The sequence below is a fragment of the Rhinolophus ferrumequinum genome, chromosome 22 (assembly GCF_004115265.2).
Source record: "Rhinolophus ferrumequinum isolate MPI-CBG mRhiFer1 chromosome 22, mRhiFer1_v1.p, whole genome shotgun sequence".
Classification (NCBI taxonomy): domain Eukaryota; kingdom Metazoa; phylum Chordata; class Mammalia; order Chiroptera; family Rhinolophidae; genus Rhinolophus; species Rhinolophus ferrumequinum.
Window position 1 is genome coordinate 30984128 of NC_046305.1, and position 72089 is coordinate 31056216.

At 39.3% G+C, this 72089-nt stretch overlaps 3 protein-coding genes across 5 annotated transcripts; 2 read left to right on the plus strand and 1 right to left on the minus strand.

Annotated features, from left to right (window-relative positions):
- The first annotated feature begins 6876 nt into the window (after positions 1 to 6876).
- On the plus strand, positions 6877 to 16088 carry C22H6orf62 (chromosome 22 C6orf62 homolog). Its single transcript, XM_033092708.1, is given in 6 exon segments — positions 6877 to 8148; positions 9846 to 10022; positions 10894 to 10953; positions 10955 to 11017; positions 11634 to 11768; positions 14724 to 16088. Coding segments are annotated over 6 exon segments (690 nt in total). The 5' UTR covers positions 6877 to 8019; the 3' UTR covers positions 14850 to 16088.
- On the minus strand, positions 10035 to 32717 carry ACOT13 (acyl-CoA thioesterase 13). Of its 2 annotated transcripts, none has more exons than XM_033092709.1 (3): positions 32424 to 32694; positions 20783 to 20967; positions 10035 to 10716 (listed from the first exon to the last, which is right to left on the minus strand). In XM_033092709.1, exons 1-3 carry the CDS (start codon positions 32499 to 32501, stop codon positions 10641 to 10643), a joined length of 339 nt encoding a protein of 112 aa, XP_032948600.1. In that variant the 5' UTR covers positions 32502 to 32694; the 3' UTR covers positions 10035 to 10640. The 2 variants fall into 2 exon arrangements, with proteins under 2 accessions (XP_032948600.1, XP_032948601.1); XM_033092710.1 differs by lacking the exon at positions 10035 to 10716 and adding an exon at positions 18320 to 18571 and having other exon boundaries at positions 32424 to 32717.
- A 369-nt stretch (positions 32718 to 33086) lies between these two features.
- Positions 33087 to 47007, plus strand: TDP2 (tyrosyl-DNA phosphodiesterase 2). Of its 2 annotated transcripts, XM_033092712.1 has the most exons (8): positions 33305 to 33359; positions 33436 to 33515; positions 33932 to 34019; positions 37536 to 37709; positions 38416 to 38507; positions 40287 to 40405; positions 42026 to 42196; positions 44938 to 47007. In XM_033092712.1, the coding sequence occupies exons 3-8, from the start codon at positions 33973 to 33975 to the stop codon at positions 45217 to 45219; spliced, it is 885 nt and encodes a 294-aa protein (XP_032948603.1). In that variant the 5' UTR covers positions 33305 to 33359; positions 33436 to 33515; positions 33932 to 33972; the 3' UTR covers positions 45220 to 47007. The 2 variants fall into 2 exon arrangements, with proteins under 2 accessions (XP_032948602.1, XP_032948603.1); XM_033092711.1 differs by lacking the exon at positions 33932 to 34019 and having other exon boundaries at positions 33087 to 33359; positions 44938 to 47001.
- The last annotated feature ends 25082 nt before the right edge of the window (positions 47008 to 72089 follow it).

Sequence of the window (72089 nt, forward strand, 5' to 3'; positions counted from 1 at the left end):
TTGAGCTCTGCTCTTTAAGCCAGCACTTTAAATTCATTGATTAAAATCGATTTTTACTCATTCAGGGGCCTTAGGGATACAGATGATACCCCAGCAAGATTGCCAGTCCCAACCAAAGAAGCCAGCATGGTCTTCCAGGCGGATCTCAAGAGGCTTTCCTTTCATCTAAGATAAGATAGGGTGAGAGTTTCGTGAATCCCCCAATAGATAGGGACAGCTCTATGTCCCTGCCCAGCACGAAGCAGATACAGAAGAAAAGACCTCCTATCCCTCAACTTCCCACAGAGATTTTATGGGGATCACATCTCTCAAGGGGAATACAAGGCAGGCAGTTAGAGACAGGCATTGGGTGTCTGCATTCCTGCATGTCCAACACAACCCACACAATGTGATAGCCCAAAAGACCTCCCCTCTCCACCCAAAACTTCCCCTTTTCATTGTAATTGTCCACCTCTATGAGGAAACAAATGGATACAAAATCCCCAACTAGATTAAACCAGTCAATTGCACCTGCACAGTAAAGGCCACAATGACCTTCATTTCACCTGGGCCTTATTATACCATCATTATAATATCATACATATGCCCGGAAATTCATTAATATCATAACGGACTGAATTCTGGAAGGGAACATGTGCAGTCTAAAGAGATGAGGTAATAGCCTGTTGTCAATCACAGGTGTCAATCAAGTGGTCCCATGCCCAGAGAGGAATAGCCCATTCTAGAGAAAAAAGGGATAAAAACTCTAAGTCCTTGCCCGTCAGGGCCCTGTCCCCTTGGCCTTTGGGCCCTTATCCCTTGGCCTTTGTCTCTTTGGGTCCTTGTCCCTTGGCTTTTAGCCCTTTGGGCCTTTAAGTCTTTCAGCCATGGTCTGGGGACAGAGCCCCAGAGAGCAGTTTCCAGGCTCTCGGCCTCACGTGGAAAGGTGCTGGCTTGGGTAGTAGATGGCCGTCGGCTGTGACTAGTTGGCCGTCAGCTGTAGCCGGTTAGACAATTAGCCCCTGATATAACTGCTGTGGCTGCGCTGGTTGGAGAGTCGAGTAGAGTTGGTCGGTTGGTTTGCAGAAAAGCGGACAGCCGGTTGCACATCTTGTGAAGCCAGCCTCCAGTGAGACTATAGTGGTATGACTCCCCTACCTATGGTTCCGTGCGTTTTCCTTTTTGGCCTAGCCACATCCTGCGTTCTTATGTGGGGAGTGGGAGCTGAGACCCCCGCATGACACATGGCCTGCTCCAAACCCTTTAGAGTGTACTTTCTCTTCTAATAATGGCCCTTTAGCCACTGCCTTCTGTTTGGGCCCACTTCTATCTCTTTGAAGTGTACTTTTTCTTCTAATAAATTGCTTTTTCACCACTTTAACTCTGTGTCTTGTTCAATTCTTTGCTCGAGATGCTAAGGACCTGGACACTGTGCCAAGGTGGGGCCCATTCTCCGGCAACCGAGTGGCTAGCATTCCCAGTTTTGCTTGAGGTGCAGATTTGACCCCCAGTCTAGAAATCTAGCCTGGACACCACTGGGTTCGACCCCAATGTGAAAACCAAGCCCAGACATCGTGCAGAGAAGGGCCCATCCTCTGCTAACATTGCTATTAGCTTGGTGTTTGTTTTTCCACTTCCCCTTCCCCTCTTTCGCTGATTTCTTATTGACTTCTATTAAATTCATAATCTCTCTAATATACTTTCTTCCTTTCCCCAAGTTCCCTCTTAATTTCCTTATTCTCACGTTCACTGACTTCCTAATAAGTGTCAAGCTCCTACAGTTATTCTAAGTCTGCTTCCGTGTATCTTCACAGCAATCTTCCATTCTAGCTCCTGCAAGTCTTATCCTCCCTCCTTTCTAAACTAAATCCATTCATAGAGTTCCCCGCCGCCACCATCTGATGTATCCCTGGAGGAATTCACTTCTGCATAGAACTTTTTCCCACTTCCTTGGTTCCTTCCCCATTTAGAGGCAACAGGTCTCTGAGGGTAGCCACTCCCCTCTCTACCAGCTGTTTCTCTCTGTGGCTGCCTGACCTCTTGAATGTGAGAAATATGCCACGGGGTTCCATTCTCTCTCTGACCATACTCTTGTCCACTGCATACCTAGAAATCTGGTTTCCTTCCGCACAGTTACACTTAAACTGTTCTCTTAAGATCAACAATGACCTCTTTTTAGCTAAATCCATTCTTTTTGGGTTTCTCATTCTTTTTTTTTTTTTGTTTAATTGGGGAATACTGGGGAACAGTGTATTTCTCCAGGCCCATCAGCTCCAAATCATTGTCCTTCAATCTACCTTGTTTCCCCAAAAATAAGACCTAGCCGGACCATCAGCTCTAATGCATCTTTTGGAGCAAAACTTAAAATATAAGACCCGGTCTTATATTAATATAATGTAAGAGCCGGTCTTATAGTATGTTATATAAGACCGGCTCTTACATTAATTTTTGCTCCAAAAGACGCATTAGAGCTGAATGTCTGGCTAGGTCTTATTTTCGGGGAAACAGTAGTTATGGAGGGCGCAGCTCAGCTCCAAGTCCAGTTGCTATTTTCAATCTTTAGTTGCAGGGGCGCAGTCCACCATCCCATGCCGGAATTGAACCAGCAACCTTGTTGAGAGCTCGCGCTCTAACCAACTGAGCCATCCGGCAGCCCCTTGAGTTTCTCATTCTTGAGTAATCATTTCTTAACTTGGAATGAATGTAGAAGAATTGGTTTGCCTAGAGGTCGGGAGCCCTCTGGATTCTATTTTTTCTGATAAGGAGTTTGGCACAGAATCTTCATATTATTTTATTAAAAATGTAAGTTTCTGTGATATCTTCATTTCAACCAAGAAAATGTCATACAGTGTATCTAATGGTGCAATTTAAATCCCCAAAGGGGAAATTAATTGGGTATTCATAGTCAAGGTGTCACCATCATCACTCCCCAAATCCCAATGTTTGAAGTAGCCTTACTCCAAAGAAGCCATTTCTAACATAATTAAGTGGACTTTCCCCATAATTTACAAAGCTAAATTTTAAGTGAGTTCTATCTGCCTTTATCTGAATTTTATTGAGGAACATTATGGTCAGGGCTTTACGAAAATTTATTTCCTTTGATTATCCTTCCCATTTTACAGCCCTCCCAAGTTACGGAGAAAATTGTGCTGGAAGTGGTTTGTTTGTAACTCCAGGGCACATTGCTCCTGTCTCTTGGCTCATTTCACCAAGATCAGTCAGAGACCCACAGCACACAGTACCATAGGATTTGTTCAGATTGTGAACCAGGTATCTCCAATCTGCTTCAGATAAGCTGAGACTGAACTGAAAACTTCATGTTTTACCTCAACATCTGCTCCATTCTGTTTTTTTCATGATTATTATAGTGGGGTAGATTTTTTTCAGTGGTTTCTTAGCTAAGACACTAAAAGTAAAAACAACAAAAGAAAAAATAAATAAATTGGACTTTATCAAAATTAAAAACTTGTCCTGCAAAGAGCACCACCAAGAAACTGAAAAGACAACTCACAGAATCAGAGAAAAATACTTACAAATCATATACCTGACTTGTATCTAGAATAAAGAACTCCTACACCTCAATAAAAATACAAATAACTAAAATATGGGCAAAAGCTCTGAGTTGACATTTCTCCAAAGCAGATAGAAGAGTGGCCCACAAAAAGCACATAAAAAGATGCTCAACACCATTAATCATCAGGGAAAGGCAAATCAAAACCACCATGAGATACTACTTCACACCCACTAGAATGGCTACACTGTAATCAGAGACATAAAAAACTAGGATGTGGAGAAATTGGAGGCCTCATACACTGCTGGTGGGAATGTAAAATGGTGCCACTACTTCGGAACAGGGTTTGGCAGTAATTCCAATGCTTACAGAGTCAACATTTGTTCCAGTAACCCTACTGCTGGGTTCAATTCAATTCTCACACGAGAATTGAAAACACACTCGTATGTCTACAGAAAAACTTTTATACAAGTATTCATAGCAGCATTATTCATAATAGCCAAAAGCAGAAATAACCTAAATGTCCATAAACTGATGAATGGATAAACAAAATATGGAATATCCATACAATGGGATATTATTCAGCAATAAAAGTAATGAAGTACTTACTGACACTTGCTACAACATGAAGTTGAAAACATTATGCTAAGTAAAAAAGCCAGACACAAAAGAGCACATATTGTATGATTCCATTTATGTGAAATGTCTAGTAAAGGCAAATCTATAGAGACAGAACATAGATTAGTTCTAAGGCTGGGGAAGAGTGAGAAGGGGAGTGACTGCTAAAGGGTACAGGGTTTCTTGTTTGGGTAATGAAAATGTTATATAATTGTGGTGATGGTTAAACAACTCTGAATATACTAAAAACCATTGAATTGCACACTTTAAATAGGAATATTTTATAGTAAATATATTTCTAAAAAAGGTGTTACTAAAAAAATAATAAAACAACTGTTCCATGATGTTGATCATGGATCAAACTCAGGGCTAGATCAAGAAGACATGACCCATGGCTAATTCTTTTTTTTAATCTGTTTTAAACCAATGTCAAACTACTTGAAATCCTCAATTTTACCCTTGTGAGTTTTCTACACAATCACTATAAGATTGTAAAAAATCAGAGAATCACTAGCAAAATGCTAGCTTTGAAGGTTATCAATAATTTGGAAACCTCAAGAATTTCATTTTTTAGTTCCAGACAATTTATATTGAAGAGTGGGTCCCAACCCAATTATTCTTTTGGCTCAAGGGTGAAAAAAAAAGGTATTACAGGTAATCTATTCCGATTTTACCAAGTGAAGAGCAGTAATTTGGGGACCCAATTGACTTCTAAAATTTCATCAGAGAGTGGTTCATAAGGAGGAAATAGGCTTTGCTTTTTGTCCAGTGCTGACTTTTGCCGATTATCTACCTATGTATCCGCGTTCTCTTCAGCACATTATAGCTCTGAAAAAAGGGACTGAACACTCTTTGGTGCCAAACACACGTGATTCAGTGGTAAAGTCCCAGAATCCCCTCTTGACATTTTGAAGTCTGAGGAGATCCTAACAGAAATCGTGTTCTGACAGTAGGGGTGAAATCCACGGGGCAGATTGGGCTGTTTTTCTGCTGAATCGCAGTAGCAACGCTCCAGCGGCGTCTTTGACCTCGTTCAGAACTTTAGAACTTCACTGCCTGCCTGCGCGCGTGGCGAGGCGGGGATAGAGCCACGTGGGATCAGCGGGAGACACTTCCTGCTGCGAGCTCTTTAAATTCTAGGTACTGGAAGTGAATTCTCAGCCTGTCGCGGTAGGACACCGTAGGAAAGACACCCCTTTCCCCCCCTCCCCGAGAAGGTCTATCCATCAGTGGGTTAGGAATAAAACCGTAAGGAAGTGAAGTGACAATCTTCCCTCAATATCCCGACACTTCCCTTTCCTTCTTCACCCCGTACCATCTTTCCTACGCTCCGCCCCCTCTCCTGTGGGCTCAGCTCCTCCGGGTGCCTAGACCGCTTAGCGGATCAGACAAGACCCCGGAAGTGTAGTTCTATCCGGGTTATTTGCCGGGGAGGGCATAGGGCGTGGCTTTATGACGACCCGGGGGAGGGGCCAACTCCGGAGCCCGGGTCTTCCTGACGGAGGAGGCGGAGGGAGTGTGGGCTGCCCCTGTGCACACCCCATACTGGACGAGATGGGGGGGGTCTCTAGTCTCAAACTTCCCTTTGAGGTGGAATATCAGCTAATAGTGTAACTTCAAAGATTCCACTTTTGAAATGCTGTTCGTAACCTCTCCTGCTCTTCTCTTTCCTGTTGGGTAACCATTGACGATGTTGCCCGCGCCCTGTCTCTTCTCCCCCTCCGTTTCTGCGCAGATGGTGAGGTCCAAGGGCGCGCAGGCGCAGAGAGCTCGGGGCGGTGCCGCTGAGGGGCGGGTGACGCAGTGGCGTCGCTGCCATTTTAAGTTGTTTGTTCTGGCTTTTCGTCTCAATCGCGATTCTGCCGGGACCTAGGAGGCTCCGAGGCCTTCGCCGCTTCTGCAGCCACCGGTGGCGGGGAACGAGGCTGTGCCGCCGCGGACGCTCGCCATCCGCTTGGCTTTCCGCGTCCGTGTCTCTGAGACCCATTTTCCTGAGAGCCGGAGCCGACGTGGGGAAGGGAGGACTCAAGAGCAGATGCTTGAACTGAAATAACTTTATTTCAGGGTTGACTTGGCTGACAGACTCTCTTAGTGCAGGGCTCCCCTCTTCCCCGCTGCCGGGACCACCATCCCCCTTCTCGTTTTCCTCCTTTCTCTTTCTCGCCGCTGCCCCCGTCCTCCCTCCGCCCCGGGGCGCCGAGCCAGACTATGGGTCCCAGGCGGGGGCTGCGTGGCGGAAGCAGCGCGGGCGGCCGGGTCCCAGTGCGCACCGCAGCGGGGATGGGGGGGCTCAGTTGGCTGGTGGTGTTCTCTTGACATGGCTCTTGCCCAAGCCGCGAGCAGCGCCCCCACCCGCCGCCGCCGGCCTCTTCCGCCGCCGCCACCGCTCCGCCAGCGGGCTGCGGCTAGAGGGCCCGCCCCGCCCGAGTCGGTCCGCGATCCCGGCCTCCGGGGACAGGAGGGGGACTCCCCCCCCACCCACCCCGCCCCTCGGGAAGCCCACTAACGACCTCAACCTAAACCATCCAAACTCGGGAAACATGGTCTGTTCAACGTGAGAGAGCTAATCCGGGAACTTAATTTCTTTTGTGGGGGGGGAGGGGGTGGGCATACTTTAAAAAGTGATATTAACACAACTGTTTTTTTTTTTTCCCCACTGATCGTTCTTATTTATCCTATCCCGCCTACTCTACCCGGGCGGGAATTGTTTCCACGATGAAATGAGTGAAAACCTGAAGTGATCCGTGTCTCCCGTGGTGCGAGTGAGTCGCTGCCGCTGAAGGCAAAGGGTGGGGGTGGGATCTGGTGGGTCGAAGGCAGGTGGTCCCCGGGCACTGCCTGGATTTGGGAGAAAGAACCTGCCACCTTTGCCTCAGCAATGCCCACGAAAAGATAAGTCTTACTCCCCACGGCCTTGAACGGGGCAAATTAATAGGGAAGGCTCCCTGGGGAATGTAGGACTCCTTGCAGAGCTAGTGGGATTGGGATCACGGGCATTAATCAGGTCTGACCACAGAGCTGGAATAATTACATCGTATTATATACTCCCCTTTCCCTCGGCCATCATGATTCTCTTTGGCAGCATTAGCAGCCACCTGAGGGTCAAAATGTGGGTGATGGGGAAGTTGGTAATGACTCCGCTGTTTTTTCTCCTGGCTCCTTTGGGCAACAGGTGCCCGCCTCCAGTATACACTGTAGTTGATTGCAGGGAAACCCTGAACCTTTTCCCCTTCCTTCTCTACCGATTTTGCACTTTTCTCTTTGCTCACCACAAGTGTAATCAATAACAAACACTGACGATACATAGCAATAGTGAAACGCGAAATAAGAATTAATTAGGTACTACAGCCATGGATCTGGCTGGGTAAAATCCAATTGGATATTTCAGTTCCTGTTTTGGTGGGGTTTTTTTTGGTGTTTTGTTTTTTGTTTTTTTTTATTTGGATCACTCACCTCCCTCCCTGTTCCTTTTCATAATCCCTTTTCTAAAACGGGGAAAAATCCGGATGGGTTTAAGGATTGGACTGATGTCAGCTGTGTTTTATTGCACACCTAAATCCTGATAATAGGCTTTTCATTCCCCCCAAAGTCTTTTTTGGCAGTTAAGCCAAATGTGTTTTCCTGACAGTTAGTTCAAGTATTTTCTCCTCCTCTTTTCCTTCTTTTTTCCCCACCCCACCCCAAACATTATTGTCCAAACATGACAGTGGCTTTGTTTCTTGACCCCTGTTATATGACAGTCTGCTAATATTGCCAGAAGGTGCAGTTTTTGGGTTACAGTCGTGATTTTAGCTATTCAATCATATTAGCAGGAAAAAAATGACTTGTTTCTGTTGTACTTGAGTCTTAAGAAAAAGTACCCATAGTTTAGTGACACTTTCCAAAGGCTTTAGTACCACCTGTATTTCAAAATGGGGGACCCAAACTCCCGGAAGAAACAAGCTCTGAACAGACTACGTGCTCAGCTTAGAAAGAAAAAAGAATCTCTAGCTGATCAGTTTGACTTCAAGATGTATATTGCCTTTGTATTCAAGGAGAAGGTAATTTAAAGTTCTTAATGTGAATTAGCACAAGTGGTTTTTGTAAGTTGTGAAAATAACTGAATACTAGGTTAAAGAGTAATTGGCAGAAGTCTACAGTGTATACTTTGTCTTTCTTCACCCTTACAGGGAATTCTCTGAATCCAGTCAGTAGTTGCAGTATAACTGAATGGAAGGGTTGCATATTCACTGGTTGGGAAGTATTTAATTCTAAAACTTACTAGGGTCCACTTTTCCTTAATGTGATGTGGGCAACATTGTAAAACTTTCCCTTGTGTTTTACAGTAAATTTCATTTATGTGGTTACAGAGACCTTTATGACTGAGTTTAAAGATTGTCTAATATAACATAAATAGGATGACCGAAAGTGGTAAATTGGAATCAAAATGTTTGTTAAAAGCAGTCTATTTTTCAAGTCCAGGATGCAGGTACCTTTTCTAAGGGTACATTTAATAGAAGACACTAATTTTTAGGAGCAGTTTAAACACTCAAATGGTTAATTTGTGTTTAGAAGTGCAGTTTATTAAATTCAAAGTGAAATAAAGAGGAAGTTAATTATTTTTTGTCTTAAAAGCAAATGAGTTGTGAGTTGTCAAGGAAATCATGATAAAGCAGTATTTTTTTGCAGTTTAAAATAATGGGCAGTTTCTTAATCCATTTGACATGAGATTAGGTTATGAGTATAAAGAAATTCAGATCAGAAATATAATCTTAGTGTGGTATCTTAATATTTGGATGTTTCCTAGGTTTTTATCCCACTCTTAACTCTTAAAGGTCATTAGTATAGAAGAATGCACTTAGCTGCTAGAATAGAGCAGTGTAAATAAGGTGGTTGCAAAAGTGGTTTGTTTTGAAGTGATTGTCCCAAGATTGGGGTAGTTCCAAGGACTGACCTTCTCCATTTCTCTCCTTTTTTTTTAATAATTTGACTGCAGGAATTTCAGAAGATCAGAAATTAGTTGAAGATACTATATATAATGCACGCCCATTAGAAATAAATCTAAGATATAAGGGGTGAGACTAGATCTTTGTCTTTAATCTAGAAGGTTCTGTACCATCTAGTTCTTTAACACTTGTGAGAAACATGCTTTTATTCTGTGAATGAAGAGTACTTTAGTAGTTCATGAGTTTTATATTTGAAATTGATGGTGAGCACTTGGTCTGACTAAATTTGAAACTCAATTTGGTAGACATTTTTTTTCTCCTTGCAAACATTGACACTTGGAGTTACATAATATCCAGAATACTGGAAATAGACTTTTAAGGAGTGAAAGAGTTAATTGGTCTGAGTAGCTTTGCTTTTAGACTGCTGAGGTTTTAATTTAGCTGTGTATAGAGCCAGTTAAATGAAGTTACATCAAGAGTAAATCACTGTTTTTTTTTTTTTTTTAGCCTTAGGGGTGGTGTTTGTTTCTACAGCGTTTAAGAAATACTGTCTAAAATAAGTACTTGGTATGGATACCATAATGCTATAAAACCATTGCAGTAAAACATTCTGATATAGCCTGTTTTATGTAGTTGGGGTCGGGGGTCTTGGAGAGGACAGAAAAGTTGCCTATTTGAAAACCTGTTTTCAGTACAAAAATGACTTCAGTTAAGAATTTTGCTGAGTTATAATAAAGGTACATGCATTGTAATATGAATTGGGTGTTAAAAGACTGTACTACCAGTGGATTAATACACTTTTTTTCTTTTAGAAGAAAAAATCAGCACTTTTTGAAGTGTCTGAGGTTATACCAGTCATGACAAATAATTACGAAGAAAATATCCTGAAAGGTGTGCGCGATTCGAGCTATTCCTTGGAAAGTTCCATAGAGCTTTTGCAGAAGGATGTGGTACAGCTCCATGCTCCTCGGTACCAGTCTATGAGAAGGGTAAGTTCTGTTTTAAGTCTTGATTTGGTAAGTTTGGCAAGTTTAAGCTTGCATAGCCCCCACCCCCACCCCCAAGAATTAGTAGTTACAGTGGTCATAAATTTCTTTAAAAGTTGGCTTTAAATAAAGCATTGATAACTTATGTGGTATTAGGCTGATAATGGTGTACATTATTGCTGTGAATAATGTTTTATATTACTGTTTGTTGGGTTTTTCTTTATGGGAGGAGAACTAACATCATACCCCCTAATAAATAAGAAACAAAGTAGAAGAGACTATTTTTGCCAACCTTCTAAATTTCTGCAACTCATAGGAAGTTTAATCTGGCTTACTCGAACAAGAGATCACCACAGTTAGTGGTTGGGGGTGGGAGGAAGACTGGAAATACCATGTACTGGTCTGGCAGAGGTTTTTTGGACTTTGGAAATTAATATGCTGGACCACGATAATAGGAGGAAATCAGCATATAACAAAAATAGCATTTCAATTGTAATAAGATAGTGATTCATAGATTAGAAGTTCCAAGACGTCTTAAATTTGCTTTAAATACTTCTGATTTTGAAGAGTGGAAATAAAGGTGCAGAGGTTTTTTAAAAATGACCCAAAAAAATCAGAACTTTAGTTGGCGTTTTCACCATGCGCTCTTGAATTTAGATCTTGATGTGAGGAACATTGTTGAGTGACTACGTGGACTCTACAAGATAAAAATTAGAATGAATTAGGTGATGAGCTATTCAGGTTATATACAGTTCTATTACTATTACTCATATAAAATGATATATAGTGGACCTTTTGTACTTGTCTAGTCATTCCTTATTACAGCTTTCTTGGAAAATAATTTTCTCCTTTTCTAATGTGTGTCATTTTATAGGATGTAATTGGCTGTACTCAGGAGATGGATTTCATTCTTTGGCCTCGGAATGATATTGAAAAAAATTGTCTGTCTCCTGTTTTCTAGGTGGAAGGAATCTGATGAGCCATTTAGGCCTGTTCAGGTATTTTATTCTAAAATAAGTGTGGTCAGCATTTAAATAAGTGAAAACTCCTGGAAGAAGGTCAAACTTAAGAAATTCTTGGGAGTATGCTTTTTCTATTTTTAGGGGGGGAGAGTATGCTTTCTGATAAAGTTTATGAGTCCCATCCTTTTGTGATTGTAATGCAAGATAAAAAACCATTTGGATTATTGAATCTCTTGAGAATAAGGTGGGTCTCAGCTGTCCACTGTATCTTTGAAATTATAACCAAATGAAATCTGTTAAGGTCAGCATTGATTTATGGGGGAGGTGGGCACATGGACGAATTCAGAAGATCTATTCCCCTGCACTCTACACACTCCTTAACTATCTGGGTGATAGAATTAAATGTGATGAAGGAAATGTTTTATATCTCAAGAGTGATCAAAATGGTGGTAATTAGCTACATCTGATTATCGAGCATTTGAAATGTGGCTAGTGTTGCTGGAGAACTGAATTTTAAATTCTTTAAATTTTTAAGTAGACACTATCAGCTACCATATGGGACAGCACAACTACATGCATGTGTGTGCAGTAGATATTTCACATTGTGTAACATGTTCGTAGTTGCATATAAATGTTTGTATTTTTTAATTAGGCTAAATTTGAGTTTCACCACGGTGACTATGAAAAACAGTTTCTGCATGTACTGAGCCGCAAGGACAAGACTGGAATTGTTGTCAACAATCCTAACCAGTCAGTGTTTCTCTTCATTGACAGACAGCACTTGCAGGTAAGCATTTTTATTTGTGGGGGGGGGTCAGGGGGGACTACTTAAGGGCTCATTTTAAAAGCTTATTGGTTAGCAAACTGTTTTCTATGCAAGTTACTTGATTCTCTTTTGCTCATTCAACACTATTATTTTTGAATTATTTAAAAAACAAGAAATATATCTTGGGCCTCATCTTAGAACAGTGGTTCCCAACTTTGCTGCATATTAGAATTGCCTGGGGAGCTTTGAAAAGTCATGAATCCAGTGTACAGTAGAGTTTGAGAGAAATGCTGCCATTTTCTACCTAAACTACAGTCACCACATCAACATCACCTGAGAACTTATATATGTAGAATGTCAGGCCCTGCTTAATCAGAATCTACATTTTGAATCAAATCATTGAGCAACTCGTAGGTAACACATTATATTTTGAGAAGCACTGGCCTGTTTCAAAGTAAATAAAAATTTGAAGGGATGAAATGCATGTGTATTTAAAAGATCCATGTGTTTTAAATAAGTACTTCCAATTTATGCAGCAATCCAGGTATTCTAAATGAATTTTTATTCTATAAAACATTGTTTATGCTTATCAACCTTGACCTAAATATCTTATTCTTAGAATTTTTGATACTTTGTTACTAACCTTTAAAATACAGCATCATTTCAATGTACTATTCAGGCACTATAAAGCAACGAATAAGACAGACAAAAATTCCTGCCCTCATGGAGTCATATCCATTGTGGGACACCCAGCAGTAAATAAATAAAATATATAGTGAGATAGTGATAAGTGCTAAGAAAAAAAGAGGGGTGACATACGGTGTTTCCCCAAAATAAGACCTCGCCAGACCCTCAGCTCTAATGCATCTTTTGGAGCAAAAGTTAATATAAGACCTGATCTTATTTTACTATAAGACCGGGTATAATATAATGTAATAATCTAATACTGGGTCTTGTATTAATTTTTGCTCCAAAAGACGCATTAGAGCTGATGGTCCGGCTAGGTCTTATTTTCGGGGAAACATGGTAAAAAGAATTCACGGGGTGAATTCTTAGGTGGGATAGGCAGAGAAGACCTCACTGAGAAGATGACTTAAAGATATTTTTTAAAAAGTATGATATAATCGCATTATAGAACATACTTATTTATTTTTATTTAGGGAGTATGCAAGGTACTAAAAATACAAAAGCACTCATACTGCTCTCTTCAAGAGGCTGATAGATTTTCTATTTTGTAAAGTAATTATGGTATAGGTACAAATAAAAGAACTGTAGTGATTCCAGAAGAAAGTAATTTCACTGGAGGCATTTATAAAACTAATAGAAAAGCCATGTAATAGGTGGGTTTTTAGGCTTTTTTGAATCTGGGGTCTTTAGCTCGGGAGATTTTTAAGTTGACTTATTATTTTTTTTTTAATTGCTGTGTAGTATGGAATCCACAACAAGATTTTTAGTCATAGAAGATTTCATAATAGTGACTTGAAAGAGTCACTTTGTTAATAATAAGTAGAAATTCATCTGTTACAGATCAAGTCAGATGTTTTCTATGCTTTAGGAATCAAACAACTGGAATCCTTTGAATGCAAAGAAAATTTAAGATCATAAGCTAAATTTGGGTTGTAGGGTAGGGTGACGAACAGTGTCAGTTTGTCTGTAATGTCCTGATTTTAGCACTGAAATTCAGGCCCAAGTCCTAGAAACCTGTTAGTCCTGGGCAAATGGGGGTGGTTATTACCCTATTGGTAGATGAATTTGGTCCTCAGTGCTCTTAGGTCTCCTTCCACTCAGGTTCTGTTGTTGATCTTCATAAACTGGAGATGTGTTGCATATTTGCATTATATAGAAGTACCAACTTGTTCACAAGGGGATTGATATGGCAGTGGCCAACACATGAAGTAGATCAAGTCCCCGACTCTCTACTAACAGCTTTACGTGTATAAACTCATTTAATCCTCACAACAATCCCGAGGTGTAGACCTTGTTACTCCCATTTTATAGCTAAGGAAATCAAGAAATTAAGTAGCTTGATCAAAGTCACTCAGCAGAGCTCTTTAGCTGTTTATTATAACATAAGATACGTAAGGGATAGACTAAAGGATAATTTTGGATGGGCAGGTGGTGTAGAGGCACATGCCTGGAGTAGTCTGGATTCTAATACAGATGTAGCCACTTAGCAGCTATGAGATTTTGGACATGTAACTTCTATGAGCATATTCTTTCTGTTAAATTGAGTAAATGATATTCATAAAGTCGTAACATTTAAAATGAAAAAATATATGTGTATATGTATAAGTTCATTTACATTAATAGACTGCTTCAGACATCAGTAAAGGCCATCTTTTTTTTTCTGCCTTTTTTAGAGGTGCTACAATGAAAAGAAGATGGGCTTTGAAGGCAGGTCTGGGTTCAGAACCATCTTCCATTTACTAGCAGTGGTTATTTGTGAAAGCACCTAGCTCATGTTTGCCATAAGTTAGATGTTAAAAATAGTAAACTACTTTTCAAAAAACAATAGAGTTTGATTTATGGTAATACTTTGCTTTCTTCTAGTCTTTACTCCAGAATATGCTTAAATCTTAACTACTTCTAATCTTCTCCCTAGCTTCTACTCTCACCGTATCTGCTTTCTTGTATACAAACATGACTTCAAACCTCTATTCAAATCTGTCTCCATGAAGTGCCTTTAAAACCCAATTTCTTTTAGCAAGTAGTCTATGGTTGACACTCCTATCTTTTATCTGCATAAATTCCTTAAAGATTTATTTCTAGTCATGCTTACTTTTTTCTGTATTTTATATGGCAAGGTTCTGTCTTCCTAAGGTCCCTACTGGTAGGGACCATCATTTATTCCCTTAACTCCATGTGCTTTGTTACTGTGTCCGTAAGTGCTTAGTAAATTGTGGGGATTGATTAAATGTGACAATTGATCACTTAATGTCTTATTTTTTAAGAATGTTAAAACTTTTCCCGTTCCAGACTCCAAAAAACAAAGCTACAGTCTTCAAGTTATGCAGCATCTGCCTCTACCTGCCACAGGAACAGCTTACCCACTGGGCAGCTGGCACCATAGAGGATCACCTCCATCCTTATATGCCAGAATAGAGTACTGACCAGCAAAATGGAGACGATCAGAGAGTGCAGCAGCAATTACTTTCTTGTTTTCTTACCACTTTATTCTTTCAGAGTTTAAAGAAAATGGACTCATGCACAGAACACTATGCATTTTGAAACTTGTTCATCCTGGATTTTTTTTTTTAATCATTTGTATCTCAGAACTTTAAAAAAAATTAGATGTCTTCTGCACGGACTGTGTGAAAGAAGATGCTTTGCATCTTTCCTGCACTGCATCAGCATCTTATAAAAATGTGAAGTGAAAGGACTATGTACACTGAAATGCTTAAATGTATCCGAAAGCGCAAGGTGATACTCATTTTTGATGGTCTTTCCATTTGTGCTGGTTTATGCCTCTTTGACATATGTCATCAGTATTTAGAGGGTGAGAAGTGAATGTAACAGGTATAAATAACATTTTAAGAAACTTAATAGCTTTGCTATAATCACCGTTGTTCCAGAGCACTGTCAGATTCATTCTAATGACCAGAAGTGGTTTTTTTTTTAAAAAAATACAACCACAGGAAAGAAATCTTAAATGATAAAAGCATCTCATTATAGGCATTCTTGCCTCATTTTACTGGGCCATGTTTGTTTCCTGGTACTCATAAATACATGTATTTTATTTCCAGATCTCTTTCCTCAAGTTGCTGTTAGAGTATTCTGCTGAGTGGATACAGTTTAGACCCGTTAAAGCAGATCTGGAGTCTGAAATCGCTAACGCAGCTATAAAACTGAGAAATACATCCATAGCTGCTGAAACCATGATAGGTAGAGGACTTTCCTTTTTGGTTTTTGTTTTCTGGTTTTAAAGAGATTTTTATTACAAAGAAAAAAAATTCCAGAGAATTGTGCAGAAATACTGGTTTCTACATCATCCTAAAGAAAAACTTAGGGTTTTTTGGAGTAGAAAAAAGTTATTCAAGTTGGAATCTTTAATTGTAAAAACAACCATTGAGAGTCCAAGTTCTAAAAGCAGAGTTCATTTTGTGCGATGAACATAAGGAAAGACTACTACTGTATAGTTTTTTTTTCTTTTAAATGAAGAAAAGCTTTGCTTAAGGGTTGCATTCTTTTATTGGAGTAAATCTGAATGATCCTACTCCTTTGGAGTAAAACTTAGTGCTTACCTGTTTCCTATTGTATTTAGCTTTTGGTTGGAATTTGAAAAAATGAAAACCTAAATAAAATAGGTTTAAGTTCCCTGGCTATCCAGGTGAATACACAAAACTTGAAGTGGTAACTTTTTTCCTAAGTCACTGGGTATGTGTTACTGATGACCTTGAGTTATTTAATAGTCAATGGCTAAACAGTAAATTCAGAAGAACAAATCCAGCGATTGGGTTTGTAATTTCAACAAAAACAGGCCTCTAGAACGTTTTGTCATCTTTTAGTAGTTATCAGCCTGGCCTTACGCCTTGCTTCATGGAAAAGACAAAAATATTCTTTTGTTTTAATATTTAGACCACTTGCTATTTTTTTCTTTTAATTTTTATTGGGGAACAGTGTATTTTTCCAGGACCCATCAGTTGTCTTTCAATCTAGTTGTGAATGGTGCAGCTCAGCTCCAAGTCCAGTTGCTGTTCATCCTATGCAGCAATTAAACCGGCAACCTTGTTAAGAGCTCGCGCTCTAACCAACAGCCATCTGCTTTAACCAACAGCCATCCGGCCACCCTTCCAGAAGCTCAGTGGCAGCTCCTTTGTCTTCAATCTAGTTGTGGAGGTTGCAGCTCTCTGGCCCATGTGGGAATTGAACCAGCAAACCTGTTAAGAGCTCTGTTGTTAAGAGCTCACGCTCTAACCGAGCCATCCTGCCGCCCCAATAAAAATAGTCTCAATTCTAAAATGCTTTCACATGTTTTCTAATCAATTAAAAGTTAGAATCTATTTGAAATAACACTGATGTTTATATCATGGCCAGGAACTGTTCTAAGCTCTTATCTGAATGAATCTAACCCCGTGGAAAATTAAGATGCTTGCCCAAGCTCACATGGTGAGTAGGGGAGGATTTACAACCAGCTGTCTGGCTCTATAGAGCCCTAGCTCTTTTTTTTTTAATGAAATTTTTTTTTAAATTTTCAACCTTTAACTGTTGACTGCAGATTTATTTAGTCACTATCTTTTCACCTTTTAGTCATATTGTTCACTAAGACTGCTTGATGCAGAAACCAAATACTAAGAATGCCATAGTCAAGTAAGAAATAGATGAAACAATTTGTGAATTTGGTCTTTTTGATACTGTAGACTGAGATTTAAGATCTGCGTGGTTTTATTCTAGGTACTAGAAAAGGGGCTGACGGTATGCTCCCCCCCTCCAATATTAAATATGCCAGTGCTGTAACATCAAAACCACCATACCCATTGGACTGTTTTCTATCTCATTAATGTGCCTTGCCTCCAGCTTTCTTGACTATTTTAGGCCACATGGCTCAATCTATTTTGAAGTTTCATAGTCTTGAAATTGGGTTTTAATAAAATGTAGATGGTATTTTAGAGCTGAGAAGGGCCTAAAATTCATTAAGGATTAACCATTAATTTATATTTTTCCTTTAGCTTAATATTTAGAGTTCAGTTTTAAGGTAATCTTACCTCAAAATGGCCTGACTAGTTTGCTTTCCCTAAAATTTCAAAACACTGAGCTAAGAATTCTTTCATCCAAGTATCGTACATTGTCGCGTCTACCACAACACAGGCAGTGAGCAAACGGGAAGGGGCAGCGAAGGGTTAAGAAAGTAAGAAACAGAAGTCAGAAAATTATGAAATGGGCCAAGGGTCTCACAGCCCCCAGTCTGAATGGCCACCTTGTGGCTTTTATGGATGCACACACAAGAAAGCAACATTGTTTTCTCCAAAGTCTGAATTTCACACATTATACTAAGAAACTGGTTCAAACTAATTACCCTTGCCTGCAAGCAGCTGAACCATCAGTTTCAGGATATACCTCCCCAGGAGACAAAACCTTCATGCTGAAATTTACTGAAATGGCTAGATGGAGAACTGATGTTATTACACCATTGAAGCTCTTCCCAAGCAGGTTGTGGGAAGGAATATAGCCACAAGAGCAGAAGTCTCCTTCGGGGGGGGGGGGGGGTGGGGTCTATGCCCACCTCTGAACCCCGTGGGTTCTGCTGTTGGTCCCCATTCAACTGTGCATGGCTTGAGTTGTCATTCCCCCCACCCCCACCCCCGGGGGGATCTTACTCGTCATTGGCTAACCAGCAGCCATCCTCCGGGGCCAAACGGAGACATAAGGTGTAAGCACAAAGGTGAAGCAAAGTCCCTGAAAGGATTAGTTTCACTGACTCCTTTCTTTAGGGTTAAGTACCAGGGGACAGACGGGTAGGCTGCTGCGTGGCAACAATATATAGGATTAAAAACAAACTGAAGAGACTTAAAAAGATACTCCATCGTATATCCCACTTGGACTTCATGTCCTTTTCCCCAAAGAAAGTATTTAACTACTGGTGATGCCAATTTATTTTGAAAATTACATTTGTTCCAAGTCAAATTTACACTTGATATTCCTTGTTGTGTTTCAAGTCGTACTGCTATCCTCAGTTTCCCAAGTGTTTTGTGTGTCTGCCTTGTGCTACCAATTTTCCTGTGGCTTTGTTGGTCAGATCCACAGAGGCAAATGCAAGTGTTTTTCCTTGCTTCAGAATATGTGCTGTAATCACTATATCTTCTCCTAGTTTAGCAGGTGACATGTACCTTGAAAGGAAACAAATAGTTAACAGCAAATGATTTTTAAAAGGGAAAGTTGTATGCATCACAGAGAGCTGCCTTTAGGACTATTTTTAGGATTAAAATAACAGGAACAGTAAGCTTTTTGTCCTATCAAATTTGAATGGCTGGTCCTGACCAAGTTCCATCTTACCCAAACCATATGTTTCTTTTCCCGTAAATATAGGAAGGGGTTTTTGTACCACTTCCCTTTTTTGTTAAATTTCTCACTTCATATTTGGGGCTGATAAATGATTTCTTCTAGCGTTCATTTAATCTGCTTAACTTCCTAGGTGAATTATTACTTGGTGTCTGTATCTTCTCAATATTTAGAATTAACTCTAAAATGAGTTAATATAAAAACTGTAAGGAATTAATATGAGGTCCTTACAATCTTGGTGATGAATTGTGTATACATATTTTTAGAGATACACTTCCTACCCGCATGTGTTAAGTTGTCATTCCCTTTTAAAATATCTATAGTAAATCTTTGGGACTGTCCTAGTTTCTGTTCAAGTGAATCACTTTGAAGGCTCTGACAGCTTTTTTTTTTTTTGAAGGGGAACAGGACTTTATTGGGGGAACAGTGTGTATACTTCCAGGACTTTTTTCCAAGTCAAGTTGTCCTTTCAGTCTTAGTTGTGGAGGGCGCAGCTCAGCTCCAGGTTCCTTGCTAGTTGCAGGGGGTGCAGGCCCACCATCCCTTGCGGGAGTTGAAGCAGCAACCTTGTGGTTGAGAGGACATGCTCCAACCAACTGATGCCATCTGGGAGCTCAGCGGCAGCTCAGCTCAAGATGCTATGTTCAATCTTAGTTGCAGGGGGCCGAGCCCACCATCCCTTGCGGGACTCGAGGAGTTGAACCGTCAACCTTGTGGGTTGAGAGCCCACTGGCCCATGTGGGAATCGAACTGGCAGCTTTCGGAGTTAGGAGCATGGAGCTCCAACCGCCTGAGCCACCCGGCCGGCCCCTCAGGCAGCTCTTAATGGTAGCCAATATAGGCAACACATACTTTGAACGGCCAGAATTATGATTTATAAAAATTCTTTAGGATTGCGAAAGGAGCAGTATCTTAGAAGATCCTGAAATGTAGTGCTAGATTTAAAGATCTCTGCTCTGAACAGAGACTCTTATGTAAAAGAGGCATCAACTGGTCTTAACTTACTGCCCACCACACAGAATAAGGTAAGGACTGCTGAATATGCCCATTGGTACCATAAGCAGAACCTTTTCTTTTTGTATGTTTTAATTTCACTTGATTTTAGCCAAAAAGCCAAGAAGCGATGTACATCTTAATTTCAAAGGAGCATTTGCATCTTGTCCAGTGATTTGCTTACTGCACCCTTAATTTATTTCCATAGTAAAGAGGGACTGAATGTTAAGTTAGCCTAATAAAAAATTAGATTGTTTACAAAACCTGTAACTGACATTACTGCCCTCATGTCAAGTAACACTGGTTTCCCACCCTAACCCCTGCCTGTCCTCCACCCTAACAAAAATCTTTTTTGTTGTTGCTTAGGTGGAAAAAGCAATTGTCTTGAGACTAAATCCCTGGGCCCTGCACTCTTGAACAGGCCTGGCAACAGTACTAGTTAATGCTGGAACTGATTTTTTACATTTGGAACCATTTGACCTATGCAGGCATTTTTCACAAGTGAGTGGCAGCCTAACATCTGGTGCCCTGCTCCCTTCATCATGTAGTTTTAAACCTATAGTGCGTGTCTGTGCAGTTCAGGGAGAGACCCAGATTGCAAACGACATTTGCAGTCACCCTGTTACAAGGAGATGATGTATATACATGAAGGTTTCTCCAACTTTTAAAATTTTATTCAGCCTTTTTCCTATATATTATACTTGTATCCTTAAATATGGCCGTCTTAAGACGTTTGGTACAAGTGGCACTTTTCAGGCCTAACAACAGTTAAAAGCCATGAGTTTGTAGTGATTTTCCCCACCACCAGTATACGTATTAGAAACTGAATGTTAGACCACCCCCCTTTTACTACTGATACATACTACATTTGGAAATTCCTCTACTAGATTCTAAGGCCATGTAGTATTTTAGGACAAATCTAGAGCTGCACTTAAGGATGAGCAGCTAAGGGCACCACATACTTTCTGTTACAAATGTATTTAGCCTTAGTTGTTTGAAATGAGTTATCACATTCAAGTTATTTGGGGTGCAGTTTGGTTACATACGTTATGTTCATATCGACACTGACGCCAGGTGCTCCCCTTTCTGTACAGAGCAGAGCCATTGTTGATATGCTATCCACTAAGGTAGCTGTTAACCCTCCATGAAGAGTGCCCATCTTATTGGTATGCTCCTCTTCTACTTTCAGTTCACAAATCACTTTCCCAGGAGCAGCAGAGACAAGAGTCACCTAAATGTAAAAGAAAATAATTTTGAACATTCTAGTAGTAAAGCTCAAACAGCCCATCAAGAAGCTGAATGTTAGACCATTATCCTTTTACTACTGATACATACTATATTTGGAAATTAGTTCCTCTATTTGGATTAAACTGAGTCACCTCCAAAAAAGCTGGATTCCTAAATTAAAATTTTACCAAATCTCTATAATAGACATTAACCCTTATGTAAACTCTTTTTAAAGAAAAAGAAACATTTTGGGGAAAACAGTAGTAGTTTTTAAATCTCCACTCTGCTGACATAAATCAAACATTCCATCTGAGCTTTTCAGCCTTATGGACAACAACCTAGCATCTCTTAACGTCTCCTTAGAAATTTTGCACCAACAAAGTCAGCTGGTCCCTGTGATCTGTTAACCCATTAGAAGTTTAATTTGGATGTTCCCTAGTTTTGCACAGGGTAATTTTTTTTCAAAAGATTTTCACTAAAATATCGTGTTTCCCCAAAAATAAGACCTAGACAGACAATCGGCTCTAATGCGTCTTTGGAGCAAAAATTAATATAAGACCCAGTCTTATATTAAAAATATTAATTTTGTTCCAAAAGACGCATTAGAGGTTATGCCATAAACTCACACAAAAAGTTGAACAACAAAATCCAACAAAGTTAAATTCAACTGCTTTTAATTCCCTGCCCAATTTACAGTATCACAATGAAAAAGAAATACACAAAAATGAATAAATTTAAAATTTTATATCAACATCTTTAAAAAAGAAACAGAATAGAAATGTTTCTTCTATTTAAATTTTTACTAACTAGTAAATAGTAAATTTTTAATAACTAGTAAATAACTTTAAATAACTAGTAAAACCTTATCATAGCATAATATTTAGAAGTTGGAATTGAACTGTAACTGGAATATGCTGCATCCAGAAACTGTAATTTTCACCATCGCTAGAGGGATTCAGGCAGAATATAGATGAATATGTGGTGTGTCTGTTGTTTGGGGATTGGACGGGGGGATGTCTCAATTAAATGGTTAGATTCTAGACAACTGCCATTTATTGACCACTTTTATATGCCAGGCACCGTGCCACACACTTTATGTGTACCATATAATAAGGAAGGCATAATTTCCATTTTGTGGGTAGCTTAAATTCAGAGTGGTTTATTCTCAAGGTCACCCAGGATGTGACAGAACTGAGATTTAGATCTAGGTCTGTTTATCTTCAAGTCTCCCTAGTCACTCACTATAAAGCCTCTTGATAGACAGTGGCCTTTATGGCTCCCACCAGGAAGACATCTTGGAGTTTCACAAACCACAACTTTAATGGTTTTACTGTTTATCCCCTAGAAGGCCGTGAAGTAAACAAAGAGAACCCTACCATCTAGACCATCTTAAACAATGTTTTGCATAACAGGTAAATCAATGGAAAAATAAATGTTACAATAGGATCAAGTCTATTTATACAATAAATATCCAGCCATTAGATGTCCTCATAAAATAATAATACACACCAAGGAGGACCAAGGTGGAACTCCTCTTATTCAGGCATTTACCTGAGTGTATCAAGCACTGGCAATGTGAAGATGAATGAGATCGAATGCCTGCTCTTAAGGGGTTCACAGGCTAGGGAAAGAGAAAAGTACACAGATGATTGCAGCAGAAGGAATTACTGCAAATAGAAATATGAGTTGTTTGAAGTAAGGATATCTAACTTATAAAAGCATATGCTTTCAGGGAAGAGATTGGAAAAGGCTTCCTGGGGAGTGACATTCAAGTCTTGAAGGACAGGTAGGAATAAGCCAGGTGAAGACTGGGAAAAAAAGGCAGTTCAGAAAAAGAGAATCAAATGTGAAAGCCTCATAGACACCAAAGGTAGTTTAGTGTAATTTTAAGGCAGTGTGTTTTGTAGAGGTCAGTTCTTAAAGTTCTGAGATGACAAAAGGTAAAACATGTCGATTGGATTTTCTACTGCAGAATACTTTTCCTTTGTCCCAACATGAAAGGCCAAGGGACATAGTAATATATAATATATGTTGGTTTAGTAACATAAAGTTGGTTTAAAATGTACATTGGAAAAGAGATAATTCTGTACTCATCAGCCTGATATGGCAAGAAAAATGGTTTTTATGTGTTGCCAATTCTTGTCTCCCTAAGTAAAATAAAGGAAGTTAAGCCAATGGAAGATAATGATGAAGCAATGTCCTACCCACCATCCCAGAGCTAATAACTAGCTTTATGGGGGAAGGGGCCAGTGGAGAGCTAACTTCCTTTGAACAATAAGAGTGAAAATTCGGCGGCAACTGGGCCAAGGGCAGATGACCCAAACAAATCGGGTAAGATATCATAATCCTCAGGGAGCATACCAACCAGTAGAGGTTATAAGAGGACAAAAATAACAAATGAATGCCACGGGAGGCAAAACAAAACCCTAGGGAACAGAACTTAATTAAGTATTCCCTGAGGATTTAACCAGCTGAAGTAATACTCAATTCTTCATTGGATAGGTGGTTATGAGGAGAGACAAGCCAGGAAGGAATATAAGCAATCACTGTAGTTTTCCCCCCAGATTGGTAAATGGCAGATACTACTGACTCATTCCTAAATACCTATAAAGGTGGATACTATGAAGGCCTCTATCATATTAATTGGGAAGGCAGGATTTCTCTCAGACAGGTTCTCTGCTGCCTTCAACTTGGAGAAGAGGGGCTGACAGGGAAGGAGCTTCCTTATACCCTAGATTGGGGACTGGGAAAATATCTATTCACACCTCCAGTTCTCTCAAGGGAGAAAGCACAAATCTTTGCAGAATTTTTGCAGCTGATCTACAGTTTGGAATCTAGTATCTGAATAAAGAGTTGATCCCAGGAAGGGATGATGCTGTGCAGGAATGCAAATATGGTGAGCCAAGGCCAGGGGAATGGCTTAGCTGTCATAATATGTACACTTAATTTCTATTAATGCTCAGATAACCTTCTGGGGTCTCTACAAACCTCAGGACTTGAAAAAAACGGCTACTTAGACAAGCGGTATAACAATTCAGCAGCATTTCATTTTAGAGGGGGTAGATAGAACTATACCTTGACTGTCTTCAAGGCAGAAGAAATATAAACTCATCATCATTTCCCTTGAAATTGGTCTATTCACCACCACTAAAATTAAGAGTATTTCCAAAGTACTTACAGTTGCTCTGAATAGGGTTTCCAGGCGAGAATTCCCACCCGTTCTCAGGATTTTTTTTGCTTTCCCATTCCCGAATCCAGAGATATAGTGTTTTCTGTTCTCCATGATGAATCGTTTCCACAAAGTGACAGCCGATACTACCAACCACCTGGGTTCAAGGAACCGATTTCCCAACCAACTTTTCTCAGGATTTGGGAACGGAAAAGTGAAAAAAAAAATCCCCGAGGGCCAGCCCGGTGGCTAACCCGGTGGCGGTTAGAGCTCCATGCTCCTAACTCTGAACGCTGCCAGTTCAATTCCCACATGGGCCAGTGGGCTCTCAACCATAATGTTGCCAGTTTTGACTCCCGCAAGGGATGGTGGCCTGTGCCCCCTGCAACTAACAACGGCAACTGGACCTGGAGCTGAAACTGCGCCCTCCACAACTAAGACTGAAAGGACAACTTGAAGCTGAATGGACACCCTCCACAACTAAGATTGAAAGGACAACAACTTGACTTGGAAAAAAGTCCTGGAAGTACACACTGTTCCCCAATAAAGTCCTGTTCCCCTTCCCCAATAATAGTTTTAAAAAAAATCCCGAAAACGGGCGGGAATTCCTGCCCAGAAACCCTAGCGATAAATAGCAAAAATGTCTAAGAGATACCTTGTGAGTAGTACGTTTCTTTCCATTGTGGGTATTACTGGATTCAAGGAGTTGATTTCCCCGATTTCCTGACCAACTTTTCTCAGGATTCGGGAACAGGAAAGCGAAAAAAATTCTTGAGAACGAGTGGGAATTCCCACCTGGAAACCCTAGCTCAGAGTGGGTGCCAAATCCCTTTCCCTTTCAATGTTGATTAACTGTTGACTTGAGTTCATTATTTCACTAATTATGTCTCAATTCCTTAAGTTCTATATCTGGGCCATCTAAATTACCATGTTACTTCTCTTTAACATATTTTTAATTACAGAAATACAATCATTTGTTTTATACAAATAAATAGTATAGAAATGTAATTTCTTACTTACTTCCCCGTCAGTGCTTTATATCTTTCAATATAAATTCTCTAGGCTTATTCAAATGTGCACATAAAGTTTTTTCTTTTTATAAAATTTAAACAAATGGGATCATATTACACACATTCCTGTGCAATACATTTTTCTCTTCCCAGTATATCACAGCCATTCCTCCAGCTCAATTCAGATAGATTTCTTTTAATGGTTGTGTGGTATGCCCTAGTATTGAGTATACTAGATGTGTTCTTTCCATATTTTTTACCATTACAAACAAAGATGCTTCCATTTGTGTAGGATTACCAAAATTGGAAAGCTGGGTAAAAGGGATATAAATTTTTAACAAATCTGCCAGATTACCTTCTAAGAGCAGTGCTTCATTCCCTAATTCCTCATCAGTAATGCGTTATTCTTAATTTTTACAATATCATGGGCAAAATATGATGATATCTTCTGGTTTAAATCTGCACTAGCCAGACTAATAGAGCTATTGGGCATCCTTTCGTATTTATTGGCTGACTACATTTCTTTTTCTGTGGTCATTGTGCCCACATCCTTTGTGCCACTAACCTATTTAAGACTGACTGTCTTTACAGCAATTCTTACCATATCAGATTTTAACACCTAGTCAAATGGTGAAATTCTTTTCCAGATTATTGTATTTTGACTGTTATCTTTTGCCATAAAAAGATGAGTTCATATTAGCAATGTGCACAGTGCCTGAAAAATAGTAAGTGCTATCTAAATTTTGCAAAATAAATGATAAACAAAAATTTTCAATTTTATAAAGTCATACACAGCACATCATTCAATGACTCCTTAACAGAGAGCTACACTGATTTTTTTTTCCACTAGTTGCTCTATAGTTGGACGTTTAGGTTATTTCTCATTTTTGGTATCACAAATGCTACAATCAAGATTTTTGTACATAAGTATTTGAACAAATCTTGCTTTATCATTTTCTTGCACATTTCTTGTACTTAGACAATTTAAATGGCCAATAACGAATATGGAAATATCTGTTGGCATATCATGTTGACAGATTTCAAATAATGTCATTGCCCTTTTGTGGTCAACCAAAGCCTCAGAGATCTAGTAAGTATAAGGTCAATTCTTTTTTTAAAATTAGTTTCAGGTGTACAAACAATGTAATAGACATTTACACCCCTCACAAAGTAGTAAAACCCCTCCCCCAATCTCCTACCCCTCTGACATCATATATAGTTGTTACAATTCCATTGACTCTATTCCCTATGCTGTACTTCACATCCTGTGACTATATATATATATTATAGTTGACATTCAGTATTATTCAGTTTCAGCTTCAGGTGTACACTGCAGTGGTCAGGCATGTACATCATCCCTGAAGTGGTCTCCCTAATAAGAGAAGTGCCCATCTGACACCCTACAAAATCTTTACATTATTGATTATATTCCCCAAATTGTCTTTCGTATCCCTGTGGCCATCTTGTGGTTACCAATTTGTGCTTTCTAATCCCCTCACCTTCTCCCTCATCCCTATCCCCCTCCCTTCTAGCAACCATCAGTTTCTTCTCTGTATCTGAGACTGTTTCTGATTAGCTTGTTCATTTATTCTGTCCTTGATTCCACATATTAGTTAGATCATATGGTATTTGTCTTTCTCAGACTGACTTATTTCACTTAGCATGATGTTCTCTAGGTCCATCCATATCATTGCAAATGGTTAAGATTTCATTCTTCTTTATGGCTGAGTAATACTCCATTTTATAAACGTACCAGTTTCTTAATTCAGTCATCTACCGATGGGCATTTCGGTTGTTTCCAGGTCTTGGCTATTGTGAATAGTGCTGCAATAGACACATGGGGTGCATATATTTTTTCAAATTAGCGTTTTGGATTTCTCTGGCTAGATATCTAAGAGTGGAATTTCTGGGTCATATGGTAGGTCCACTTCCAGTTTTTTGAGATACCTTCATACTGACTTCCATAGTGACTAAATCAGTCTGCAATCCTACCAATGTGTACAAGGGTTCCATTTTCTCCACTTCACCAGCACTTGTTTGTTGATTTATTGATGATAGCCATTCTGACCGGAGTGAGGTGGTATCTCATTGTAGTTTTTATTTGCATTTTTCTAACGATTAGTGAAGTTAAGGTCAATTCTTAACCTTTCTAATCATTTCCATTGTCTTTAAGGGCTCCTCGTCTCTTTATTCTGTGTGTCCTCAAGGTTCAGTCCTAAATCTTTAATGCTTCTCTCTAGTCTGTGTTCTTCCTCGAGACATCTCCTTCACTTCCACATCCTCATCTCTCATTTCCATAGGATAACTACGTAATTTTACCTTGCTTCTGAATTCCGTTCTGTTATTTCTTTGCATGTTGGATTCCGCATGGTATTTCCAAATCCTAACACAGTGCCTATCATTTGAGATTCCTAAGGTGCATTCTTGAATGTGTTATTGGGAAAAAAGTTCCATTGGCAAGTAACTTAAATATGATAAAAATGAAACATGTTTCTTTATTGCAGAACTTTCAAAAGTTTTAATATGCAGAAAGGATACAACATCTCCACTGTGTGAGATACTCAGAGTAGTCAAATTCAGAGAGACAGTGGATGGTGGTTGCCAGGACTAGAGGAAAAGGGGAACAAGGTGTTATTTAACGGATACAGAGTTCCAGTTTTGCAAGATGAAAAGAGTTCTGGAGATGGTGTCGATGGTTGCACAACAATGCAATTAACACTACTGACTTGTATACTTTAAAATGGTTAAGATGGTGAATTTTGTTATGTGTATTTTACCACAATTTTTAAAAAGGGGGGCTATAACATCAGTAGTTCCTGAACATGTTCATTAATGGGACTCTTTTTCTCAGGGCACATCTGAAGGGATCATTCCTCAGAACCCACTTTTCTCCTCTCCTAGATGATAAACTCCTAGAGGGCTAGGAACTGTGGTTGGTATTTCTTTACAATCTCACAGTACTTAACTTGCTGATTTAAAGAGATCTTATAACTAACAAGAGCAGGACATTTGAGTGTTAGTTTTTCTGTATCTGTTTTATAAAAGATAGGTTTTGGGGGTATTTATAAACACTGATAAAAGAGGTTTTAAAAAGAGAACAGGCTAAAATAAAGAAGTTTTAATTAATATAAGATCTCATGCATTGACTTGACATCTGTACCAGGATTGATTGAAGTGCCTTATTCAAAAGATCATTTCCGGAGGAATAGAAAGTCACTATCATTTACCAGATTCTATCAGCTAAAATCAAAACATCTGTCTAAAAAGCAAAATCCCCATTGGAATATTATTAGCCAGATTTTGAAGTGTTATTCTACTTGATTCATTGGCTTTAGTAAGGCCACTGCAGAAGTGGGTGACAGGGCAGACTTGAAGAAATAGTGACTGTGCATCTCACTTGCTGTTTACACTCAGAAACATTATCCCTTCTCATTTTTGCAAAAGCAATGAAGTAAGAGTACAAGTGTCTCTGGGAACCATATGCATTCATACCCCAATTTAGTTGTAACAATGTTCTTGCACTTAAATGAGCATTTCTTGCCTTGAAATATCTCTGATATTTAAGTAACTAGAAGCAGAACTATTTGACATAAAATAATTCTGTTAGTAAAGGTCCAATGAGGCAACAAAAAACACAGTAGTTATTTTAACAAAGAAACTTTAATATAAAGAATTGTCAACCAGAGATTTAGGGAAAGACCAAATTCTGTTCCATGTAAAGACATGTGGAAGTCTCATGATATGAACAACTAATTCAGAGTTCAGTACAAAGGCATGGTTTATATGTAGAGAGAACACAGCTATTTTCTAGTTTTGACCAGAACAAAGTAAATGACTAGCACTGTTGTCATTTGGACTGGATGATTTTTGTTGTGGGGACAGCAGAGAGGGAACCTGTGCACTGTACAATATTTAGCAGCTTCCCTGTTCTACCCACTAGATGATAGCAGAGGCTCTCCCACCCCACTCCAATTGCAATGATCGAGATATTGCCAAATGTCCTATGAGGAACAAAATCACCGCCAATTGAGAACCACTGGTCTAGGTCATGTTACCTTAAAACTTACGGTAAAAGGAAAGGAAACCGTGTCCACAACTAGATTTATGGATCATTATGCATATATACATACTTTACCCCTAGCAACTCTGCCCACATGAAAAACAGCCACGAAACCTATTTTAGATCAAACTAACAAACACAGAGCACCTACTATGGTATTGACCTGTGCAGTTATATGATAGCCACTAGCCACATGTTGGCACTGAGGACTTGACACATGGCTACTCTGAATTGAGATATGCTATAAGTGTAAAATTCACACTGGATTTGAAAGATTATGAAGATAATACTTTTTTTGTATTGATTACATGTTAAAATATTTTGGATAGAATGAGTTATTTAAAATATATTACTAAAATTAATTTACCTATTTTTGCTTTTTATTTTGTGTGTGTGTGTCATATCTAACATAAATCATATGACTATTACTATATTTGGGCCTGTTTATGGACTCTGATTTTAGTTCTATTTGTCAAATTTTTTATCCTTATTTCAATACTATGTTGTCCTAATTATAGCTTAATATTTCATATCTTTATCCTTCTTTAATATTGTTTTGGATATATTCTACTTTTAGCAGTTCCATTTAATTTTTAGAAACTGTCGACTAGTGCAAAAAAATGCTTAGAATTTGGTTTGGATTGCATTGAAGTGTTAAACCAATTTAGGGGACATTCGAAATATTTCTAATATTGAGCCTTTCAATCCATAAATATAACATATAGTTTCATTTATGTTGGTCTTATTTAAATTATTTCAATATTGTTTTGTAGTTTCAATATAGAGATCTTCCTTTTTTTTTTTTCCAGAATTTACTTTAACAATTTTGTGACACAGGTATGTTCAAGGTGAATTCTTATAGAGTCTGCATATCCGAAGTACACCTTATTTCATCTTCATTTTTGAAACATTTTTGTTGGGTATTGCATTCCACCTTGACAGGGTTTTTTTTTTTTTTCCCTTTTATTACTTTAAATATAATGCTCCCTTGTCTTCTCACTTGATTTGTTTCTGTATCAGTTTTCTATTGCTGTCATAATAAATACCATAAACCCTGGGATTCAAGCAACAAAAATGTGTTATTTTATGGTTCTGTCAGTCAGTCGTAAGTCTGGTATGAGTCTCACTGGGCTAAAATCAAGATTTCAGCAAACTGAGTTACTCTCCAGAGGCTCCAGGAAAGAGTTTCCTACTCATTTGAGTTGTTTGTTGAATTAAGTTCCTAGTGGTAGTGGGATCAAAGTTACTGTTTTCTTGCTGTCTATAAATTGAGAGCTGTTCTCTTAGCTTCTAGGAGTTATCATATTCCTTTTTGTGGTCTCCTTCCTTCATCTTCAAAGTCAGTGATGGCAGGCAAAGTACTTCTCAGTTCACATCTCTCTGACTCTATGCTTTTCAAATGCGACGAAGTCTGACAATTAAGTTCACGAACTCATCCTAGAAAAAGTGCTAGATACCTCATTGCTGAGTATCACTACGGTCACCTTCGAAGTACTTCCCTTGGGAAAGCTAACTACTGATGCCAGTGCCTAGTCCACCCTTCAAAGCAATTTTGGAACTCTTTTTCTGGAATGGTCATCAGAGCTGTCATCGTAATACCCTTGATGTCAAAATGTCATCAAAATGCCTTCCTTTCAATATTTCCTTTATTTTCCAGTAAAGAAAGAAGTCATTAGGGACCAGATCAAGTGAGTAGGGAGGGTGTTCCAATACAGTTATTTGTTTAATGGCTAAAAACTTCCTCACAGACAGTGTGCCGTGTGAGCTAGTGCATTGTGCTGATGCAAGAGCCATGAATTGTTGGAAAAAAGTTCAGGTTGTCTAACTTTTTTACGCAGCCTTTGCAGCACTTCCAAATAATAAACTTGGTTGACTTTTTGTCCAGTTGATACAAATTCATAACGCATAATCCCTCTGATATCAAAAAAAGGTTAGCAACATCGTTCATTAACTTAATTTTTAGACCTCCTATTATAAAATTTATAATTACACATGCGGCTAGCATTTGTAGCCTAAAATCATGTCTATTGGACAGAACTGGTCTAGACACAGGTTGCACCACTATTCAACCTTACTGCAAATTCTGAGAAACTCTACACATCTAATTTAAACATATATCTTCTTGGAAGGCAAGTTAACACTAATGCCAACTCAGTCATGCATATGGTTTATGACTGTTCCAGACAAAGGCATACACAACCCATGGCAGGGTTATCATGAGAAGACACATACCCATAAAGTTGCTTAAAACTTAACAATGAAAATGGCTACAGATTTTTTAAAGGAATTCAAACTTCCCCTTAGACCAATACTTTCTGTTTTGGATAATGTATCTTTCAAAAAGTTACTGTTAAATAGTAGTGTGTTCTTGGGTTTTTATAGTATTTGCTATTTGAAAACATAAAATACATTTATCTAAGTATTATTTCCTCTGTTTTTCACCAAAGCCCTGAGAGATAATTAGGGACATGTTGAAAACACAGCCTAAATGTTGCATTCCAGGAGGGAGGGAGACCTTGGTCCAAAAATGTATTAATACATTCTTCCTATAAACGACTGCAGTTGATCTCCGTTTCTAAATTATTTCCAAATTTCCCAGTACTCTATCTTGATCAGAGAAAAACAGGCATGCATGCATGCATTTAAACATTTAGAAAAAACCCAAAAAACCTAAAAGTTCTTAGGCTGTTAAATGTCTTCCAAATGTGACATAACCAAGGGCTTTTGTTATTCATGCTTATTTATAAATGCTTCCTATGTAACATGATGTTCTATAAAGACACTGAAAACTAGGAGTCTGGGTTAGTTTGTTCCTGTGCGAAGCGGGCAGGGTTGTCCCTGCTTAACTCTGCAGCACCCCTACACCTAGCACTTGACTTTCCTACCTTACTGCAATTATTTATCTTCTAATCCTCTAGGATGTGGACTGTCTCTTAGTCTTTCTCTAGCACTGAAGGCCGTGTTTGTGGAAGAGTCGAACACTAAAGTCTTTCTAACTCTAGAACCGAGGAGTTCTGTCTCCACGAGTGATAACCATACTTACTTATGTACATTTATATGAGATCACCTATGCACTTGACCTGGCACATAATAGAGCTCCATTAGTAATCATTATCATTAAGGTGAACTACAGGCGCAGCCGAACAGAATCTAGCGAGATACTTATCCAAGCATGGTGCCTTCTTTCCCTTCATCACAAGCAGGAGCTTCGCCTCCAATACCTTTTCCAAAACTCTGTCAAAACCGTGGACACTGCCGATGGCCTTCATCACCTCCCGCAGTTTTTGGGTCAGGCTCATCTTGGGCCGGTCGCCAGCTTTTGAGCCCCGCGAAAGAATGAACCTTGTAAGAACCCGGAAGCCCAGGAGTCCGCGAAAAAGTACAAGGGCGCAGAGGACGAAGAGAAACGTCCGTCTGCTCTGCGAAGTGCACGCCGCCGCCACTGCCTCACGCTCGCGCACTGACGTTTCGCGTCCCGTTGTGATCGCGCGCGCACGCGCTGTTTTGTACTCCCCAGCGTCCGCCACTCACCCGCTCCACAGCCGCGCCTATCGCCCTCAGAGGGCGGAGCTCGTTTCCCCACCGGGCGGTTGAAGCGGGAGCGGGAGCAGCGAGGCGGCGGGAGCAGCGAGGCGGCGGGAGCAGCGAGGCGGCGGGAGCAGCGAGGCGGCGGGAGCAGCGAGGCGGCGGGAGCAGCGAGGCGGCGGGAGCAGCGAGGCGGCGGGAGCAGCGAGGCGGCGGGAGCAGCGAGGCGGCGGGAGCAGCGAGGCGGCGGGAGCAGCGAGGCGGCGGGAGCAGCGAGGCGGCGGGAGCAGCGAGGCGGCGGGAGCAGCGAGGCGGCGGGAGCAGCGAGGCGGCGGGAGCAGCGAGGCGGCGGGAGCAGCGAGGCGGCGGGAGCAGCGAGGCGGCGGGAGCAGCGAGGCGGCGGGAGCAGCGAGGCGGCGGGAGCAGCGAGGCGGCGGGAGCAGCGAGGCGGCGGGAGCCTGCGCGGAGCGATGGCGGAGAAGAGTCCGGAGGTCGGGCCGGAGGCGGGTTGCCACGATGGTGAACCCATGGGGAAGAAGCGGCACCTAGTGCGTGAGGAGTTCGCTTCGGTCGCGAGCTGCGACGCCTCTGTGGCGTGGCGCTACCTGGATGAGAACAACTGGGAGATGCAAGTACGTTCTTTGTATCTCCTTTGCGTTTTCCTCGAACTGCGCGCGCACAAGGCCCATTCCCTTGTCTCTTTTTCAGAGGGCGCTGAACGCCTACTTCGAGCGGCCGGAGGAGGAGGGCACCTTAAAACGGCGCCCGGAGTCCGAGCCCGGGTCCTGGTGAGTGGGACGGGCGGGGTCGGACGGGCGGGTTTGTGTGGGGCGCAGGGCTTCCTGGACCCCCGGGGTCGGGTAGGCGGTGCTGAGCAGAGTAACCATAACCCAAGGCTACTGGGTTTGTTTTGGCGCCTCCGGTGGAGATGCGCCCCAGCGGCAGGGTGACGCTTCTCCCCCGAGGCCCACCAGGTCATCTCCAAGGTAATTTGGAGTCCGGGGAGGAACAATCTGAAGTGTAATTCTTGACTCAAATTATAGGAAATATGTAAGTGAGGGGTTAGAAACGAGTGAGGCAAAAGCCTCCATTGAAGAATGGTAACTTGGGAGTTTCCTTGTGTCCTGTATTGTTTATTTGCTCTTTGCTGGCTAGCCATAATAATAATTTTCTATAAAATGCACACGCGCCCCTGTTATTTCAGCTCCCTCCCCAATTCCTGGACCACTGCCTTTTAAAGTCCAGATGCCTCACAAGTCCCTCCACGGTTTGACCACTGCCTGTCTTTCCAGGTTCGTCTTCTGTTCCCCTCTCTTTCGTACCCCACAAAAAGTTCCAGACATATCAAACTTTCCCCTTCTCCAGTAGGCCATTTTCTCTTGGTTTCAACCTTTGTAAAGATGTTCATTATCTCTACCTAGAACCTTTTCTTCTTTCTTCCTTGCTAAGTAATACTTATCTTAAAGGCCCAGCTTAGACATGATTTATCTCTGAGAAGCTTTCCTTGATCTTCCGATTCTGGGTAAGGTTCCTGTCTTAGGTAATCCTGTAGCATCCTGCATGACCCCTGTCATAGTAACAATTCATGTTATAATTGCTGTTTAATATTTTATATTTCCCACTAGACTATACATTTGGTGAAGACAGTATCTGTTTCATACATTGTTGATTTGCCAAAGTCTAATACAGTATTTGGCATGTAATAATCTTTCAGTAAGTATGTATTGAATGTGTAAAGTTCTCTCACTATATGGGCAGCCTGTACGGTTATCTGTTCATAGTGGAGACTCTTGTCCCTTTGGCCTTTTCAGCTGCACTGGGTTATGGATATGATGTTATCATTTCGTTGGGCTCCTTTTTCTGTATGCCTGGCCTCTTAGTGGGGAATTGTCCACTCACCCACAGTGATATATTTCAGGCTCTCATGTTGTAATAGAGCCAGTTAGATTAGTAGGTATTCACTTAGGCCAAGCTGACCAGCTAGATTGTCTCAGTGGGATTTAGAGGTGAGGACCAAGAGAGTGAAGTCTGAATCTTCCTATAGAGCTGGAACTATAACATTAACATTGTAACTTAGTACCTGTGGGGATTCAACCCATCCTTTTTTGTTCTTGGGGAAGCTAAGAAGAGAATGAAGCTGAGGAACGTTGAGCAAGAGTGAGAGAAAGCCTTCATTATACTTCCTTAGGCATAGCTGCACTCTTGGATCTGGCTTGGTGACATGTTTGTTTCCCTATAAATTCCTTGATTTTGCCCAAACTAGCCGGAGTTAGTGTCTGTTAGCACCCAAATTGTAACCAATAAAGAAATCGGAACAAAGGAGGTAGATTCCCTGAAGTAGTCCCTCAGAAAAATTTGTGAATCAAGCTGAGTAATGGTGGTGTGGACAACCATTAGGAATCCTCCACCCTAGAATCGTAAATTGGCAAAAACAAGCAAAGTTGTGGTCTGTTGTCTCTTGGAACTCAGACCAAGTGCCATTGAGAGCAAGGCTTTGTCTATAGAGTAAGAATCCATACCGATATAAATACATATGTCCAGGAGAGAAGGGAGCACTTTTCCTTACAGTAGAATTCCAACTACTAAATGTAGAAAGTATGATGGAATTAGGGAGAAAAGTCACTATTTGGGAACCAACATAGTAATAATTATTTCAGACGAATCACCAATGGATACTAAAACTCATAGGTGAAAGTTGATGAGAAACAAGATATTTACATAATCTCAAAGTATCTATACACAAAGTACTTATTATAATGGGGAAAATAATGACTGTGCAGTTGAGAAATCTGGTAGACAATGCCTTAACCAAGAGATCAAAGTTAAATGACCAGTATTAGGGATAAATCCCTATCAGGTACCTCCTGTTATGATGCACTAAGGAAGACACACTATCACATGTGTCATTCCTCCCAAAACTATGCATAATCTGGATTCAGTCATAAGAAAACATCAGACAAACCCGAACTGCAGGAAATTCTGCAAAAGAAATGGCCTGTATTCTTTAAAAATGTCAAGGTCATGAGAGACAAAGACTGGAGAACTATTTTGAATTAAAGGAGATTGAAAGTCATGCCATCTCAATGCAGCATGTGATCCTAGATTAGGACATTAGAGGCACAATTGGCAAAATTTGAATAAGTCTTTAAATTATAATATTGTATCAATAGTGATTTTCTGACGCAATAATTGTACAGGATATACGAGTATATGTAAACATGTTCTTGATTTTAGGAAATACATACAAAAGTGTTTGCAAATATTTCAGAATAAAAAGAATAAAGCAAGTAAATGTTAAGTATTAGGTTGGTGCAAAAGTAATTGTGGTTTTTGCAATTTTTTAACCTTTTAAACTGCAGTTACTTTTGCACCAACCTAATAAAATGTTAATATTTATCTGGGTCAATGGTGAATAGAATTCTTTGTACTGTTTTTTGCAATTCTGAAAGTCAAACTATTTCAAAATAAGTTAAACTAATAAGTTAACTATACTTACGGTGGTGATCATTTTGCAGTGAATGCAAATATCAATTCATTGTGTTGTGCCCCTGAAACTAATACAGTTACATATTAATTCTACCTCAAATTTTTTTTAAAAGGAAGTTAAAATATTGGCATTAAATTTATAAAAATTATGAATCCAAAAACCTATTTCTTAAATTTATGTAGTTTATAAATACTCAGCGGTCATTTTAATAATGTTTTGTCCCTCCCTTCAAATGTCTGGGCCTTGCACTGGGCTCACTGCCCAATGTTCATAGAAGCCAATACTATGGCACTAGCTTTTGAGAAAAGAAAAAAAGCTTTATTGCAAAGTCGACTGGCAGGCAGATAGGAGACAAGACTCAAAATATCTCTCCCTGATCCAGGGTTTGGGGTGAAATTTAAGGGGTTTCAGTACCAGATTTTCCTGGAAAATGGTCCATCACTTCTGAAAGGGTTCTGGTGACGTTCACATTCCAGTCATGTCCAGGTCCTTTGGTTCTGTGGGTGGTGGTGGGGGAGAAACTTTGGTCCTAGGTGTAATTTTCAGTATTTTCTCCTCTGAACGCTTCTGCTGCATGACTTGCAGTTTTGTTCTGTTGTCTCTGAAAATCAACCCAGTATCTTGTAAGAAACAGGATGTGGCCAGTTTTGGCTGGTTCTGCAGTTACAGCACTGGTAGAGATAGTGGAAGTTGGGGTCAGGTAGGACCGTGGACTAGAGCACATACTTGTGGCCTCTCCGGCATGGTAGTGTCAGAGGAGTCAGATTTCTTACATGGTGGCTCAGGGTTCCTGGAGAGAGTGTCCCAAAAGGCTGGAGTGAAAGCTGCAAGGCTTCTTATGACCAAGATGACCCAGAATATCCTTTTCACTGTATTCTATTGGTCAAGCAAGTCACTAAGGCCCACATTCAAGGGGAGGGTTGTTAGATTTCACCTCTCAGTGAGGAGAATAACAAAGAACTTGTAGCTGTTATTGATCTGCCATGATGAGATCTTATTTCCCATATGATTTAAATGAAGCCAAATAAATTTGGAAATCTTACATGCTTAGTCTGATTTGGGTTCCTAGTTTATAAAATAATTTTAGTGCCATGTCATTGAAGGATATTGAGTTGTCTAACTGTGTAAGTAAGCAAACATTTGGATAACAGTAAGAATCTATTTTTCCTTAGTCAGGACTTTTGCTCTTCTATTGGCAGATTCTTTAGGGTTCTTTTAAAATTTATTTAATTGTAAAATGAGGGCTACAAATACTAAAACTTTCAAAATTAAGCAGTTTATAGATTATTTTCCAAGTTGTGTTTCATTCTGATCTTGCTAGTGTTGATCTAACCAATGAGGAAACAACTGATTCCATTAGTTCTAAACCCAGCACATCTGAAAATCCTCAGCAAGAAGATGGCAGCATGTTCTCTTTAATTACCTGGAATATTGATGGATTGGATCTAAACAATCTGCGAGAGAGGGCTCAAGCAGTGTGTTCTTATTTAGCCTTGTGAGTATTATTACTTCTGTTTAGAGGTAGCATGGTAATGTCTTACCTATGTACAAAGAGGGTAACAATTAAAGGTTTGGTACCTGAGTTTAAAGTCCAGCTTTCAGAAGAAACATCTGAGAGAATTAAGAGTGATTGCACCTGAGCGCAGGATTGGGGTGGGGTGGGGCGAGGGAAAGGAGGAACACTGATTTTTGTTAGAAGCCTTCTAGTACTGTTTTACTTATTAACTTTGTGTATAATTATTGTGAAAATTAAATCACCAAAAAGATCTTTGTCTGCCACACACTGGCTCTGTCCTGTGTAATCGTCTGTGAGCCAGTTACAATTTCTGGAGTTCGGTTTTCTTTGTCATGGATAACTGTTCCAAGAGGATTGAAAGAGATGATCACACTTAAAGCACCAATTAGCATGTAGGACCATTGTATGCTCTCAATATTACTGGTTCCTATTGTCTAATCCTTTTAACTTTAAAGTGTTGTCATGTGTATGTTTTGTTTTAAAAATTAATCTTTACAGTATTACACGTTAATTTGCACAGATCTTTCTCATTTTATAGTTGTCAAAGATCAGTATAAATGTTGAATATTAGGTGTTTTAGAGGATAGTTTTGTGTGTCTTTTATGTTGTGGTATTTTCTTAATCTACGTAGCTGCAAATGAAATGGTAAAGCTGGTGTTTATCATAAATTGATGTTTTTAATTAGGTACAGCCCAGATGTGATATTTCTACAGGAAGTTATTCCCCCATATTATAGCTACTTAAAGAAGAGAGCAAGTAGTTATGAGATTATTACAGGTAACAACTTTCCTGTTATTTAACTTTTCTTTTTCTTTGAAAAACAAATCAATGAAAGAGATAAATCAGAGTTAGCCTATTGGAGCATAGACATGAAAAAGCACAAATAAAACAAATTGAAGAAAACAAGCCCGATACAGGATACTGAAAGGACTATAGGAGAATATTTTATACAGCTTCATGTTAACATATATGGAAAAGTGGTGGAAATGGATGAATTTTTCAGGAAAATATAAATAGTCAAAATGTGAGGCACTGAGTAGCTTTTTGGTGAAATTAAATCGTTAAAACTTTTAAGTGTGATAATTACATTGTGGTTATGCTTTTTCAAAAAGTCTTTATTAATTTCTTTTTCTTTTTCTAGCTTTTTGCCCTGAATAATTTAGTTTTTTTATTTTCCATCTATTTTGTTTTTACTAAGTATATTTAATGTACCACTTTGGCTACATTTTATGATTTTTGACTAAATCTCATGGTTTTCTTGACTTTCACTTTTACATAGTTTGTGATTTATTTTGATTTACTCTTTAATCCGAAATTGCTAAAGGAGAGGGTTCTCTCAATCTCTATGTCGGTGTTTCCCACTCTCTTTTCTAGGATCAGTTGTCTACATACTCTTGGGGATTCTTTTTGCCTCTTTTCTGTTTTGGATTTCTTGTTTTCTGAATTCTATGATTTCCTCCTTCCTGGTTTATTTCCTCATTTTATTGGAGCACATCCTCTAATCACTTTCTAAGAAATAGTGCATGGAGTGGAGTTTCTGAATCCTAGCATATTTGGAAGTGCCTGTCTTCTATCCTCACAATTGGTTGAAAGTTTGGCTGGACGTAGATTTCTATGTAGAAAGTAATTTTCCCTCAGAATTTTGACAATATTATTACATTGGTTTTTGGTTTCCGTTATTGATGATCGTAAGTTGGAACCCACACCAATTCCTGTCCTTCACCTACCCATTAAGCTTTGAGGTGGTCTTCTTTTTAATCCTAGTATCTCTGGATCTTTTTAAAAATTGTGCTGAACACTTGGTAGAAACTTTCCGTCTGAAGATTTGTGACCTTCAATTCTGGAAAATTCTACTCTATCCTTTCCTCCCTCCCTCTCCCTTCTCCTTCTCCTTGTCCTTCCCTTCTGCCAGCCTGCCAACCTGCCACCTTTCTAGCCTGCCTGCCTTCCTCCCTGCCCTGCCCTGCCCTTCTCCTTTCATTCTTTTCTCCTTCTTTCTTCTCGTTTTTCCTTCTTTCCTTGTCTTCCTTTTTTCTTTTTCTGATTTTTCCCTGTTCTGATAAACCAGTTACCACTTCTCCATCTACTTTGTTTTCTGAAAAACTGTTGGAAGCTTTCATTCACTGCCCCTCTACTTCTATTCTCTTTTCTTTTTGCAACTTTATACCTTTCTAATTTTTGTATTCATTTACTGTAATTTTTCTGGTGCTTCCAGAGTGTTAATTTGCCTCAGTTTAAGTCTCACCTACTCTTTCAGAAATTTCTCAAATTTTGTTATTCGATATTGCCACCATTAAGTATTTTGGCACTTATTTGAATTCATTTCTATTTTTGTATTTCTTTAGTACTTCCAGTTATATTTTGGGAGGGGGCAGGTGAACATAGGGACTTGGTTGGCCATCTTCAACTATTTTGAAATAATAATTTACTTTTGAGATTTAGATCCGTTTAAATATTGGTACCTGTTTGTTATAAAATCTTCAGTAAGGAAACCTGTGGTAATTTGCAAATACTCTTGACCTCTCAACCCAAATTCTTTTCTACAAACATTTAAAGGTCATGAAGAAGGATATTTCACAGCTATAATGTTGAAGAAATCGAGAGTGAAATTTAAAAGCCAAGAGATTATTCTTTTCCCAAATACGAAAATGATGAGAAACCTTTTGTGTGTTCATGTAAGTAATTTTAAAAAAATCAACTGCTCTTTTTTTTTATATATATATAGTTCTATAGGATTGTCTTTTGTTTAAAAAACACATTGCTTTTAGGAGAAAATTTGCTCCTCACTTACAGATTTTTTTTACGTCTTAAAGAACTTTGTAAATTCAGTTCTTACATAAATTTCAAATATAGACAAATTTGTGAAAATAAAATCCTTGATCCATTAGCTGTTTTCCTAAGAATATTTAAGAATTTGTTAACATTTCACATTTGCTTCCTAAAGTAGTTTTTTTTTTCCCTACTAAATGCATTGTACATGGTACTGTGTTGTACTCTGAGGCTTACAAAAATGAGTCAAATAGGTGTTGCTCTCACAGAGTTTATAGAGTAGCAAGGGAGAAATTGTGTATATAGTAACTAAAATAAAGGAAAGGCATAAATACCACGGGGAGGTATAATGATGTGCCATGGAAGTTTAGAGAAAGAAGAGATGACTTTTAGCTAGATTTTTTTTTCAATTGAGGTATAATCAATATAACATTAATGTTAGTTTCAGGTGTACAACATAATGATTCAATATTTGTATATGTTGTGAAATGATCATCACAATAAGTCCAGTTAACATGTCACCATACATAGACACAATTTTTTTTTCTTGTGATGAGATTAGATTGTTTAGTGAAAGTTTTATGAAGGAAGTTGTATTTGAATTGGGCCCTGAAAAATATGTAAATGTAGGCGTTAAGAACTGTTCAGGTGGCAGAACCACCATGAGCAAACTTTTGTAAATTGCAGATGGCGAGGTTTATATATATATGAGACAAGGCATATATGGGTATAAATGAGCATTCTGTTCAGTTGGATATAGAGGGAACAGAAGGGCTAGCATAATAATAGGTTGGTAAAGAAGGTCCGATCTAGATTATAGAAGATCATGAATGCCTAATTTGAAAGAGTTTGGACTTGGGGGGTGGCCGGTTAGCTCAGTTGGTTAGAGCATGGTGCTGATAACACCACAGTTGCCGGTTCAATCTCTGGATGGGCCACTGTGAGCTGCGCCTTCCTTAAAAAAAACAAAGTTTGGACTTGACTTGATTCTACAGGCAATTGGTTTAAATAATGACAGAGCCTACACTGTTGGTATCTTAATTGCAAATGGTAAATGGTTCTCATTCATTTATTTAACTGACTTTTTTTGACTACCTATGTGTCAGGCTCTTCATAAATATGGCAGTGAATAAAAGAATCATCTTTGCTGTCAAAAGACTCATGGCTTTGTAGGACAGAAATAATTGTTCTGTAATTCAGTCTAAGGGACTTTAAAAAGTATCTTTCCAGCATGCTATAGAAATGTTGAAGAGGGAGCCTAGGAAAATTGAGGAAGGGCTCACAGTGGAGGTGATATTTGAGGTAGGTCTTAAAATATTAATGGGTATTTTCTAAGCAGTCTTGTTTGGGAGCAGGGTTAGCACCTTAGACTTTGACCTAGAAGGAGAAGCATAGTGCTGATCAAATAGTTTCGCTTTAGTTAATACATACCAATCAGTTGAATAATCTGCTGTTTCTGTTATCAGAGTTCAGCATTAGTGGCTAGTAGATAATTTTAATGTTTGTAATTATTTATCCTGTTGCAGGCGAGTGTGTTGGGAAATGAACTTTGCCTTATGACTTCACATTTGGAGAGCACCAGAGGGCATACTAAGGAACGAATGAATCAGTTAAAAATGGTTTTAAAGAAAATGCAAGAGGCTCCAGAGTCAGCTTCGGTTGTATTTGCAGGAGATACAAATTTAAGGGATCAAGAAGTGAGTGACAACATCAGTTCAATGTTTATGGGCAGATTACTGCTGTGGAAACTAATTTAGTTTCCTTTTGACCAAAGCTGGTAAAATGTATAAGTGACCTTGCAGATGCAAATAAGCAAATATTTATTTAGCTGTGCTCTATGCCTAACTGGGCAACAGAGGCAGGAGGGCTTTTAGGTTATTGGGGGAAAACAAATATTGCATGTAAAACAGACAACACAAAACACTATATGTGGATTAACAAGAGGCGTATAGAGAAGATTAGAAGAGTTCAGAAAAGGTCAAGTTTACTTGCGGTATCTAGTTGTCAGGTGAAAAGAACAGAAAGATTTAACTGTCATAGTTGTCCCTAACTCTCCTGACGTTTTCTTTTTTCAAACATTTTTACCCACTTTTCCTGGTCCCACCATGACTAGGTCTAAAACAAAGTCTCTTTTTTCTTAGTTCAATTCAGACTTGTTGGTACTTTTCAGGTCTTTATAGATTTAGAACATATTAGATGGTCAGCGTGCTTTGCCTTTCCTCCCACTCGGCTGACTAAAAGTGAATTGAAATGGAGATCCTGTTCATTTTCACTGCCAAAAGCTCCAGGACTGAAGGAAGAAGTGAAATGGGAAATGAAAGCATGTCAGGACTTACTGCTGAAGTGAAGGCAGTATCCCAAATAAAGGAAGTGGTGCTCTGCTTCTCAGTAACTTTGCGTCCTTGTACAGATTGTTTTTAAAAATCAAAATTTCTAGTGGACTGTTTGCAAATCAGTGACTTTATGGCAGCTGTTTCTTGGTATCTTGTTGACTGGCTTTTAAAAAAAATACTGCTTTTAACAAATACTCTTGGGGAACTGGATATCTATGTGCAAAAAAATGAAGTTGGATCCTTACTTTACACACTATACAAAAAAAAGTTTATTCAAAATGGATCAAAGACAAAGGCAAGAGCAGAAACTATAAAACTCTTAGAGGAAATGGGAAAAGTTTCATGACATTGGATTTGGCAATGATTTCTTGGACATGACAGCAAAAGCATAGACAGTAAAAGAAACAATAAATAAGGTGGAGTTCATAAAAATTAAATCTTTTGTGCATCAACGGATACTATGAATGGAGTGAAAGGCAGCTCATAGAATGGGAGAAAATCTTTGCAAAGCATATATCTGACAGGCAATCAATATTCAGAATATATGAAGAACGGCAATAAAAAACCAACCATTGAAAGACAACCTGATTTAAAAAATGGGCAAGACTTAAATAGACATTTGTCTAACGAAGATACACAAATGGCTAATCAGTACATGAAAAGAAGCTCAGTGTCACTAGTCCTTAAGAGAAGTGGACATCAAAACCATTATGATATACCACTTCACATCCTTTAGCATGACTTATCAAAAAAACAAATAACAAGTGTTGGCAAGGATTGGGAGAAATTGGAACCCTTGTGCATTGCTGGTGGGAACATCAAATGGTCCTGCTGCTGTGGAAAATGATATGAGGATTCCTCTAAAAATTAAACAGTTGCTGTAAAACAAGTGATCCAGCAACTCTACTTCTGGGTAAATATCCAAAACAAAAGCAGGGTCTTGAAGAGATATTTACACACCTGGATTCATAGCATTATTCACAATAAAATATGGAAGCCACCTAAGTGTCCCTTGACAGATGAATGGATAAAGAAAATGTATACACATACAATGGAATATTATTTTACCTTAAAAATGAAGGAAATACACGTGCTGCGATCATATGGATGAACTGTGAAGACGTACTAAGTGAAAAAAACCAGTCACATAAGGACAAATATTTTATGTTTCCTCTTATATGAGTTTCCTAAAGTAGTAAATTCACAGAGACAGAAAGTATTAGGTTGGTGCAAAAGTAATTGCGGTTTTTGCAATTATTTTTAACCTTTTAAACCGCAATTACTTTTTTTCTTTTTTTAAGGAGGCCCATGTGGGGATCGAACTGGCTCACAGTGGCCCATGCGGGGATTGAACCGGCAACCTTGGTGTTACTAGCACCATGCTGTAACCAACTGAGCCAACCAGCTGCCCCATAAACCACAATTACTTTTGCACCAACCTAATAGAATAGTGAGTGCCAGGAGTTGGGGGGAGGATGGAATGGAATGGGGAGTTAATGGGTAGAGTTTCAGTTTGGCAAAATGAAAAGGTTCTGGAGATGGATGGTGGAGATGGTTACACAATTACGTAGATGTACTTAATGCCGTAGAACTGTATTGTTAAAATGGTATATTTTACGTTATAGTTAAAAATCCTGGCATGTGAATGAGAGAAAGAAGAATTAATATTGTTATTAAATTTCAAATGTATAAGACAGTTGACATTATTGGGTCATATGAATGGCAAACTTCTAAGTAGAGAAGTAGGGAAATAGTGTTACCTTTTCACTTGTGTTCATTTTTTTAAAATTACGTATAGCAATAACAGAGCATTAATTTTTAGCCTGACTTTTGTCTGACATCCAAAGTTAGGAATCTATGGCAGAAGAGAAGGGGCAAATTCCTGACCTCTCTGCCTATCTTGATATTTTTATATTACCTACTTATTAGTCATGCAGCAAAATGTTTTATATCTAGTTATAACATCTAATTTTACATTTGTGCATTAATAAATAACTTGTTGCATTCTGATTTGAAATGTTGCACTTAGGCGTAATAGTAAACACACTTTTTAATTTAGGGGGGAAAGACTGAATTTTACAAGAGTTTGCTTTTTTTTTTTTCAGGTTACCAAGTGTGGTGGTTTACCCAACAACATTTTGGATGTCTGGGAGTTTTTGGGCAAACCTAAGCATTGCCAATATACATGGGATACACAAATGAATTCTAATCTTGGAATACCTGCTGTCTGTAAGCATCGTTTTGATAGAATATTTTTCAGAGCAGCAGCAGAAGGCAGCCACATTATTCCCCAAAGTTTGGATCTCCTTGGGTTGGAAAAACTGGACTGCGGTAGATTTCCTAGTGATCACTGGGGTCTTCTTTGCAACTTAGACATAATACTGTGAAATTTTTTTAAAATATGAGTTTTAAATGTTTTGAGTAATTTTGTTCTGGATATTTGCAAATATAATTTTTACCTGTCTGGAAAGTTAGGTTTCATATGGAGCAATTAATATACTGAATCATTGTAAGAGAAGAACAAAATACTGTGATTTTATTTTGCGGACTGTGTCTTTAAATTTAAGATCTAAATATTAATGTTTATTTAAACTAAAGCATATCTATGTTCAGAATATGAGGCTCTTAATGAAAGGGCACAAAGGCTGTCAGCTTTTAATACTGCTCAAAACTGCCGTCTGGATTGCATTGTCTCTGGGTTAGCTTTTATATTTGATTTATTTTTAAAATCAGTAACCAAAATTAATATTTTTAATAGGTCTTCAGAACAAAAAGTTAGAGGTTACTGAGTCTTTGGGACTGGATCTTTAGATATATTTCACAAATTCAGGTAATCTTAAATGAAAAAGCCATGATCATCTCCATTTAAGAAGATGACAAGTATCTTATGTCAAGCTTTATTTTTGTCAACTAACAGTACAATTGTAAGCTGTAAATGAACTCATGATTTAAAATTCCTTAACTTTAAAAATTTATGTTGACAGTTATATCACCAATAGAGGCAAAATTAGGCTTGATAATGATTAAAGTCAGTTTTATAGTGGCATTGGACTTTTTTTTCCTGAGTAAATGAATGTGAAGAGAAATAGCCTTTTAGTTTTACTACTCTAAAACTGAATTATTTTACAAGAGGTAAGGAGCACTTTTAAATGTGCTTTAAGGAAACACTGTCTTCCTATAAGAGAAAGGTACTTTAAAGAATTTTACTTGTTTATAGTTTTAGTATGTTTTTGTGCCCATGATAGGATTGAAGTTTTAACCTCCTTCCTGTTTGTAGCTCCACTGCTACTTCACCTTTATATGGAAGAAAATAGCTTTCTCACCTTGCCAAGAATTACCAAGAATATGTTGATTTCCTCAGTATATAAAAAGGAAAGCCAGTGAGAATAATTAGAATGAGAAGGAGCAGGACCTTATTTCCAGCTGTGTATCAAAATGAACTAAAACAACTGAAAAAAAGACAAGCTAAACTTATGCATAATATTCCCTTTGTAGTGACAATGGAAAGAAGTTTTATATGTTAATCATAATTTTAATCATTAAAAATAAAATGAGAATGCTAATTTTTTAGCATACATTATGGAGGCAATAGTTCATTTTTGTGAGAAAGGATGTTTTTGGCGTAAGTTACTCATTTGGAAGAATAAGTTAAAAGAATCCCACCTCATCACATTGTAAAAGAATATCTGGATGAGTGAAAGGCTTAATACAAAAAATAAAATATGTAGTAGTGTGTATTAGATTAAATAAAGAATTATCAAAGTGTTTTAAAACTGAAGGGATATCATTTCCTTTATATGATGCAGAGCATCCATGTGAAATACTTTCCCATTTACTTACACAATTGTCCTCCCTTATCCACAAGGGATACATTCCAAGACCCCCAGTGGATGCCTGAAACCACCCATAGTACCAAACCGTATATATACTGTTTTTCCCCTATATATATACATAACTGTAATCAAGTTTAATTTGTAAATTAGGCACAGAAGGAGATTAAAAACAATAAAATAGAACAATTATAACTATACTGTAATAAAAGTTAAGTGAATGGGGTCTCTTTCAAAATAACTTATTGTACTGTACTCACCTTTTCACTTAAAGGAAGCACTTTACAGCTCCTCTGGCATATCTGAATTGCCAGCATCACTACTTGCACTTCAGGGCCATTATTAAATAAAATAAGGGTTACTTAACACAAGCACTCTAATACCAAGACAGTAACCAAATGGCTGTTATGTGATTAAGGGGATGGGGCGTGGGATGGGGGAGCTGCTACAGTGTGAAGACACTAGACAAGGGATGAATCACACCCCAGGTGGGATGAAGTCGGAAGGTGAGATTTTTTCATCATGCTACTCAGAATGGTGCACAATTTGAAACTGACGAATTGTTTATTTCTGGAATTTTCTATTTAATATTTTTGGACCTTAGTTGACCTCGGGTAACTGAAACTGCGGAAAAGCGGGGGACTCACTGTAGTGACAAAAACTAAGAAGCAAATTATGAGATGTGAATAGGAATAATTAAAATATTTTTTGTCTGCTTTCATGGGCAATAGTTCACAAACAATGCAAGAATTAAGAACCCATTAATTTGAGTTTTTTACTTTGAATCGCAAGTTTTTCCAGTATTAGTGGCTTTGCGTACCTTACCTCCCTTGGTGGAATTCCAGCTCAGAATCTTTTATTTCAATAGGCCAAGCACCATCTTTGCCCTAATGGGGAATGTACTTGAACCTTACTAGACCTCAGTTTCTCCCACCTTCAAAATAGGAAGTTCCTTGTCTCTTACTGTGAAGTTTTGTAAGACAAATGTCCCAACCAACCATATACAAACAAGAGGCGACAAAATTGGAAAAACTGTACTAAGGCTACATAATTTTATCCTTAGTATTAATTACAGCATCTGACATGTAGCTGGAGCTCAACAAATGCTCACTGAATGCTGAAGAACGTGGCCATTTGTGTTCCAAAGAAGCCCCAACATTTTCATAGTATCTGTCCTGCAGGACAATAGCTGTGTGAAGCAAGAAGGGCAGCGCAGGGTTAAGAAAGACAGTAGCCAAGAGTATAGTGCAAGCGGGGCCAAGGGACTCAAGCCTCAAGGACTGAGCCCCTAATCGCAACACACAGCTTTTATTAACAATTGAGGAGGTAAAGGTTGTTAATCTAAAGACCTGTGAGTTACGTTCCTGCTGGCTGTCTTCCCGAATGTTCCCATTGTGCTCCATCTTGTACTTTGCCTTCACACGCACGCACGCACGCACACACGCACAATCCCAGGGGATCCCCCGAAGAGGAGGGACCGATATGATTCCATCCGGTCTCAGTTTGCTGAAACATCCCCTCAAGGAAGCTTTACCGATACCTCTTCATTCGGCCTCAGTTTGCTGAGGCACTCCCTTGTGAAATCTGGGAAGAGTGAGGGGGAACAAATGGTTTGGCAGCTGTAAGGCAACAATACAGTATCAAATTAGATAATACATTCATTATATACATCAGAGTAGGTATTGTAATGGCTCTGAGCTAAAAATGTTTAACATTCTGGGCCAAATTTTACACACACACACTTACGTATACATATACATACGTATATACATACACAGCACTGGGAACAAGCCTGTTGTGGACTACATCAGATTTATCGATGCAATGAGGTCCTCTGAGGGTACTACGGAATGACACCTGAGAAGAAAAAAGAGGGAAGTGTCTGGTGAGGTTTGGGCTTCCGTTGAAGGATTCTAAGGAGGGTCTTGTAATGGAGGTTGGTTCCTGTTGATTAGTTTCAGAGGCGGACTGGGAGAAGCAGGGATTAACTAGGGACCGGGTGCTGTCATGAGGCAAGGAGAGTTCAGCAGTGGGAAATCAGTTATGAGTGGGAATAGCAAAGCCCAGGGTGCGTCTGTGGTAAGAAAGCAGTATTCATTCAAAGACAGGCATGTTAAGTCATTTTACAGCTGCTGCAGGATTTTGGGAGAAATTATATTTCCTGCTAATTGTGCTGGTTTTATCTGTGGCTGACCGCCCAGCCTGATCAATTGGCGAGGTTTCCTTTTTCCTTTTAGTCCAAACTGATTTTCACTCTTTGAGTCCTGGACAGGTTTTTATTCTTTAGATGTATTCTATGTGAGTACTATTATTATTCCCATTTTATCTTTAGGGAACTGAGGTTTGGCGGGATGGTGTAATTCTTTCAAGACCCACCCATAGCTAGCTGGTAGAGGCTTGTTCATCATGTTTGGTGACTGACTGAGTGCTAAGTTCTGCACCTTTCTTTCACAGCGAAGGCAATGTGCCAGGAGTGCTTGAGAAACGCCCTGTGTTGGCATACCTAGATGTTTTAGCGTCTTTATTGTAAGAAAACAGTATAAATGCAAGGAAGTGTTCCGCATGGTATTCTGTGGTTCACCTTTCCAGAGACCCACACTTAGTCTAAATACAGTAGGCACCTGGTTAACCTGGGCCCCTCCCAGCTGCGGTTTCCTTCCTCAGAGAACAGCAAGTTATCAAAACAATAGGGCCATAAGAGGCTCTCGCAGGAGGAGCGGGACTTATGCATATGGGGGGCTTCCCTTTGGGGACACATTCGCGGAGGGTCTTAGACCCAGTAGTGCGCTCCCGGCTTCCTGGAGCCGCCCTGGCCGGGTGCCTGTCTTCAGAGAGCCGGCAGGGAGCTGGGATTCCAGCACCTGGAGAGAAGCAGGGACTGAGCCCTCCTGTCCCAGGCGCGTGTGCGCGTTGCCGTGGTAACTGCGGCGACTGAAAGGCGCTGAATCACCAGCTGGTGTTCTCCCAACGCGGTGGGCGCTGACGCAGGGGGCGGGCGGGGTCCGGTTAACGTGGTCGGGACTCCAGGCACGCGTTGACCTGACAGGCAGGGTGGACCCCCGGCCGCTGTCACCGTGCATGTAAGAGCAACAGGAGCTTCCACCTGTCTCGGGTTTGGGCGAGAGTATCGTGGGGCTGCACCTAGGGTGTTTCTCAGACCGGACAGTACCTCCTCTGTGACAGTGGGGACACGCGCCGTTGTGCGTGTGCGTGTGTGGTGTGAATGTGTGTGAATGTATATGTAGTGTGTGTGAGTCTTATTGTGTGTGACAGTGTGAGTGAGTGTGAATGTGTGTGTATGCATGTGTGAGGCCAGGAGATGGATGACGACGAGGAGGAGCAGGTGGCACGGCAGGTGAGGCTCAGAGCCAGCGCCACCCCTTCGGGCGGAACTTCAGAGTAGCCAGCAGCGACCCCCAGATGCTGCCCCTTACTTGACAGCACGCTGGCGGAGTGTGGGAAGCGAAGGCAGCAACCGGGCAGGTTGTGGCAAAGAAAAACAGAATGAAGACGCCCTGGGTTTAGGGTGGCTTCTTACGTTCTGCTGGAACTCCAAGAAAGGGCGTTTCTGGATTGCTGCCCTGATGGTTTCTAAGTCGTGGGAAGCCTGGCAAATTTGCATCTTTTCCCAACCTCGTGAATTGCATTTCTTAGACCTGTAGAATCGATTTCGTTAAATTTCGTTTAGTAATATTTACGTGGTCTTTGCTACCGTTTGCTGAATTCATTTTGTCTCTGCATCTTACCATAATCTGACGCTTAAAACCTTTTGATGGCTTTTCTCTTCTTTCCTTTGAACTTTCTCCACCGAATGGATGTTAATCAAGATATTATTAAGAGCATAAACCTGAAATTATGGGAGTTATTCTTTTGAAAAAAATATATGATACACATCCAGACATGTCTATTTTTATTGCTAGTATATTCATCTAAATATTTTTGTTTGTCAGTTAAATACTAGTGTTTTTTTTCCAGTGCTTGAGTAGGAAAGTCGAATGATATTTTTGGTAATAGAAAAAGTAAGCTGTAGGCAACCCCCTCAAAATAAAACCAATAATTTTTAAGAGAATGTTAGCGTTTAGTTCTTTATTCCTGAAATGCGTGCGCATTGTCCAAATGCTTCAAATTATTTATTATAGGAAGTCCACAATTATGACATGACTGAAGTTATGTCAAATGAAAAATTTTATTTTCTGCTTACTATTTTACATCATTTTTCATACAGCTGAGGAAATTGGAGATATCAATTCAGTTATAGACTTAAGAGTCATAGAGAAAGCTGAATTCTTCTATAATTTGAAAAAGAGAAATGCAAACCTGTATCAATACTTTTTAGAATGATAGAAAGACTCCTTACACCTTTGCCATGTAGAATGCCAAGGCAGGGACCTAATTTCCCTTCAGAAAAACAAATATTTCAGCTAAAATATTTATGTATTAAAAATAGTCAGGAGTGACGTCATAGGAATGGCGGCAGCAGGGCGCACTTTCTGAGTTCTCCTCCGGATCTTGTTGCAAACGAGACCTATACCCCATCAAACAACTTTTCGCTCATCACACAGAATAGCGGGGAGATTCGTGGATTACTTGAAGCTAAGGAGTACTTGAAGGTGCGCTAATTGGGCGAACAGGGGAAGGAAAAAGAGGAGCGGAGTGAAAACGCCTGGCCGGCAGTGGCGGGAGAGCCCAGCCCGCAATGGAGCCTCAGCTGGCAGAAGCGAAAACCAAAAACCGCTGTGCCAGGCACGCACGGGATCCCAGGGCGGAGCAGAGAGCGCAGAGACCGGGGGGCGGGCTCTTTCCCTGCGTCCCACGGCTGATTTCTCCCGCCGGGAAGGCGGCCAGTGTGCCCTACGCTGGACAAGGAGCACAGACTCCATACCTGGGCCCCTCCCCCGCCCCGTTCTTCCAATCCTACTCGGCCCTTCCAGAGACTTAAACCGGCCCCTGAACTGAGGAGTGGCGTCAGATTACAGAGGAGCCGTATTTCTCAGGCTCTGGGAATCCTGACGGGCAGCCCTGACCCAGGGAGACTGGGAAATGTGTGTGATTTTGGCTGTGATAGGAGAGAAGAGACTCCTCCACCCCCAGCCACCACCTTTTCTGGCCTGCGGGAAGAGGGCGACGCGCGGCTGGGCTGGGAGAGTGAAGACCCCTCCATCCCCAGCCCCCACCCTTCTTGCCTAGGGTGGGGCGGGTGCAGCTGCAGAGACACACCCGGAGATCAGCAGTGAGGCAGGCGCAGCTCTGGGCTTTCAGCAGATCAGAAATCTCCCGCCCGCACTCATACACACACACACTGAAGAGGTGCCTTAAGACTCAAGAGTACTGGACACGGAACTGGTGGTGCCACTCTCAGTGTGCATATGTGCAGGCAAGGGCAGAAACTGCACTGACTTTGTAAAAACTATCATCCAGACCCCTCAGGCCCACGCATTTAAGTCTGCAGTCCCAAAGTCTCTCTGGGCACAAGGTGACCGGCTCTGCCTGCGCAATAAGCAGGGGGCTCTTTGGTACAGCAGAGGACAACCTGGACATTGCTTGGTGGGCTCAGGCTGAGACGGTCGCTGCTTTCTGTTTTGCTTTGCTTTGTTTTGTTTTGCTTTGTCTTTATATCTCTGATATCTTTGCCTGTGTCGAGCGGGGGTTATCGGCTGTTTTTTGCATGTGAATGTACTTGATTTTTTTCTTTTTTTTTGCTGTGTCCTTGCTGTTGTGCTTGGTGATTTGCTTTGTTCTGAGGCTGCACTGCTGGGGCCCAGCTTGAGAGGCACGGGACTCAGCATATCCAGGGGCCAACTCCAGACCAAACCGGAGTGCTGCCGGGTTTGACCTGCAGGTCACACACCCAGAGGGGACTCTCTGCAGGCACTGGAGCCCATAGAGGCCAAACCACATTAGGGTGGTCAACCCTCACGCAGCAGAGCGCCCTGCAGGGGGCAGAGCCAAGTCTCATAACGGGTCAGCCCAGGAGTTAACCCCACATACTTACAAGCAAAAAGCAATTAAAGATCTTCTTGAACGGAGAAGAGTACACAACACAAGAGTCACCTTTGGAGCACACGCAGAGGAGGACGACGTGGTGCGAGTCAAATATAAAGGACACATACTACATAAGATAATCTAGCAAGAACTAAAAACTCTAGGGGATCTACCTAATATATCAAAATAAACACAGTCAGCCAGAATGGGGAAACAAAGATACACGTCCGAAATAAAAGAACAGAAGAAGCCTCCACATCTGGAACCAAATGAAGCAGACGTAACCAACCTCTCAGAGACAGAGTTCAGAACACTGGTGATAAGAATGTTTAAGGAGCTTAGAGAAGACATAAAGAAGGATGTAGAAATCATAACGAACGAGCTTAGAGAAAACATAAAGAAGGATGTAGAAATCATAACGAACAACCAGTTAGAACTAAAGAACACAATTACCGAAATTAAGAACTCACTTGAAGGAATTACCAGCAGGCTAGATGAAGCAGAGGATCGAATCAGCGACTTAGAAGACAAGGTAGCAGAGATCACCCAAACGGAACAAAAGAAAGAAAAAAGAATAAAAAACAATGAGGATGGCCTAAGAGACCTCTGGGATAACCTCAAGTGCAACAACATGCGCATCATAGGAATACCAGAAGGTGAAGAGAGTAAGCAAGGGATTGAGAACATATTTGAAGTAATAATGTCTGAAAACTTTCCCAACCTGATGAAGGAAACCAACATACAAGTCCAGGAAGTGCGGAGAGTTCCAACCAGGATTAACCCAAACAGGTCCACACCAAGACACATTATAGTTAAAATGGCAAAGCTTAAAGACAAAGAGAGAATCCTAAAAGCAGCAAGAGAAAGACAGAGGGTTACATACAAGGGAACCCCCATAAGACTATCAAATGATTTTTCTACAGAAACATTGAAGGCCAGGAGGGAGTGGCAGGAGATACTCAAAGTGATGGAAAACAAAGGCCTACAACCTAGATTGCTTTATCCAGCAAGGCTATCATTTAAAGTTGATGGAGAGATAAAGAGCTTTCCAGAAAAAAATAAGCTAAAGGAATTTATTACAACCAAGCCAGCATTGCAAGAAATACTAAAAGGACTTCTGTAAATAGAAGAAAGATCAAAACAACCTAACTACAAATTTAAAAATGGCAATAACTATGTACCTATCAATAATCACTTTAAATGTAAATGGACTAAATGCTCCAATCAAGAGACATAGGGTGGCTGACTGGATAAGAAAGCAAGACCGTTGTATATGCTGTATACAAGAGACTCACCTCAGAACAAAAGACACACACAGGCTGAAAGTGAAGGGTTGGAGTAAGATATATCATGCAAATGGAAACGAGAAAAAAGCTGGAGTTGCATTACTAATATCTGACAAAATAGACTTTAAAATGAAGAACATACTAAAAGATAAAGATGGGCACTATATAATAATAAAGGGATCGATCTGACAAGAACATAACCCTAATAAACATCTATGCACCCAACATAGAAGCACCTAAATATATAAAACAGGTACTGACTGACATAAAGACAGAGATCAACAGTAACACTATTATAGTAGGGGACTTCAACATACCCCTGACAACAAGGGACAGGTCTTCCAGACAGAAAATCAATATGGAAACAACAGCCTTAAATGATACATTGGACCACTTGGATTTAATCGATATTTTCAGAACATTTCACCCCAATGCTGCAAAATACACGTTTTTCTCAAGCGCACATGGAACATTTTCCAAGATAGACCATATGTTAGGCCACAAAACAAGTCTTGATAAATTTAAGAAAATTGAAATCATACCAATTGTCTTCTCTGATCACAATGCTATGAAATTAGAAATGAATTACAGGAAAAAAACTGGAAGACACACCAATTCATGGAGGCTGAATAACTTATTACTAAATAATGAATGGGTCAAGCAGGAGATCAAGGAAGAAGTCAAAAGATATCTCGAGACAAACAAAAATGAAAACACGACGACCCAAAATCTATGGGATGCCGCGAAAGCAGTCCTAAGAGGGAAATTCATAGCTTTGCAGGCCTACCTAAAGAAACAAGAAACAGCACTAATCAACAGTTTATCTTCACATTTAAGGGATTTGGAAAAAGAACAGCAAAATAAGCCCAAAGGGAGCACAAGGAAGGAGATAATAAAGATCAGAGCAGAATTTAATGAAATAGAAACCAGAAAAACAATACAAAAGATCAATGAATCCAAGAGTTGGTTCTTAGAGAAGATAAACAAAATCGACAAACCTTTAGCCAGAATCATTAAAAAAAAGAGAGAGAGGACCCAAATTAATAAAATCAGAAATGAAAGAGAAGAAGTGACAACGGACACTGCAGAAATACAAAAAGTTTTAAGAAGTTACTATGAGCAACTATATGCCAACAAATTTGACAATTTGGAAGAAATGGACAATTTTCTAGAGGCGTACAACCTTCCAAGGCTAACTCAAGAAGAAACAGAAAACCTGAATAGACTGATTACCACCACGGAAATTGAATCAGTAATCAACAGTCTCCCAACAAACAAAAGCCCTGGTCCAGATGGCTTTACAGGTGAATTTTACAAAACGTTCAAAAAAGAATTATCACCTATTCTCCTCAAGCTCTTCCAAAAAATCCAGAAGGAAGGAAGACTCCCAAACACTTTTTACGAAGCCACTATCACCCTGACCCCAAAATCAGACAGACACCACAAAAAAAGAAAACTACAGGCCGATATCTCTAATGAACATGGATGCAAAAATCCTCAACAAAATATTAGCGAATAGAATTCAGCAATACATTAAAAAGATCATTCACCATGATCAAGTGGGATTCATCCCTGGTATGCAAGGGTGGTTCAACATCCGCAAATCATTTAATGTGATACACCACATAAACAAAATGAAAAATAAAAATCACATGATCATATCAATAGATGCAGAAAAAGCATTTGATAAAATCCAACAGCCATTTATGATAAAAACCCTTAAGAAAGTGGGAATAGAGGGATCATATCTCAACATAATAAAGGCCATATATGACAAACCCACAGCTAACATCATTCTCAATGGGGAAAAGCTAAAACCATTCCCCCTAAGATCAGGAACAAGGCAAGGTTGCCCACTATCTCCGCTTCTATTCAACATAGTGCTGGAAGTTCTTGCCACAGCAATCAGACAAGAAAAAGAAATAAAAGGCATCCAGATTGGTAAGGAGGAAGTAAAGTTATCATTGTATGCAGATGATATGATTTTATATATAGAGAACCCTAAAGGCTCCACCAAGAAGCTGTTGGAGCTGATAGATGAATTTAGTAAAGTAGCAGGATACAAAATTAATATTCAGAAATCAGTGGCATTTGTATATACCAATAATAAAACATCAGAAGGAGAATTTAAAAAACAATCCCATTTACAATCGCTCCAAAGACTATAAAATACCTGGGAATAAATTTAACTAAAGAAGTAAAAGATCTGTACTCAGAAAATTATAAGACACTAAAGAAAGGAATGAAGGAAGATATAAATAGATGGAAACACATATCATGTTCATGGATAGGAAGAATTAATATAGTTAAAATGTCCATACTGCCTAAGGCTATATACATATTCAATGCAATTCCTATCAAACTGCCAACGTCGTTTTTCACAGAAATAGAACATATAATCCTAAAATTTATATGGGACCATAAAAGACCCCGAATAGCAAAGGCAACCTTGAGAAATAAGAACAAAGTGGGAGGTATAACAATACCTGACTTCAAATTATACTACAAGCCTACAGTAATCAAAACAGCATGGTACTGGCATAAAAACAGACACATAGATCAATGGAACAGAATAGAGAGTCCAGAAATAAATCCACGCCTATATGGCCATTTAATCTACGACAATGGAAGCAAGAATGTACGATGGAGTAATGACAGTCTATTCAATAAATGGTGCTGGGAAACCTGGACAGACACATGCAAAAAAATGAAGCTGGACCACCTCCTTACACCATATACAAAAATAAATTCAAAATGGCTTAAAGACTTAAGTGTAAGATCTGAAACCATAAAATTCCTAGAAGAAAATATAGGAAGAAACTTCACAGACATTACCCGGAGTAAGAGTTTTACTGATATATACCCTCGCTTGAGAGAAGTAAGAGAAAAAATAAACATGTGGGATTATATCAAACTAAAAAGTTTTTTCACAGCAAAGGAAACCATCAATAAAACAAGAAGGGATCCTACTGAATGGGAAAAGATATTTGCTAATGATATATCTGATAAGGGATTAATATCACAAATCTATGAAAAACTCACTCAACTCAACTCCAAAAAAACAAACGATCCAATTAAAAAATGGGCAGAGGACTTGAAGAGATATTTTTCTAAAAAGGACATACAGATGGCAAACAGACATATGAAGAAATGCTCAACCTCACTAACCATCAGAGAAATGCAAATAAAAACCACAATGAGATACCACCTCACCCCAGTCAAAATGGCTATCATCAACAAATGAACAAACAACAAGTGCTGGCGCAGATGTGGAGAAAAGGGAACGCTTGTGCACTGTTGGTGGGATTGCAGATTGGTGCAGCCACTATGGAAAACAGTATGGAGGTATCTCAAAAATCTGAAAATGGAACTACCCTATGATCCAGTAATTTCACTCCTAGGTATCTATCCGGAGAAACCCAAAACTTCAATTCAAAAATCTTTATGCACTCCTATGTTTATTGCAGCACTATGCACAATAGCTAGGACATGTAAACAACCAAAATGCCCATCGGTAGATGACTGGATTAAGAAACTGTGGTACATTTATACAATGGAGTATTAGGCAGCCATAAAGAAGAAAGAAATCTTACCATTTGCAACAACATGGATGGACCTAGACAACATTATGTTAAGCGAAATAAGTCAGACAGAGAAAGATAAGTACCATATGATCTCACTTATTTGCGGATTCTAAAGAAAAGAATAAGTGAATGAACTAATCAGAAACAGTTTTGGAGACAAAGAGGAAAAACAGGGTTGCTAGATGGGCGGGAGGGGTGGGGGGTGTGGGGGTGGGTGAGGGGATTGGAGGGCAGTTGGTGACCACAGGATGGCCACAGGTTTGAAAATTAATCTGGGGAACATAATTTGGTGGTTACCAGAGGGTAAGGGGGTTGGGGGGTGGGGGATGAGGGTGAGCGGGATCAAATGTATGGTGATGGAAAGGGAGCTGACTCTGGGTGGTGAACACACAGTGTGATTTATGGATGATGTGATACAGAATTGCACACCTGAAATCTATGTAATTTTACTAACAATTGTCACCCCAATAAATTTAAAAAAAAATAGTCAAAAGAAAGCTTTGGTAATTTATTAATTTTAAAGATTGGGTTTGCCTTTGCATTTTCTTGACTTAGTCATTTATTTTCTAGCCAGAGAAGCAGCATTCTCTTTTAAATAAGTGTGTAGAACCAGGCATGACAGTTTCTGGGGCAGACTATTGTAGATTTATCTCCAGGTCCCATGGCCTGGGTTTGGTTGATTGTGGCTCTGCCACTTAGTGACTGTGTCACTTTTGGCAAATTCCTTAACCCCTCTAAGCTTCAGTTTCTTCATCTTTAAAATAGGGATAATAATATAACCTACTTAATGGAATTCCTATAAGAATTAAAGGAAGACATGTAAGAGCTCTTTGCTTATTGCCTGGCATGCAGTAACACTTCAGTGAAAGTTAGTTAGTTATTATTCTTGAGATAAGTTTTCATTTCAGGAAATATTTTTCTATCTCTTTAAAATTATTTGGCAGTAAAAATACAATTATTTTTATGTGACCAAAACTTGTTCTGATTTACAATGTGAAATCATCATAAAATGCATACATTTTCCCCTGCAGCATCTGTATAACACCAACATAAATATGATAATCACAATCTTAAAGTCATGTCAATTCCAGTTAATTATATTTTATATCCCCAGAAAGGAGTTTTGCTTTAGTAGGACTGAAATAATTGGTCAGTTATTTTTCTATTTGTTATTTATTTAGTTAGTTAGTTTTAGGTGTACAAAACAACATAATATTAGACATTTATACCCCTCACAAAGTGATAACTCCCCCATCTACTACCCCTCTGATATCGTATATTGCTGTTATAATACCATTGACTATGTTCCCTATGCTGTGCTTTACATCCCGTATATGTATTGTCTGACTATATATGAGGTCAAACAATTAAGTTCATGTACTCATCCTAGAAAAAGTGCTACATATCTCATTGTTGAATATCACTATGGTCCCCTTCGAAGTACTCCCCTTGGGAAGCTATGCACCAATGACAGTGCCTAGTCCACCCTTCAAAGCAATTTTGGGACTCTTCTACTGGAACGACCATCAGAGCTATTGTGTTACCATTGATGTCCTGAATGTCATCAAAATGTCTGCCTTTCAATATTTTCTTTATCTTCGGGTAAAGAAAGAAGTCATTGGGGGCCAGATCAGATGAGTGGGGAGGGTGTTCCAGTACAGCAATTTGTTTACTGGCTAAAAACTTTCTCACAGACAGTGAGTGCCATGTAAGCTGGTGCATTGTGATGCAAGAGCCATGAATTGTTGGCGAAAAGTTCAGGTTGTTTACGTCTTTTTCATGCAACCTTTTCAGCACTTCCAAATAGTAAACTTGGTTAACTGTACAGTTGGTACAAATTCATAGTGAAGAATCCCTCTGATATAAAAAAAGATTAGCAACATTGTTGCAACAAGTGTGCGAACTTAATTGTCCGACCTTGTGTATATATATAGGGTGCCAAAAAAAAATGTGTATACATTTTTTTGTTTTGTTTTTTCAGAAATATTGTACTTTAATATTTTTCCTCCCACTCTCATATGCCTAAAATTCCTCCATTTGTGCATCATCCCTTGGTCTCCCAGCCATTCTGAGATCTCCCCAGCAGGCCAGGTAGCTTGGAGGTGGAACTGCAGCCCTGGAATAGACAAAACTGGATGATGTCTCAGCTCACCTCCTTCTCAGTGTGTGACCTTGGGCATGTCTCTCTACCTCTAAGCCTTGGTATCTCTGGGCATGAGGGACATGAGGAGGCAAAGCCATCTGAGAAGTCTGGTGGAACACCCAATCGGGGTACTCTATAGTGACCATCCATCAGGGTATCTCCCTGTTTAAACCCTGCATATGATGGAATGAACCCATTCTCCTCATGTATACAGATGAGGAAAATGAGGCACAAACTCACTGACTCTCAGAACCCAGCTCCTAGTTACATCCACCTTCAAGCCCAGAGTTTGGAGAAGGTATAAAAATAGTGACATTTAGTCAGTGCTTACAAAACCCCAGGAACCCTATGTGTATTTAAAAAGTAACATTTGTATCTGTCAAAAAGTGAGAAAAAACCGAAAACATGGATCCCTGGAGTCTGATATGCCAGTTGTGAATGCCAAGTCACAGATCCAATTGTTCAAGGATAGTAACCAGTTAAGAAACTAAACAAAGGAAACCGTGAACACCACCTACTGGGCAGAGCCATCGTGACCGGAGTCCTGTGATGCTCCCATCCCACCCATGCATGGCTTGTGATGCCCCCACCCTCCCATCCCCTTCTTGGGAAGGTAAGGGGGTAAAGGAGGGGAAGGAGGAAAAAGGGCCCACTGAGAGACGTGCTAAGGGCTGACTGAGGCACCAGTTTCCTCACTTCTTTCTCCAAACCCTCTCCTAAGCATGCTCGTTCTTTTGGGCTTCCAGGTTGTACTGTGCCCCTTCTTTGACTAGCTAGGTGGACTTCACTCTCTGGATTCAGTTTCTCCATCCTGGGCTTTCTGCAACTCATGATCCTAAGTGTTAAGCTGAGTTAGGCGATTTATCCCACTTTAAGGAGAAACTGAAGCCCCAAAGGGCTCAGAGAAGGAAACAGCCAGTGCTGTCCCACGCCTTCTGGACCCTGTTGTTACAGAGGGGGAAACTGAGGCTCAGGGAAACAGGTGCATCAACTGGTTCCCTCCCGACCACCAACTAGTGGCGGAACCAGGATGATGGAGTCACGGAGGTGTGTGGGAGACTGGAGCCAACCTTCCCTCCCTTCCCATTCAATCGGCAAAATTAAGGGGAGTAACTTCCCCACCCAGGCCTGGGGAGACCCTTCATCCCTTCCTGCTCTGGCCTCAAGTACAGGGAAAAGACTGCCACCAATGGCAGCCACGTTTGGCACCACCTGGGGGTCAGCAAAACTTGAGACCCGCTGCGGGGACACCAGCAGACGTGACCGCACAAAGGCCACTCTGCTCTGGCCTCCAGTCCTCTGTCTGTACACACATTTTAAGAAAGGAGAAAAGAACCGGAAAAAAGAACCGCCCAGGAGCTCAGGCGGTTGGAGCTCCGTGCTCCTATCTCCGAAGGCTGCTGGTTCGATTCCCACATGGGTCAGTGGGCTCTCAACAACAAGGTTGCTGGTTGGATTCCTCGAGTCCCGCAGGAGATGGTGGGCAGCGCCCCCTGCAACTAAGATTGAGCACGGCACCTTGAGCTGAGCTGCTGCTGAGCTCCCAGATGGCTCATTTGGCTGGAGCGCATCCTTTCAACCATAAGGTTCGGCTCCTGCAAGGGATGGTGGGCTGGTGAGCTGTGTCCCCCTGCCCCCTGCAACTAGCAACAGCAACTGGACCTGGAGCTTATCTGCGCCCTCCACAACTAAGAATGAAAGGACAGCAACTTGAAGCTGAAAGGCACCCTCCACAAGTAAGATTGAAAGGACAACAACTTGACTTGGAAAAAAATCCTGGAAGTACACACTGTTCCCCAATAAAGTCCTGTTCCCCTTCCCCAATAAAATCTTTAAAAAAAAAAAAAAAGAAAGGAAAAAACTATATTAATTGTAATACTAAATATATACCGATAACAAAAGATGAATACAAATCACATTTGACTTCTGCAATTACAAGAGGTGCTCAGAGTGGTTAATCAGCATCCAGACACTTCTGATTATGGTGAACTCCTGCTTGAGCATAGATAACATCACTTAAAATGTGTGTACATTTTTTTTGGCACCCCTGGTGTGTGTGTGTGTGTGTGTGTACATATATATATGTGTGTGTATTTATATATGTGTGTGTGTGTGTGTATATATATGTGTATATATATATATATATATATATATATATATAATTATAGTTGACATTCAGTATTATTCTACTTCAGCTTTAGGTGTATAGCGCAGTGGTCAGGCATCTACACAGTCTATGAAGTGACCCCCCATCAGTCCAGTACCCATCTGGCACCCTACATAATCTATACAACATTACTGATTATATTCTCCATACTGTAGTTCATATCCCCGTGACTATTTTTTGACTATCGATTTGTACTTTCTAATCCCTTCACCTTCTCCCCTTCCTCACTCCCCTCCCATTAGAAACCATCAGTTTTTTCTTTATATCTTTGAGTCTATTTCTCTTTTGTTGATAGTTTATTCTGTTCCTTTAGATTCCACATATAAATGAGATCATATGGTATTTGTCTTTCTCAGTCTGACTTATTTCATTTAGCATAATATTCTCTAGGACCATCTATGTTGTTGTAAATGGTAAGATTTTATTTTTTTTATGGCGGAATAATACTCCATTATATAAATTTGCCAATTTTTTTTTTTTTAGCCAATCGTTTGTTGATAAACGTTTTGGTTGTTTCCATATCTTGACTGTTGTGCATAGCGCTGCATTAAACATAGGGATGCATGTATTTTCTCGAATTAGTGTTTTGGATTTCTCTGGATAAATATGCAGGAATGGAACTGCTGGGTCATAAGGTAGTTCTATTGTTTAATTGTTTGAGGAACTCCATACTATTTCCTATAGTGGCTACACCAATTTGCAATCCCACCAACAGTACACACGGGTTCCCTTTTCTCCACATCCTCGACAACACTTGTTTGTCGATTTATTGATGATAACCATTCTAACATTTATAAATTGGGTTGTTTGTTTGGTGTTGAGTTGTATGAGTTTTTTAATAAATTTTGGATATTAACCCCTTATCAGATGTATCATTGGCAAATATCTTCTCCCATTCATAGGCTGTCTTTTTGTTTTGTTGATGCTTTCCTTTGCTGTGAAAAAACTTTTTAGTTTGATGTAGTCCCACATGTTTAACTTTTCTTTGGCTTCCGTTGCCTGAGGGGATATACCAGTAAAAATATTGCTAGGGTAATCTCTGCGAGTTTACTTCCTATATTTTTTTCTATGAGTTTTATGGTTTCAGGTCTTACATTTAAGTCTTTAATCTATTTTGAGTTTATTCTTGTATATGGCGTGAGAAGGTGGTCCAGTGTCATCTTTTTGCATGTATCTGTCCACTTTTCCCAGCATCATTTATTAAATAGATTGTCTTTACCCCAGTTTAATTTCTGGCTTTCTTTGTCACAGATTAAATGACCATAGAGGCATGGATTTATTTCTGGGCTCTCTATTCTGTTCCATTGATGTATGTGTCTGTTTTTATACCAATACCATGCTGTTTTGATTACTATAGTCTTGTAGTATGATTTGATGTTGGGTAGCGTGATACTTAGCACTTTGTTCTTATTTCTCAAGATTGCCGTGGCTATTCAGGGTCTTTTATGGTTCTATATAAATTTTAGCATTATTTGTTCTAATTCCGTGAAAAATGTCATTGGTAGTTTGATAGGGATTGTGTTGAATCTGTATATTGTTTTAGAAATTATGGACTTTTTAACTATATTAATTCTTCCTATCCATGAGCATGGTATGTTTCCATTTATTTGTATCTTTAATTTCTCTCTTCAATGTCTTGTAGTTTTCTGAGTACAGCTCTTTTACTTCCTTGGTTAAATTTATTCCTAAGTATTTTATTTTGTTGTTGCAATTGTAAATGGGATTGTTTTCTTAATTTCTCCTTCTGATAGTTTGTTATTGGTGTATAAAAATGCAACTGATTTCTGAATATTAATTTTGTATTCTGGTACTTTATTAAATTAATATATCAGTTGTAATAGTTTTTTGGTGGAATCTTTGGGGTTCTCCATATATCATATCATGTCATCTGCAAACAATGACAATTTTACTTCCTCCTTTCCAATTTGGATGCCTTTATTTCTTTTTCTTGTCTGATTGCTGTGGCTAGAACTTCCATTGGATGTTGAATAAAAGTGGTGAAAATAAGCAGCCTTGTCTTGTTCCTGATCTTAAGGGGAATGCTTTTAGCTTTTCCCCATTGAGTGAAGTTAGCTGTGGATTTGTCATATATGGCCTTTATTATGTTGAGATATATATGTTCCCTCTATTCTCACTTTGCTAAGAGTTTTTGTAATAAATGAATGCTGGATTTAGTCAAATGCGTTTTCTGCATCTATTGATATGACCATATGATTTTTATTTTTCATTTTGTTTATGTGGTGTATCACATTAATTGATTTGTGGATATTGAACCAACACTGCATACCAGGAATGAACCCCATTGATTGTGGTGTATGATCTTTTTAATGTATTGCTAAATTCGGTTTGCTAATATTTTGTTGAGGATTTTTACATATGTTCATTAGGAATATCAGCCTGTCGTTTCTTTTTTTTGTAATGTCTTTGTCTGGTTTTGGGATCAGGGTAATAGTGGCCTTTGAGCTTAGAAGCCTTCCTTCCTTCTGGATTTTTTTGGAATAGTTTGAGGAAAATAGGTGAAAATTCTTTTTTGAATGTTTGGTAAAATTCACCTGTGAAGCTATCTGGTCCAGGACTTTTGTTTATTTGGAGCTTGTTGATTACTGATTGAATTTTGTTGGTAGTAATTGATCTGTTTAGATTTTCTGTTTCTTCTTGATTCAGCCTTGGAAGATTGTATGCTTCTAGGAATTTATACATTTCTTCCAGATTGTCTAATTTGTTGATGTATAGTTGCTCATAGTATTTAAAAAAGATTTTTTTTTTTTTGTATTTCTGTGATGTCTGTTGTCACTTCTCTTTCATTTCTGATTTTGTTTATTTGGGTTCTCTCTCTTTTTTTCTCTTATGAGTCTGGTTAAAGGTTTGTCAGTTTTGTTTATCTTTATAAAAAAACACCTCTTGGCTCAGTTGGTTGTAGCATGGTCTCTGGGCAACGGGGCTGCTGGGCAACATGGGCCAGTGAGCTGCGCCCTCCACAACTAGAGTGAAGTCAATGAGCTGCCGCTCAGCTCCCGGGTGGCCAGATGGCTCAGATGGTTGGAGTGCGTCCTCTCAACCACAAGGTTGCCGATTCAACACACACAGGGGATGGTGGGCTGTGTCCCCTGCAACTAACAATGCACTGCAACTAACAACGGCAACTGGACCTGGAGCTGAGCTATGCCTCCACAACAAAAATTGAAAGGACAACAACTTGACTTGGAAAAGTCCTGGAAGTGCACACTGTTCCCCAATAAAGTCCTGTTCCCCTTCCCCAAATTAAAAAAAGAAAAAATCCTTAAAAAACAAAACAAAAAAAACCCAGCTCTTATTTTCATTGATCTTTTTGTATTTTTGTTTGTCTTTATTTATTTCTGCTCTGACCTTTATTATGTCCTTCCTTATACTCACTTTGGGTTTATTTTGCTGTTCTTTTTGTAGTTCCCTTAGGTATAAAGATAGACTGTTGATTTGAGATTTTTCTTGTTTCTTTAGGTAGTCTTGCTTTGCTATGAATTTCCCTCTGAGGACTGCTTTCACTGCATCCCATAGGTTTTGGGTGGTTGTGTTTTCAGTTTTGTTTGTCTCAAGGAATCTTTTGATTTCTCCCTTGATCTCATTGTTCATCCATTCATTATTTAATAGCATGTTATTTAGGCTCCAGGTGTTTGTGTATTTTTCAGGGTTTTTTTTGGTAATTAATTTCTAGTTTCATAGCACTGTGGTCAGAGAAGACACTTGGTATTATTTCAGTCTTTTTAAATTTTTTGAGACTTGTTTTGTGGCCTAGCATGTGGTCTGTCTTAGAAAATGTTCCATGTGCTCTTGAAAAGAATGTGTATTCTGCTGCTTTGGGTGAAATGCTCTAAAAATATCGATTAAATCCATCTGGTCTAATGTGTCATTTAAGGTCACTGTTTCCTTATTGATTTGCTGTCTGTAGGATGTGTCCATTGGTGTCAGTGGGGTGTTGAAGTCCCCTGCTGTGATTGTGTTACTGTTGATCTCTGTCTTTATGCTGGTCAATATGTTTTATATATTTACTCCTGTGTTGGGTGGTACATAGATGTTTACTAGGGTTATGTCCTCTTGTTGGATTGACACCTTTATTATTATGTAATGTCCTTCTTTCTCTTTTATTATAGTCTTCATTTTAAAGTCTATTTTGTCTGATATAAGTATTGATACTCCAGTTTTTTTCCTCATTTCCATTTGCATGAAATATCTTATTCCATACCTTTACTTTCATTCTGTGTGTGTCTTTTGATCTGAGGTGGGTCTTTTGTAGACAGCATATGCACAGGTCTTGCTTTTTATCCACTCAGCTATCCTATGACTTTTGATTGGGACATTTAATCCATTTACATTTAAAGTGATTATTGATAGGTATATAGTTATTGCCATTTTATTATTCGTATTTCTGGTTTTCATTAGTTTGTTTTCTCCTCTCTTTTGCTTAAAGAAGTCCTTTTAACATTTCCTGTACTACCGGCTTGGTGGTAATGAATTCCTTTAGCTTTTTCTTATCTGGGAAGCTATTTCTCTCTCCTTCAATTTTAAATGATAGTCTTGTTGGGTATAGCAATCTTGGTTGTATGCCCTTGCTTTTCATCACTTTGAATATTTTCTGCCACTCCCTTTGGGCCTGTAAAGTTTCTGTTGAGAAATCAGCTGATAGTCTTATGGGAGCTCCTTTGTAAGGAACTAGCTGTCTTTTTCTTGCTGCTTTTATGATTCCCACTTTGTCTTTAACCCTTGCCATTTTATTTTATTTTTATTTATTTATTTTTAAAATTTTAATTGGGTAATATTGGGGAACAGTGTGTTTTTCCAGGACCCATCAGCTCCAAATCAAGTTGTTTTTTAGTTGTTTTCTTTTTTTTTCAGTCTGGTTGTAGAGGACGCAGCTCACTGGCCATGTGGGAATTGAATTGGCCACCTGGGTGTTACGAGCACTGAGCTCTAACCAACTGAGCCGACCAGCCAACCCCTGGCAGCTCAGCTCCAAGTCAAGCCGTTGTTTTCACTCTAGATGTGGAGGGCGCAGCTCACTGGCCCATGTGGGAATTGAACTGGCGATGTTGGTGTTATGAGCACTGCATTCTAATCACCTGAGCCAACTGGCTGCCCCCTAACCATTGCCATTTTAAATATGTGTCTTGGTGTGGGCCTGGTTGGGTTCATCTTGTTTGGGAGTCTCTCTGCTTCCTGGGCTTGTATGTCAATTTCCTTCACCAGATTAGGAAAATTTTCGGTCATTCTTTTTTTTTTTTTTTTTTTTTTTGCCGCCGCCCCTCCCCCCGCCCCTCCCCGCGGTCATTATTTCTTCAAGTAGGTTCTCGAGCCTTTGCTCCCTCTCTTCTCCTTCTGGTACTCCTATGATATGAATATTGTTGTGATTGATGTCCCACAGGTCTCTTAAACTATCTTCATTGTTTTTTATTCTATTTTCTTTTTGTTCCTATGGGTGTATTTTGCTACTTTGTCTTCTAAATCGCTGATTCTTCTAAATGCCTCTGCTTCATCTGATCTGCTGTTGATTCCTTCTAGTGTATTTTTCATTTCATTTAGTGTGTTCTTTATTCCTGACTGGTTCTTTTTCATGGTTTCTAGTCATTCTTTGTGCTTGCTATCTCTTCGATGAAATTCTCAGTAAGTTCCTTAAGCATGCTTATAATCAGTGTTTTAAACTCTGTCTCTGGTAGGTTGGTTGCCTTCATTTTATTTAGTTCCATCTCTGGAGGTTTCTTCTGTTTTATTTGGGATATATTTCTTTGTTTCCTCCTTCTGGCTGCTGCTCTATTTGTTTTTTAAAATCTGTATTTTTAGATACTATTTATGTGAATTTAGTAGTGAGAAATTATTTTCTTATTTATTTCTACTAAGCAGTAAAAATGGTTGGACTGAAATACCCATCTGCTTTTGCATCATTTTGAAGAGTCTTTTAACAATGGATAAACGTTTGAGTTTCAAAGTAAGGCTTCTTAAAGAAATGTCACACAGGTAGATAAAGATATGGTATTGGAGTTTTAGCTCTGTTCCCTTCCAAATAATATTGGTAGGCTTATTATGTCCAACCTGCTGTGCATTCTTTTTCTTAAGTTCAAAAAAAGCAAGGGATTCTCGTAAACATCTATTTAATTTAAGCAATGTAATTAGAGTAAGAAGATAACTTAGACCTCGAAATAAATTTTCAAAGTTAGAGTCATTCCATGCTATAATTTAAGGCATCAGATTTATAAATTTCAAGGGTAAATTGACTCCGTGTTACCACTCACAGATTTGAAGCATTAGTTTGCAGTATGGTTTTTTTCATGTAGTGGTGAGGAAGTGTGGGTTGTCCCTTCTAGGATAACAATCCAATTATTCTAGGATTGTGATTATCAGCATACCTTACTTTTTGTTGTTGTTGTTGCTTTCATCATTAAAATGAAGTATAGGATGTGTAGCTGCACTGTCTTCTGGTCAATATAACATAGTTGCCTTTCAGAATATTTTCTAAGTGGTCTCGTAAGATGCCTTATCTTCAATGAAACCATTATCTTTACCATCTCTTTCAGTATATTTGTACTTTTCAGGAGGTTGAAATATTTTGTTAATTCAGTATCTTCTACCTCCTTGTGTTAAAGCTATGAAACATCCAAATTCCTGGTGCCAAGTTCTCACCATTTTATTGTATATGGGAAAGGACTTCTCCTCATACATGATATGTTTAGGAATTGCTGCTGGCTAACGTGTCTTCACCCTCATATTATACATCTGGTTTTCCTATAACCACTTCTGTCCTGTAACTGCTCTTCCCAAATCTGGAAAAACTTTTTCTGACCTCATTTTACTACACTTCCACCTATTTGACCATTCTCACTTTCTTGAAACAAGTTTTTCTCTTGGCTCACGAGTACCATCCTTCAGTCTCCTTTTAGGGTTATCTTTCTAAAGCAGGTATCTGAACATGTCACTTTTCTGTTTAAAAATTTTCAACATTGTGTCCATCAGGGGATGAATAGGTAAACAAATGTGTTACATACATGCAATGAAATATTACTCAGCCTTAAAAAGGAGATTCTGACACATGCTACAACATGGATGAACCTTGAAGGCTTTATTTTAATTGAAATAAGGTACACAAAAGGGACAGTATTATATGATCCCACTCATATGAGATACTTAGGATAGTCAGATTCATAGAGACAGAAAACAGAATGGTGATTATTAGGAACTGGGGGCAAGAGGACATGTTATTGTTTAATAGGGAGAGAGTTTCAGTTTGGATTGATGAAAAAATTCTAGAGACAGTGATGATGGTTACACAACAATGTGAACGTACTTAATGCCACTGAATTATACACTTAAAAATGGTTAAAATGGGACATTTTATGTTATATTTACCACAATAAAATAATAAAAAAAAACTTCAGTGTTTCCCTACACTACATAAATGAAGTGCAGACCTCTTAGTGTGACCTATATAATCCTTCACTATTTCTCCTTGGTCTACATTTTCATTCCCTTATCACATCATTCTGCACACAAACCACTCAAAATAGACTTGCAAGACTCCATGCTTTCTATGTGCTAGCAGTCCCCACAGTCTGGAATGGCTTTCTTTCTTCAATAAGCAGCTGCTCCTCCTATTTCAGAAGTCTTCCCTGATGCCCTCAGACCTTCTCTGTGATGGCAGTTTTACTCTGGGGCTGTGCCTCCATGATATCATTTATCCCTTTACCATAAAGTATAAGCTTTTATAGAGCAGGGACTAATTTTTAACATGCAGATTTGCTTTAAAAAAATCTGAAGTTAATATAAATAGTTCCACCATTCTCCAAAACTATATAAGACTTTAGAATACTTTAATTTCAGTTTCCCCTTCTCTTACTTTTTACTTCATTATTGTTTAGCATTTTCGTTTGGATAACGTTTTTATTATTTACCAACATGTTAGTCAGTTTCTAGCTTACCAATGCTTCTTCCATCTCCTTTGTTCAGTGTCCCTTTCATAACTCTATTAGTGAGGAACTATAGGTGATATACTCACTGTTTATCTGAAAAAACCTTATTTTATTGTTACTCTTGAATTATTGTTTAGTAAGTATAAAGTTCTAGGTTGTCAGTTTTTGTCCCTCAATACTTTGAAGATTTTATTTCCATTATCTTCTGGCATTTATTGTTGATGATGAAAATCATGTTGTCAGTCTAATTCTTGTCCCTGTTAAGATAATCTGTCTCTTGTCTCTGGTTCTTTATAAGATTTACTGTTTGTCCTTGGTGTCCTGTTATTTCATTTCAGTGAGTATAGAAATAGATCTATTTTTAACTTCTCAGAATTTCTGGTACTTCTTGGATATGAGAATTTTTGTCTTTCATTAGTTCTGGAACATTCTTTGTCATTATCTCTTTACAGCTTGCTCTTCCCAATTATTTTAATTTTTTTCCTTTTGGAGGCATCAGGCGATATATACTGGACCATTTATAGCTTCATGACTCTTATTGTTTCTTTTGTATTTACATCTTCTATTTTACTTGAATTGCATTTTGGTTTATATCCTCAGATATAGCTTCCGTTTCAGTTTATTGATTTTAAAATTCAGTGGCTTATTTGTAGTTACACACCTTATGATTTGGATCTTTTAAACTATGTCCTTTAAACAAAATCTTATTTACTGATATTTTATTGTGAGTTTTGTCTCCTCTCCTGACTTTAATCTTTCTCACCACTGCAAACTTACTTATTTTGTAGTGTTTCTTAGGTATACCGTTACTTCTGTTCTTGCTCCATTTTGTTACGTCTGCTACCTCTCCTTTGTACTTGTTTGCTCCATTTTTTTTTTAGGGTGACTCATCTTCAGTGGGGATTGCTTTTCTGTTGGAGTCCTCTGTGCTCTGTGTTGGGGTATTGTCCCTCTAGCCAGATTTTTCATTGCTTTTGCCTAGAAACTTAGCTATGGCTAATAAAAATTTCATTTGTTATATACACATATGCTCGATTTAGCCTAGAAGTGGAAGTTGTAAGTCAGTACTGTACTGAGTTGTAAAGAAAAGTCCCACAAAGAGGCATACTTGGCAATCCTTTCTCCGTTTGTGGTCAATCTCATCATTACATGCTCTGGTTTCTTCTAACCCCATTCGTATGATTCATTAGTCCTTCTAGGCTGCGGTGGTGTCATGAGGCTCTTTGTAACCTTTTATAATGTCACAGGAGTTCACCTATTTTCCCGCTGCTTTAGTTTGCTATTGCTGTGGGACAAATACCACAAACGTAGTGGGTTAAAACAGTACCCATTTATTAGCATTTATTAGGGTCTCACTAGACCCAACTCAGGTTGTCAGATGAGTACATCTTTATTTGGAAGTGCTGGGGAGAACCTTCTTCCCAGCTTACTCAGGTTGTTTTCAGAATCCAGTTCCTTGTATTTGTAGGATTCAGGTCCCCATTTATTGCTGGCTGTCACTGGGAGCTGGTCTCAGGTTCTCTCCACATGGCCTCCTCCATCATCAAAGCCAGCAATGGAATATTTCTGTCATGTCTAATTCTAATATCTTCTCCCTGATTCCCTTTCTGCTAACAGATGGAGGAAACTCTCTTTTAAAGGGCTCATATGATAGATTAGTGTTGCTTGGATGATCTTCCTATCTTAAGGCCAGCTGGTTATAATCTTAATTATATCTGAAAAATTCTTTTTGCCATGAAATAACATAATCATAGGAGTAACACCCAGGGGTGAATGTCATGGGGCCATCTTGGAATCCTGCCTCTCGCACCTGCTGATTATATGTGGTTCATTAGTGAAGAATATTTACATGGTTATAATTAAATAAACAGTTATGGAAAATAAAGTTATTTTAAAAGTCTACTTTGCATTGTGTATGGATTTTTACAAAATAAGCTTTTATAAATAACCTTATTAAACATTCTACTGCAGAAGAAATTATCAGGTAAATTAGTCATCTTAAAAAATTCAAGGTAAATTGAGCTTTTATGGTGTTTGAATACAAGGAATTTTTTTCCTCTCCCCTCCCCAACTCCGGTACAAGCCGTTGTTTCTCAGTCTACTTGTGTAGGACAGCTCCCTGGCCCATGTCGTTATTATGAGCCTTGTGCTCCACCCGGCTGAGGCAGTCGGTCAGCCGCTCACAGCAGCTCTCGTCAGCTGCCAGCCACTCACGCTGGCTGCTGGCCACTCACGACAACACACAGCAGCCCACCTCCAAGTCGAACCATTGTTCACAATCTTGGTTGTGAGGGCACAGCTCACTGGCCAATGTGGGAGTCGAACCGGCGACCT

Coding starts and splice junctions, on each gene's coding strand:
- TDP2 (XM_033092711.1), top strand. CDS start 33,198: ATGGCGGAGAAGAGTCCGGAGGTCGGGCCGGAGGCGGGTTGCCACGAT. Junction 33,516..37,535: donor GAGTCCGAGCCCGGGTCCTG/GTGAGTGGGACG, acceptor TGATCTTGCTAG/TGTTGATCTAACCAATGAGG. Junction 40,406..42,025: donor GAAACCTTTTGTGTGTTCAT/GTAAGTAATTTT, acceptor ATCCTGTTGCAG/GCGAGTGTGTTGGGAAATGA.
- ACOT13 (XM_033092710.1), bottom strand. CDS start 32,501: ATGAGCCTGACCCAAAAACTGCGGGAGGTGATGAAGGCCATCGGCAGT. Junction 20,968..32,423: donor TTGACAGAGTTTTGGAAAAG/GTATTGGAGGCG, acceptor TTTTACATTTAG/GTGACTCTTGTCTCTGCTGC. Junction 18,572..20,782: donor AGTGTCGATATGAACATAAC/GTATGTAACCAA, acceptor TTTCCTTTCAAG/GTACATGTCACCTGCTAAAC.